The 72,089-nt window shown below is 32.5% G+C and overlaps 5 protein-coding genes and 1 non-coding gene across 6 annotated transcripts; 4 read left to right on the forward strand and 2 right to left on the reverse strand.

The window, feature by feature from the left end:
• Window positions 1-16,936: 16,936 nt before the first annotated feature.
• LOC139904427 (uncharacterized) lies at window positions 16,937-17,838 on the reverse strand. The gene is made up of 2 exons (XM_071886363.1): window positions 17,781-17,838; window positions 16,937-17,688 (listed from the first exon to the last, which is right to left on the reverse strand). The coding sequence occupies exon 2, from the start codon at window positions 17,503-17,505 to the stop codon at window positions 16,984-16,986; it is 522 nt and encodes a 173-aa protein (XP_071742464.1). The 5' UTR covers window positions 17,506-17,688; window positions 17,781-17,838; the 3' UTR covers window positions 16,937-16,983.
• Window positions 17,839-19,860: 2,022 nt separating this feature from the next.
• Window positions 19,861-22,924, forward strand: LOC139844342 (replication protein A 70 kDa DNA-binding subunit A-like). The gene is made up of 10 exons (XM_071834561.1): window positions 19,861-20,062; window positions 20,206-20,485; window positions 20,574-20,673; window positions 20,785-20,912; window positions 21,016-21,103; window positions 21,220-21,352; window positions 21,426-21,622; window positions 21,707-21,998; window positions 22,129-22,200; window positions 22,539-22,924. The coding sequence occupies exons 1-10, from the start codon at window positions 19,913-19,915 to the stop codon at window positions 22,680-22,682; spliced, it is 1,584 nt and encodes a 527-aa protein (XP_071690662.1). The 5' UTR covers window positions 19,861-19,912; the 3' UTR covers window positions 22,683-22,924.
• Window positions 22,925-24,849: 1,925 nt separating this feature from the next.
• LOC139842119 (uncharacterized) lies at window positions 24,850-31,072 on the forward strand. Its single transcript, XM_071832293.1, has 9 exons — window positions 24,850-25,027; window positions 25,260-25,313; window positions 25,408-25,503; window positions 25,612-25,812; window positions 25,924-26,010; window positions 26,115-26,559; window positions 26,685-27,625; window positions 28,089-29,273; window positions 29,391-31,072. Exons 1-9 carry the CDS (start codon window positions 24,850-24,852, stop codon window positions 31,070-31,072), a joined length of 4,869 nt encoding a protein of 1,622 aa, XP_071688394.1.
• A 16,591-nt stretch (window positions 31,073-47,663) lies between these two features.
• LOC139844344 (3-dehydrosphinganine reductase TSC10A-like) lies at window positions 47,664-50,445 on the forward strand. Its single transcript, XM_071834562.1, has 3 exons — window positions 47,664-48,232; window positions 48,784-48,931; window positions 49,914-50,445. Exons 1-3 carry the CDS (start codon window positions 47,699-47,701, stop codon window positions 50,204-50,206), a joined length of 975 nt encoding a protein of 324 aa, XP_071690663.1. The 5' UTR covers window positions 47,664-47,698; the 3' UTR covers window positions 50,207-50,445.
• Window positions 50,446-51,146: 701 nt separating this feature from the next.
• Window positions 51,147-53,678, forward strand: LOC139842120 (3-dehydrosphinganine reductase TSC10A-like). The gene is made up of 3 exons (XM_071832294.1): window positions 51,147-51,680; window positions 52,418-52,565; window positions 53,386-53,678. Exons 1-3 carry the CDS (start codon window positions 51,147-51,149, stop codon window positions 53,676-53,678), a joined length of 975 nt encoding a protein of 324 aa, XP_071688395.1.
• Window positions 53,679-65,334: 11,656 nt separating this feature from the next.
• LOC139846032 (small nucleolar RNA R71) lies at window positions 65,335-65,441 on the reverse strand. Its single transcript, XR_011758779.1, has one exon. It is a non-coding gene; the product is annotated as a small nucleolar RNA R71 (small nucleolar RNA).
• Between the last annotated feature and the right edge of the window lie 6,648 nt (window positions 65,442-72,089).

Raw genomic sequence — 72,089 nt, forward strand, 5'->3', positions numbered from 1 at the left:
TGTATTTCTCTAGCATGAGTGTTGGAATATAAACCAGTCTACGTTTAGGCACATAATTATCATGTTGCATATTCTTTTCAGTTTCAACAAGTTCTTTCAAGAAATCGGGATTTGATTTACCCATTTTAGCATTGACTTTTTCTTACATTAACCTAATTTGAAGATATTTTTTAGATTTGCGATTAATAATAACATCGTAAAAATCAGCATCAGATGCATGCATAAAGTGATAAGGTAATCCAGCTTGAAAATAATCAGAATTATATAATCCTGTAATCTTTTTAGAAATATCGTCTAATATCTTAGGATCTTCATAGCCCAACCCCCACTTATCACCATGAATCGTTTTCAGTCTATTTATGAAAATTATTTGTTTTGAAAGTTCCATATCAATGATAGCTTTAGATTGCTCTGTGCGGTAGAGTTTTTCCTCATATCGAGCAAGTTGAGCTTTCATTTGAAAAGACTCTTTTGTTAATACCGAAATTTCAGTGTTCTTTTCAATTATGGTGTTTTCCAATTGAATAATTTTCTTGTTAGCTTTGAAAGTGTGGGTTCGTGTTGGTTTTTCAAATCAGAAAGATCTTTTTCTAAGAATTAAACTTTTTTCGCAAGACGTTTTGATTTTGAACGATAATAAGTCCTTTCGACTTTAATCGGATGAATTGACTTTTTAAGTTCTTCCAACTCAGTTTCCGTAGAGCTGAGTTGGATTTTAAATCTATTCATCTCCGATTGTGTTTTGGATGATGAAGGTTTGGTCTCATTTTGTTTGATTTTAGCTTTCAAAACTTTGTTTTCAGATTTTAAACATTTAACTTCTTTTGACATTGAGACTAAATTCTTCATCAGGTCATTTTGCATTTTGACAAAATCAGTTGGGATTTCAGTTGATTGTACCTCATCATCATCAAATGTTGAGTCAGAATTCTCAATTGTTTCCTTTGCTTTAATGAGCTTAGTCACCTTGCAAGCGTTTGCATGTTCCACCTCTGAATCTGAATCATCAGTCCAGTAAACCAAGTATCATCAACTGGTTTCAGCTCTCCTCCAATTTCCACAATCTTTACCATCAACATTTTCTTCTTGTAGTAAGCTGCATCCTTTTTCTTAGGCATCTTGCACTCACGAGAGTAATGACCAGCTTTGCCACAATTGAAGCAGATTGAATCTTCCTTCTTGGAATCATCAGCACGTTGATGTTTTGATTGATCAGGTTTCTTGTAATAGGAGGAAGAATATGAGTTCTTGCGTTGATTGCTTGATTTGCCTTTGAACTTGTGTTTGTTAAAGGCTTTGGTGAACATGGCTGCCATCTTGACTAATTCAAGGTGAGAATCATCAACATCAGAAAGATTCAACTCTTCATAATTAGTTGATTCTTCAACAAGCACTTTCTTTAATAAGCTTTCGGAAGTAGTAAATGATTTGCTCTTCTTTTTGGCAATTAGAGCAAGTGGATCACCCGGAGAAGACTCTTTCCTTCCCTTTTGAAGTTTAGACACCTCTGGTTGATAATGCATAAGAACTCCAACAAGCTCATGAATAGTCATCTTGTCAATGTCTTTGGTAGATCGAACGATGGTTCCATAAGGAAGCCAATCAACATTGAGATTTTTGAGGAACTTCATGTTAATTTTAGCGTGTACCTTTGTAATCTTGCACCTTTTCAACTCATTGAGAACACCATTGAAACAACGGTAGGTATCCTTGAGTAGTTCTTCAGGTTCCTGCTTGAAATCTTCATAAAATCCAAGAGCCTTATTCAGTTTAGTAAAATCGGACATGTCATAACCTTCTTGCTGTCGTTTGATCTCATCCCATATGTCTTTTACTGTGGTGTTGCTATCAACATTTTCAAACAATTCATACGGGATAGCTTGCATAACAATGTTCTTTGCCTCTATGTCACCCTGAGCTCTCTCTCTCATCTTTAATAGTTAATAGTTTATTAAATTTAAGATTTGAAAATAATAGAGAAGCATTTAGAGGTTTAATGGATTAATTAAAACAACAAAGTATTTTAAAAAAAAAAAACGCTGTAACAGAAGTTTAAGACTCGATGTCAACCCAAATTTAAATTCGAAAATTTAATGTGTTTTAGGCCAAGGTTAAAACATGAAAAAGATGTTAAATCATTTCTAGAAACTTTCTCTACCCTCAATTTGATCAGAAACATCAAAATGAATACAAATTTTGCTATGAACACATTAGTTGACTTTTTCAATATAGAACTTTGACTCAGAAATTAGAAACCAATAAGAGGAATTGAATGTTAAAAATTTACAGAAAGATTGACTAGAGTAATCCTAACATAACTGCATTTCTACTTTTTGAAATTCGATTTGAAATTGGTCTTTTAATTAAAATGGACACGAACAGGGTATATCGACTTTTGTTTTTAAAATATCTTGTTTTTTATTACAGTTTGTAGCAGTGGACAGTTGTAATTGATAGTGAGGGTGTAAGGCTGAGTGAATTCCTTAGTGACATAGAAGAATTTCTTGTTTTATGGCCAATTGATTGTCGACGGTTCAATCAAATACAGAAAAAAAATTAAAATACAATAAAATGGAAAACGATTTCTAACAGCTTCTTGGATTATTCCCTTGATTGGACTGTGATTTGTATGAGTTTTGGAAAATCAACAATAGGATGATAGTAATGTGAAACTGAATTGGGTCCTCTTTTTGATACGTACGATTCATATGTAGATATATAATTAATAATTATAATTATATTAATAATAATTAAAATTCTAATAATATCAATAATAGAATTAATAATTATAATATTTATATTATCAAAAGAAATGATGTTAATAATATTATAAATGATAAAAATAATTAATTGTATTATTTTCTAACAATTATAATACTCATAATAATAATTTGTAATAATAATAATAATAATTTTTAATGATAATGATACTAATGATTATAATACATATAGATATGATAATAATAATTATAAGTATAATACTAATAATGAATGTAATACTTGTAACTACGATAATAATAATAATAATAATAATAATAATAATAATAATAATAATAATAATAATAATAATAATAATAATAATAATAATAATAATAATAATAATAATAATAATAATAATAATAATAATAATAATAATAATAATAATAATAATAATCATGTTAATAGCAATTAATAATAATAACCATAATAATAACATTAATGATAATATTAATAAGATAACATTAAAGATACTGATATAACAAATTATACTTGTCAAATCGCATATCTATATATTATATATTAAATAATATTAGTATCAATATTAATAATGAAGGTAATACTGATATTGATATTAATAATAATAATAATAATAATAGTACAAATTATAATAATACTAATATTACTAATGATAATAACTAGTTGTGGAGCCTTCGCTTCGCGCCGGGGGCTCCGTTTTGAATGCGAGTTAAAAAAAATCTTGATCTATTTTGTAAAAAAGAATTTTTTTTTCGACATCTAATATTGAAGGGTTGCTCCTTTTGTGAAAGTTGTTTCTTTTAGCGTTAAAGTTAGTTGCTCTATTTTGTAAAAAAGAATGTTTTTCGACATTTTTTGGTAGCATTGAAGGGTTGTTTCTTTTAAGAAAGTTACTTCTTTTATCGTTGAAGACAAAAAATAAAAAAAAAAAAAAATAGCACAGTAGTGGCATATGTGGGTCCTAGTGTTTGAGAGCAGTGTACAAGTCAGTAAAGCGTGTTGGGTGTTATTATTCAGTATTTTTGGTGTTAGTGAATGGATAAATAATAATTTAAAATACGGGTATAAAGTGGGGGTTCAATTTGTATTTTAATGGAAGTTAGGGAGTTAGGTATGTGAAAAGTGAAAAACTAAAGTACTATTTATAACAAATAAGACAAATTTTGTCTATTAGTTATATTGGTAAATAATATTAGTAATGATATTACTACAATAAGTTATATATCAAATTCGCATTTATAGATAATATATTTAAAGTAATAACATACCTAACACTATCATGTATATTAATTTTTGGAAATAATAATGATAATATTATAACAACTATTTAAGAAATATGAGTATTACATGTTATGTGATATAACCATATGATATACATTATATAATAACTTATTTGGAATATTAAATGTTTATACAATTTAACATATATTACATTATACATATAATTTTATATAGAATTCATATATTTATATATAAATTTATGTTAATTACAATTTAATTATTTTATATCTTATTTTTCATATTATATTTTATTATTTCGAAATATTATATATACATACATTTATATTTATACATTTTTATTTACAAACAATTGTTCGTGAATCGTCGGGAATAGTCAAAGGTCAAATGAGTTCATGTAAACAGTTCCAAAAATTTTTTAGATTCAACATTACAGACTTGCTTATCGTGTCAGAATTCATATAAAGATTGAGTTTAAATTTGGTCAAAAATTTCCGGGTCGTCACATCGTCTATCACCAGAAAGTTCATAGACTGGAATTGGCATACCAGTATCCAGATTATACTCTACAACTGGACCATCTCTCAGAGAAGCTCATATGTACTTTGCTTTCTCACCCGTGTAGTCTATGTACTGAGTGATATGGTGGAGCCACTGAGTATATTTGTCATCAAACAACACTGGAGGTCAGGAATCTGATCCAATGATAAGTGTATCTTGGGTAGACATCTTGAAATTGAGGTAGATTCGGTAAAGATTCGGTATTACACAAATCTAAGATGAAGGCTCACAAAAATCTAACAAAAATGTCAGATTCGGCATCTGGTTCTGTACTGTAGCAGATTCGGTAAGGATTCGGTACTGTAGCAGATTCGGTAAAGATTCGGTAAACTAGATTCTGTATCAGAAACTGATCAGTAACACATGTAACATACCCAGATTCGGTATAGATTCGGTAACCACATGACTTGAAGCCTTAGAACACCTAAAACCAATGAATTAAGTGATACCGAGACTCTGGTTCGGTATTTGACTCGGTAGTCAAATTCTGTAAAACTTTGAACTCAAACACACTCTAATTCCTTTGATTTAGATTCGGTAACCTTGCTGCACAAGTAAACAAGGTAGTAGTACACAGAATATCAAAGATACCGAATGTGAAGGATACCGAATGTCAACTGTAGCAGTTGATAAACCAAGTCTAATTATAGAATCTTAGAAATTCAATCGAATCCTTTCTCAAACCACACCAATTAGCTGCGTATGATCAAAATGAATGTGACAGAATCACTAACACACCATAATCTGCAACACTTAATACGAATTATCAACTTTGAAGCAGACTCGGTATGGCAGTTACGATACCGAGTGTTGATCGAATCTTCAAAACTTGAAGAATTGATGAAATTGAACAGTTAAAAACTTTATTAAACACTTCACGATCACAACTGAAACCATAAACCTTCACTAAAATACAGAATCAAGCTGGAATTGATCAATACCGAGAGTTTTAGTCACGAACTCAAAAAATCAACTTGATTCTCCATAATTGTTGTTAAAAAGCTGTAATGATGATCGAAAATCTTTCTAATTGATCTAATAAACCTTCGTTGAACTTATCACATGAATCTGAACGTCAGATTATCAAATTCGAATATACCGAATCTGATTCAATCTAACCGAGAATGTACAGATTTTGTAATCTTCAATCTCTGGATCGATATAGTGATATAGAATCACTTTCTGGAAGCTCTGATACCAAATGATAGGTCAAATCATGGTGAGATTAGAAGATGTGATGAGTTAGAGTGAGACTCGGTAAGTGAAGAACATATTCGGTATTAGAGAGAATCGGTAAAATTACATTCCACAGCTTCTAGAACTCAGTTACAATACAATGGCTATCTAATTAGGACTACTTAGGTCCCTTATATAGCCCTCTTCTAAGGAACCTTCATTTAGGCTTATTTCACATTAACACTATACATACTTCGGGGTCCTAACAGTGGCGGTTTCGCATCTACAATATGCGGATGATACTATTTTTATTGGCGAATGGAGTCGTTTAAATATTTGCAACTTGATGAAGTTACTTGAATGTTTTGAAAAAGTCTCGGGTTTAAAAGTAAACTATCATAAGAGCTCCTTATTTGGTTTGGGTGTTATGAATGAGGAAGTGGTTAGATTGGCAAATAGGATAAATTGTAATGTTGGTGAATTCCCCATTTCTTATCTTTAGATACCTATTGGAAGTAATATGAACCGGGTTGAGAGATGGAAGCCGATTGTGGATAAGTTTAATTTGAGGCTCTCGGAATGGAAAGCACGTTCGATTTCCTTTTGTGGTAGGTTAACCCATGTTAAATGGGTCCTCCATAGTTTACCGCTATACTATTTCTCACTCTTCCGTGCCCCGGTGAGTATCATAAATCATCTTGAGTGTATTAGACGCAATTTTTTTGGGGGCGGGTCGGGTGAGGGTAAAAAATGTGTTGGGTAAAATGGGAGGACGTTATCTCTCCTTATGGGGATGGGAGGTTAAATATCGAGTCCCTCAAAGGGAAAAATCTTTCTTTAATAAGCAAATGGTGGTGGCGATTTAAAACGAGCCCAATTCGTTTTGGGTCAAAATTGTCACCTCTATACATGGGTCGGGGGTTTGCTTAATTCTTTTGACTCACTCAGGCCGCAAGGCAAGAGTGGGGTGTGGATTAACATTGTACACGTAGGATGGGAAATTGATAAGTTCGTGGCAGGGTTTAGAGCCTCCTTCACCAAGTTAATTGGTGACGGCAACTCAACAAAATTTTGGGAAGATTCTTGGCTACTGAGCTCTCCCTTAAAGATGGTATATCCGAGACTCTATCATCTGGAGCAGGACAAGGGTGTTTGGGTCAATGGCTGAGTCGATTGGGGTGAACATGGCTGCTGTTGTAATTGGAATTGGAGGCGTTGTCCCACAGGTCGTGCTCGGGATGAATTGGCTGACTTATTCAACAGGTTAGCTGCATATATTAAGTCGCCTAAACCATCAGATTCATGGCAATGGGGTCTGTCGAGCAGTGGGCTGTTTACCACAAAGGAACTCACAAAATTTATCGAAGACAAATTCCTTTTTCGGAGTAACACGCAGGTGCAAGAAGAAACTCTACGCAACAACTTGGTCCCGTTAAAAGTCGAGGTGTTCATATGGAGACTATTATGACGACGGAAACCGGTACGTGTTGAATTAGACAAAAGGGGTGTTGATCTAGACCCTATATTATGTCCACTTTGTAACGATGATTCAGAGTCACTGGATCACACGTTTATTTTTTGTAAGAACTCGATGGATGTGTGGACGCGTATTTACAAGTGGTGGGGGTTTGGTGATGTAACGAACTCGAGTATTAACTACAATGAGTGAACTGTGGCAAGCAGTCGAATGGACGAGTGCCTACCTCATCTGAAAAAATCGTAATCTCAAAGTTTTCTCCAACAAATCATGGAATGGGGCCAATGCTTTAATGGATATTCAACTAAAAAACTTTTGAGTGGATCTCACAGCGTCACAAGTAAAAGAAGTTCGATTGGTTACAATGGCTAGCTCATCCTTCTAGCTGCTGACGTGTTCATGTGTAAATTGCTAGTTGCCTCCTCCGCAACAAGCATCACTTTCGCAGGTCTGTAATTAGCTTGTATACACAGTTTTGTATCTTTCGAGTCATGTTGTATTAGCTTCTGGTCTGGCTTAGCTTCGTTGTATCTGGTGCAGTCCAAAAAGGCTCCCTGTTTGCTTAGCTTCGATGTATCTTGGTGCACCCCAAAAAGGCTCACTGACTTTTCCGTTGTTTAATGTAACTGCCTTTCGAAAAAAAAATAAGAAACATATTTGATTTTTACCATACAAAAAGATTCATATAATTCTCAGGGTAATCAGGTAATGTGTGATTTAATGTTTAAGTGGACAAAATTATGTAATTCCATTGCGTTAACTTAATTCATCTATGTTGGCTTGTTTATTTCCTCGTATTTTCAACCTCAATCCCATATCGTTTAAATTCCAGTAAAGAGTGATTTATTCGTTGTTTATCGAATCGAAAACGTAAGGTTTCCGCTGCAGATGAATGTGTATTGATTAGACCGAATCTTCAATGAGGTATGTTCTTTAATTAAGGTTTTAATATTTGTAGTTGATGCGACTTAATTCTATGCGGTTTAATGATCGATTTGTTCTTCGTTTACAGCTTGGGATGTGAAGATGGACTAATATTAGCTACAAATAAACTCCATAGTGTTTATATCGATCTCATAGTAATGGATATAATCATATAATACAAACCCTTTGTTTTGAATATCGTTAATGGTATCTTGCTACAATGTTCTTGATGAACCATTTTTTTTATTATGATTATTTATTTTAATTTTTTTTTTGTTTTTTGTTTTTTCGACTATATGTAGTTAACAACTGATATAAATGATCGGTTCGAGTTTCCGCCCGAGCGTGTGTAATACGTGGAAATGACGAGGGCCGTTGAAATAAATGATCTACCGATAATAAGAAAATCGCCGTTAAAAAAAAAAGATATAAATCTGTAATCATGTCAACGTCATTCAACGAGAACTAAAAACCGTCTTTCTATTTTGTTGGTGGAAGTTTTATTGTATTTGAATCCTTTATGATTGCATAACAGGAAATTAATTTGGAAGACAATAGTCTTGATTTGTAATTTAAAGAGACATTTCCCTCGAGTAAATTTCTTGGTTAAAGTTTCTAAAATTTAAACACCTCTCATTGTTTGGTTGAAAGTTGAAGAATATTGTACGTAGTATTACTAGTGAAATTACCCGTGAAATCACGGGTTTATTAAAATGAAACAGTTTAATAATATCTGTTAAGTATTAAGTAAATATAAATACTAAAGTCATTTAGTTTAATGACCCGTGGAATAATGGATTTCGACTAAGAAACTTGTCATTGTTTGTACAAACATAATGATATACTTAACTTGGTCAGAATAAATGAATTACATTTATACTCCCACCACCTTCTTTCGATTTTCATCACAATTACCATTTTCCTTGTCATAAAAGCCTACATTACAACCTTTTTATTGAGACAATTATTTCGCATATATATGTAACGTAATTATTCAATTAAAGAGAACTCATATTCGAATAATAATATTATTATAACTATAACTATAAATAATAATAATAATAATAATAATAATAATAATAATAATAATAATAATAATAATAATAATAATAAATTTTGCTTTAAAATTAAGTATTTATATTTTAATAATAATTATTAGTAATAACAAAATGCTTCTTGAATATTTTTTTAAAATTAAAATACAATTATTATATGAAGGTTGTTTAATATGCCTCAAAGTTTGTACATGTGTTCATAAAGTGTTTTGTAAAATATTGTACAATTTATTTTAAAATTTGTACATATGATCATTGAGTGTTTTATCATAAAGTTGTACATAATGCTTCAAATATTGTACATATAGTCATAGAGGTATTTTACCATAAGGTTGTACATAATGCTTCAAATATTATACATATGATCAAAAGGGTGTTTTATCATAAGATTCGTATATAATGCCTCATATATTATACAATTAAAATATTAATAATTTTATTAAATATAATTAAATTTTTTTAATGACATCATCATGAGTGGTTTAGAATTTTTCTTTTTATTTTTCAATTTTTTTGTAAGCTTAGATAATTCTTATTTATGACATCATAATTTTAAAGATTTATATGATTACTATATACATACTTTGGCACTTTGTTGATAGACTTTGGAGGTTACTTGTGATTAAAGTGTGATGACCCGGGAATTTTCGACCAAATTTAAACTTGAATCTTATATGGTTTCGACACGATAAGCAAAGTCTGTAATGTTGAAGTCTCAAAACCTTTGAACTGTGTTCATGTATACATTTGACCTTTGACTAATCCCGACGATTCACGAACAATTATTTGTAAATAAATATGTATATATACATAAATGTATTATATATAATAATTTGATATTATAAATTATAATTTAAATATTTAAAAATTAAATATATAAAATAAGATACAAAATCATTATGTTGTACTTAAAATGAATTCATATATATATATATATATATATATATATATATATATATATATATATATATATATATGTATGTATGATTTCTATAGATAATTATTATAATATGTATATATGTAAGAATTTATTACTCAATGTAAGCTACTATATATATAATTATTAAATACTACATAATTAATAAATTGTATATATAAAGTGTAAATACAAGTTAAGAATATAGTCGATATAGTAACCATGTTATTACTTTCATTATTATACTAACACTAATATCAAAATCAATATCAGTTATATATATATATATATATATATATATATATATATATATATATATATATATATATATATATATATATATATATATATTATAATTGTAATCTAAATATTATCAGTTATTATAATTGTTATCATTATGTATTTGTATTATAATTATTGTTGGTATAACTATTATTTAGAATTATAAATATTATGATTATTATTATTATTTCCATTATGATAAAAAAAATATTGATATTAATATTAATATTACTACCACTAATATTACCATATAATATATATAAATATAAAGTTTAATATATTTAATTACTATTAAAATCACTAATATTATTATTATCATTACCAATATCATTATTATTATAACTAGTAGTGAAATTATAATTTTAGTTATATGATTGATATTAGTAATATTATTAAATATTATTATTTTCATTTCCATTAGGCAATACTAATACTATTATCATTATTGTAATTGCGATTATTAGAAAATAATACAACCTATTGCTTTTATCATTTATAATATTAGTAATACTATTATTATTATAATTATTATTATTGGTGTTTCTATTTTTATTAATCATTACTATTATTAATATAATTGTTATTATTATTAGTACCTTAAACTTATTATTATTAATAATATTAACACCCTTATTATTATTAATAAATTTATTAATTAATAAAAATTAAGTAAATATATATAAAAAGGATAAAAATTACGCGTACCACCTGTCTCCTATCTTTATCAGTATATTTTTTCTGTAACCTATCTGCTCGTGACTTTCCCACCATCACAAGCTTACAAAAATCGATCAAGTCTATTTTTCTGTCATAATCATTCGATTACAACCATTATTATCAGATATATATCTTATAATTGCGTCTGCTAAAGAGTTATATAAAAAAAAACAGCTCGTTCGTTCTGTTACTCAACTCGTTAATCAAAATTCGATTTTTAATCAATTTTCAAAAAAGTGTTAATGAGGTTTTGTTAGGAATACTCTAAGTAATCTTTCTGCAAAATCTTATATTTCAATTCCTCCTAACAAGCTTCAATTTTGGAGTCAAAGCTTTGATTTTTAAAAGTCAAACATTTTTCTTGGAACGAATTCGAGTAATCTAGTATAATTAAGGTTCAATTGATGATTTTCGTATATTCTATAAATGATTTGGAAGATAATTTGTGTTGTGAACTTTATCTAAAAAGTTCCACAAATCTAAATCATTTTTTTTTCTTTGGCCAGCGACGAAGAACACAGGTTGTTTATACATATATATTATTATTATTTTTTTACTTCCGTTTGATAAATAATACGGAACACAACCTGAATATTTTTCTGTTTCTATTTTTTTTTTTTAAACTGGGAACTCGATTTAAAGTTATTGATTTATTTTGGCCACTTGAATGTTGAGAAGAAGAAGTAGAACAAGAAAATAATCAGGTTATAAATAATTGGGTACGAGTTATAGCAGATAAATAGAAGTAGAGGGATGGTTAGATGTTGGATCAGGTGAGCGGGAGGTCGCGGGTTCGAGTCCCGTCATGGGCATATATTTTTGGAAAAGCTTTAATAGAGGGTATACACTTTTAAATTTTCAATTTCAATATTATTATTATTATTATTATTATTATTATTATTACTACCATTTTCATTATTATTATTGTTGTTGTTGTTAATATTATTATTGTTATTATTAGTCATTGTTAATACAACCAGAATAATAATTATCATAAGTATTATAATTAGTATTGTAACAAAGTTATAAGTATTATGACCATTATTATTATTATTATTATTATTATTATTATTATTGTTGTTATTATTATTATTATTATCATTATTATTATGCTATTCATTATTAGTAATATCATGATTATCATTATAAGTTATATTATTATCATTACTAAGTATATTTATTACTAATATTACTATCATTTTCGGTATTATTATTATTATGTAGTAATATTATTAATATTATCATAGTATTATTATAAGTATTACAAAAAAATATAATTTTTACCATTTTAGTATTAGTATCAAAATTATGATTACGACTATTATCATTATGAAAATAATACAAATTATTATTATTTTTCGTAAATATTAGTATTAATATCATTTTATAAATAATAGAATTGTAATATTAACATATGTATTATTATTTATATTATCATGTGTATTATTATTATGTAACTATTAAAAAGCAATATCATAACTATCATTAACAGTAAAATTAATATTTTTACAAGTATTATTATTAATATCATTGTTATTATCATTAATAGGGTTATTGTTAACATAAGTATATTACTAATGTTATTATCATTATTTTCACTAATATTAACTTAGTATAATTAGAACTACTGTTTTGATAAACAAATTAATTACATACATAAATATATATATATATATATTTAACACATATAACATAACAAAATTTAATATATATATATATATATATATATATATATATATATATATATATATATATATATATTACTAACATGAAAAAGATATAACTAATACATTTATACATATATATATATATGTATGTTCAATTACAACTATGAATATTAATAAATATACAAATGATATAGGTTCGTGAATCCAAGGCCAACCCTGCATTGTTCAGTTATTTAATATAGTCATATGTATTTTTACTACAAAATACATCAGGTGAGTTTTATTTGCCTTTTTACCCTTTATATTTTTGGGTTGAGAATATATGCGCAATTTTTTAAAACTGTTTTACGAAATAGGCACAAGTAATCGAAACTACATTCTATGGTTGAATTATTAAACCGAATATGCCCCTTTTTAGTCTGATAATCTAAGAATTAGGGAACATACACCCTAATTGACGCGAATCCTAAAGATAGATCTATCGGGCTCAACAAGCCCCATCCAAAGTACCGGATGCTTTAGTACTTCGAAATTTATATCATGTCCGAAGGAGGATCCCGGAATGATGGGGATATTCCTATATGCATATTGTGAATGTCGGTTACCAGGTGTTCAATCCATATGAATGATATTTTTGTCTCTATGCATGAGACGTATGTTTATGAGAAATAGAAATATGAAATCTTGTGGTCTATTAAAATTATGAAATGATTATTTATATTAAACTAATAAACTCACCAACCTTTTAGTTGACACTTTAAAGCATGTTTATTCTCAGGTATGAAAGAAGACTTCCGCTGTGTAATTACTCATTTTAAAGATATTACTTGGAGTCATTCATGACATATTTCAAAAGACGTTGCATTCGAGTCGTCGAGTTCATCAAGATTATTATTAAGTCAATTATAGTTAGATATATTATAAAATGGTATGCATGTCGTCAACTTTCGATGTAATGAAAGATTGTCTTTTCAAAAACGAATGCAATGTTTGTAAAATGTATCATATAGAGGTCAATGTACCTCGCGATGTAAACAACTGTTGTGAATCGTTTATAATCAATATGGACTTCGTCCGGATGGATTAGGACGGGTTTCTACATAAAGCAGGCCTCTTGAAATTATTTTTCATTTTCCCCTTCTCGCTGAAGATGGGGTATTTAATGATTGGGAAAATTGCTTGAATATATATTGAACTTTCACTAAATTTCTATTGTATGCATTCAACTTTCAAATATTATATTGTATGCGTTCAACTATTTAAGTTGTTATATTATATGTATTTAACTTGTTATAACATGTAACCTTTCAGATCACCTCAATTTGATATTTTTGTTATTAGTCCCTTCATATTTGTCAACCCTAATTTCACTGGTCCTTAACTAATTAATTCAGCACGTGACCTGTCCCTTTAACCACATAAACTGTTCACTTGAAGGTATTGGGACCCACTAATTTCTCCACCTTATCAACAATTGGGTTAAAGGATCCATCAATTTTATATCCAGGTGCAGTGCAACGATTCTGTAAAAAGAACATCGTCTCACCTGTGATTTTGACGCAAATCCCCAACGATCAAATTGAAGACTAAAATCGAGTGAAACATTTTGCTAGAGCATTGATTAAGAGTTCTTGAAAAGATTTCTGATCCAAACTTTTACAAATTTAATAATCATTGATGAACACGAAACTTTCTTTTTATGAGCTCGAAATCTAAAATCATGATTTAGGAAGTTTTAGATGTTGATTCCAACATAAAAGACGTTCCAAATAAACATTCGAATGTTCGTGAATTATCTTCTCACACATAAGATGTAAGCATCAATCATATTGAAATCTTGACCAAGATGAACACAACTTTGACCCTCAGATCTGGAATTCAATGATGTTTCTCATTCCGATTTGAGGTTTCAAATAGTTGTAGTAGATGTAAATGAACTTGAATCTATGTTTAATTTGAGATAACACTAACTAAATCGTTCCAGAGATCAAAGTGGATCCCGAATAAATAACCAAATTGGTTCTTCTATTATTTTGCTCGATCTGTTGTTGCCATTGAGATGTAATGGTTCACAATCGTTATAAAATTTTTTTTAAAAAAATAAAGATGTATACGTAATTACGTATATATATAAGAAACAAACAAACAGTTATATAAGAACAATTAATATGTATACATGTATATATAAAAGAGTTAATAACAAACAAACCCAGTTCAAGTTTCAAATAAAATAAAGTAATTGAAAGCAACTAATTTATGATTAAAAACAGACGAAAAATAAGATAGAAAGATACCAAATTGCAATTACTGAGCACATTGTTCAAATTTCACCAATCAAAATATAGATACCCAGTTGCCATTATAATTCCTAAATTTACCGAGCACATTGTTCAAAATTCACTAATGATGAAGATGAAGATGATCAATAGATGATGATGATGGTGATGAATGGATGAAGATGAAAATATTTTATCTAATAGAGGGACTAATGAAATTAATATTTTCAAACATGAGGGATTAATAATGTAAATGTCTATAAATGAAATTGAGGTAACCTGAAAGGTTACCTGTTATATCAGGTTAAATACATACAATAAGATGATTTAAATAGTTGAACGCATACAATAACATATTTGAAAGTAGGATCCATACAATAAAAATGCATTTACAGATAATTTTCCCTTAATGATTTCGATATCTTTAGCAAGTGGCTACTAAACAATCATTATAGTTTTAGCATTGTTTGTAGTGTTGAATAACTCTTTAGACCCTAAATACGTGTTGTGTTATCGAACCATCCTACATCTATCCATGTTAACTTGTTTGCTTGAGGATACATTATACAAGTCGAAGTTAATTTTTAGTTGATTAAAAGCTAATTTTGTTATTCTACGTGTGTAGAAAAATGTTTTTAGTTATTTAATCATTTATCTTTGTGTGGTCATTTTATTATATTTTTATAACATCGAGATTGGAGTCACTGACAGAGTGACGGGGACTACCAAAGGAGTTTCCACTACCCGGCCATATTATTTCCACGTGTGATGTTTCACCAACTGCGTGTAATCACCCTTGGTTAGCACTCACTGAACAATTGTAATACCCAGAGGACTCCATAACCAACTGCAAAACGAATTACATTATGAAATCTCCGAGTGTGACTCGAATTTGAGACTTCACATACACCCAAAAAGAAGGTAAACTCAAGACAAATCAATTAATTAAGGTGAATGATAAAAAGTTTTTATTAACATAACATACTAAAACAAAAGAAAAGAGTGTGTTTAGCATAATTCAAATTCAAATTAAAACTTAAAAGTCAAAAACTAATGCAAGTGAAGAATGAAATCGATGGACTATGGAATTGACATGGGGATGTCCACACATATTATCCCATGCTAAATTGTTAAGAGGGAATCATCTACATTTAATTGAGTAGTTAATGCCTTTCTAAAGGTGTGTTTGGATGAAACTAGCTGGAGCTGGAATTTGTAGCTGGAGCTGGAGCTTATTGACTAGAGCTGGAGCTGAAACTTATTTTTGAAGCTGGTAGCTGGAGCTTATTATTTTCTATAAGTGTTTGGTAAACTAGCTGAAACATATTTTTCAATTCATAAGCTCTACTTTTTTTCATAAGCTACTAGAAGTAGCTTATTTTTCTAGAGCTTATGATTTTCACAAGCTCTACTTTTTATGTCTACCAAACAAAGCTTATTACTTGGAGCTTATTAAAATCATAAGCTCAAGCTCCATAAGCTCTCATAAGCTCCTATAAGCTCTTGCGCCAAACACACCCTTAGTGTTTATAAGGTCTCGAGCTCGAGTCTCATCTGAAAATTTTCTTAATACAATTTGCTTTGCAGTTGGTTATGAGGTCCTCTAAATGCATCTCTGTCTGAGTCTGTCATATAGCAGTTGTTTAAAGGTGCTTTCAAATGGTGACTATACACGAAGCCTGTTCGATGAAACATTTTTGACACGTGAAATGAATATAATCGGGTGATGGGAACTCATTTGGTGATTCCTCGTCAATGAGTCTAATCTCGAATGTTAAAATAAATAGGATGTTAACAACACATGTCATTACTTTCGTTTATGTATTTTCACTATTCTATAATATGAATTCGAAGTCCAAAAAAGAAACAAACTTTACTATATACTCAAAATAATGATAATTAAACATCTAATAAACCAATTTATACTAAACCAACTTGATACAAAATTCCAAATCCCTTATGCATCTGTTTTCTTTGAACTATCATCTTGTTTATCGATCTCATCGAATCGAATATCATCGTCACTTTGCCAATTTGTTCCTAAGTCCCATAAATCCGAAAACTCGCAGTTCTGAAGATCACTCCACACGTCCTCTTGTTTCACGAGAATCTCATCATTCGTGCCTCCATAACTCGCTTCGAAAATTGACTTTTGTGCATCATCTTCAATTTCCAACACATTTTTCCCTTTTGAAACATGGTCATCTTCTGTCATCACAAACTCAAGATCAGGATTTTGTTCAAGGGGCTGATGTTCGATGAACATGTTAGTCGCTCTCGAAGAAGAAGAAACATGAAGCATTCCCTCTTTCTTTTCTCGTATTGAAGACGAAAACGTCTGATTTTGTAACACTTGACCTAAAAACGAGATCATTTGCTTTTGTTTACGTTCCGCCTCTTTTAGTTTTTCATTTATTGATTCCATATATTGATGTGTTTCATGATGCTCGTTTTGTAAGTCGATAACTTCTTGCATCATCTCCGTTTTCTCTTTTTGTAATCGTTCAATTTCAGCTTCGATTGATGATAAATTGTTCTTTTCTTCATTAGCTAGAAAAGTATTCGATTTACGCCTTTGAATGTCCTTCAAAAGATACTTTCTTCCTCTTAAAAACCTCTCATTTGCAAACTCCCATTTGTCAGCATCAATCTTGCGAAAGCCCTGAATCGAATCGCAATAGTAAAAACATATTAACGTAACTTTAAACCAAATATATACTAAATTGCATCTAACACAAAAAAAAAAGTTCATACCTTTTCATACCCCGTCTCAAAAAACCGATTACAACGATGTAAAAAAAATTACAAACAATTTTTTTTTATTTCTATCTATAATCGAAAAATTTACATTGAATACATACAAAATTGCAAGCAACAAAGGGTACAAATACAAATAAGATTACATACAATTATACAAATACAAATACAAATTAAAGATTAAAACTAACACATTGAGACTTCATGATCAACTGTTTTTTAATGTAGTTAATATTTACCCACATATGTGTTAAGTTGTCGAACAAAGCTTGAAAAATTGTTGTGTTTGAAGTTTCTGGGCAAGACTATTCTTGCGAACTCAATCGGATCCCAGACTACGAAACTTTGCCCATTTCGGTCCCATGAGATAATCGGGTCAAGTAACGGGTCATCCACTATATCGTATGTTTTCGATAAAAATGGTGGAATTTGTATTCCTTGTAATAATGGTAACGGTTGAGGAATCGTTTCCCCTCCTGTCGCCACAGTTTCATATCCTGTCGAAAAAAAACAAATTTAGTAAATTATTATTATTATCAAATATTTGCAAAACATAACAGAATATTATGGAGTAACTAATTTAGGGAAGCTGAAAATATTCAAATTTGGGGATATAAACTACTGAAATTTCAGAGAAAATGAAAAAAAAAATATAAAAAACAGAGCAGAAGCAGAGTAATTATGAACGAAAACAGAACAAAAACAGAGTAATTATGAAAGAAAATGGAAAACTAAAATGATGAAAAAAATTTTGAATACTCACCAAATGTGGATGAGATTGGAGCTGATAGGGGGCTTAAATTAGGAACCGGAGATGATCCATGAGGAATCGGGTCGGATCCAAAAGGAGAAGACGAAGAATGAGGATTCATTGAAGAAACAGAGTAGTAAAATTGGGAAATGGTCGGTTGATAAATTGGTGTATATATAGGTAATGTATGGGTATGAAATAAAAATATCTGGTGAGTATGGCGGTGACTGGGTGGCGTCAGCATGTTTGAACTGTCGCCGACCTTAGGGATTACTGTGGTAGATATTTTTTTTTTTGTATTTATGAAGATGATGTGGTCCGGCCAATCACGTTTTAGTATGCCAAAATGCTAAAGTTACATTACTTTTTGTTTTTTTTATTTAAAAAAAGAATAAGGGCATGAACTTTCCGTTGAATTTTCTTGTCACATAAGTAAGACTCGTTATTTATTCTTCTAGAGTATACTACCATTTGTGACGCATGATAACTCAAGCAGTCAAGCTGTGAGATTCTTGTTGGCCCAAAAGTCGCTCTGAATTTTTCATGTTACGAGACATGAATTTGGAGTATTGGTTGAGTGTAAATGAGTTCTAACCACGTGTTCTGAGTGACTGATATATTTATTAATTATATATTTATATTAATTTTAATATATATATATATATATATATATATATACATTATTATAAAGCACGTGCCATTATGATTATGTGTCATCACCTCATTAAATTGTCCTACGTGTCATTATATTATAATTATATGAATTAAACATTATCCTATGTGTCATTCTATATTAATTAAAAAATCAGATTTTGTTACCTTATATATTAATAATAATAATAAAGACATAAGATAAAGATATGGTCAATTTGTTACCTTATACGAACTATAAAAGATTATATATCAATATATATAATTAAAATTTTATCATCTTAATTATTAATTAATTAATTAATATTAATAAAAAAAAGTACGGATAAATATAAACTCATCATAATTTATTAATAAAAAAAAATTACTCCCGTACAAAAACACAATCTCTGGACTTCTTCCCCAAAAACATTAGGGTTTCCTCTCCACATATGAATAACAAATACGCCCAAATTGTTACCAGATTAAATCTACTCCATATTGTAAAATTCGTATTCCAAAAGTATTCCCTTTTCCTTAAGGATCGTATGCCACAAGTAATCACTTTTCAACACAATCGGAGGATTTTTTTCCCCAAAAAATTTAGGGTTTAAATTCGTATTCCACAAGTAATCCCTTATCCCTAAGGATTACTCCCGTTTTCTGTTTTACAATCTTATAAATACATGTAAAAAACATACTTTTAGTAAATACGTATTCTTCTTTTTTACTCTGTTCTTCGTATCTAATGGGTTCCAATATGCTATTCGTCAGAGACATAACACCAAGGAAGGTTAACTTTTCGTTGAGGGTTAAGGTTATGAAGATACAGATTATGAATGGGAAAGGGTATGATTCCGGGAAAAAAACCTTGGAATTAATAGTTGTCGATGAACAGGTAACAAATTTTATGTTGTTAATAATAGTTATATCATCAATTTTAGGTTGTTATTAACATATTAATAATTATTTCAATTTCAATGTGTTGAAAGTTAATTTTTATTCAGTTGTTATCATGACATAAAAATTATTCTTTTTTAGGGTGATAGGATTGGTGTCAATATCAGACATGTGTTAAAGCCAAAGTTTGAAAGTGCTTTGAGAGAACATCATCACTACATTCTTCGGAATGTAGTTGTAGTTGACAACCCAGTCAGATTTAGATCGATTCACTGGAATCATGAGACCAAGCTAATGTTCACGCACAAATCAACTATTATTCCCTTTGAATCATCTCAGTGGACTGGACCAGAAGGGTTCAATTTTTTGCAGTTCAGTGATCTTAAGTCACCTGTGTTGTTAAAAGCTGGAGTTACTGCAGGTTGGTAATTATATGTTCTATATATTGTAAACATAATTTAGTTTTTATAGTTAACTATAATATTGACCAATTAACACTTGTGATGCAGATGTGATTGGAAGGGTGAACAGTTATGGTAACATTAAGCAGCGTGGTCAAACTGATGACATACCATCTAAATTCATCAATTTTGAGTTAAAGGATCTAAGGTAATACATTTTTTTTACACTAAAAATTATTAGGTTACTACCTTCTTATAAGTTATTAATAAATTAGTAATTTATACAAAAAAATTATCTGATTTTTGTTATTATTATTAGCGATGTTGTGGTGTCTTGCACGTTATGGGGTCAATTCTGTATCGACTTTTATAATTACATGAAAAAGGCTGGTGAGGATCAGTGTGTCATTGTGTTAATTCAATTCGGAACAACCAAGGATTATATAGGTACACATCTTTTCCTACAATTTTTACATTACATTACTTATCTACTACCACAATTAATATAACAAGATTATAATAATTGATGTATTCTTTTAATACCTAGCAGGAGAACTCACAGTTAGTTCAGATTGGAATTTTACAAGTGTTTTGATAGACTCTGATGATGTACCTGCTATTTCTGATTTCCGAGCACGGTAAATATAAAAATAGACAACACAACCTACTTTATAATATTTACGAATTACAGTTTATATAATATATATAACATGTCATCATAATATGGAACTTACTTATCTGTCATAAATTACAGTTTACTTGAGTTACACGCCAATGATAATTCAGTGGGATCTTTGGCACCTATGTTGACACCACCCACTAATGACCTAACTAAGTGGTTTAAAGATGTGAAGTGTGTTGGACTTGATGATCTGAGACCTGATAATGTAAGTACTACTATTTTTTTAATTAATTCAAATTTGTAAGTTTCAATTCTGATACTGTAATACTCTTAATCAGCCTGGGATTTTTGTCGTACATGCAACAATCATTGCTATTCTTCCGGATGAACCATGGTCTTATATTGCGTGTAAGAAGTGCAATAAAAAAGCAAATACCGTTGATAAAAATGTTGACTTGACACTCAACATTGACGAACTCTTAGCTTTAGAGCGTTATTGCAAGAAATGTGGCGAAAAACCAAAGGTCCAGCTAAGGTAACATTCTACACATTAACAAAATATTTGATACTAAACCTTGATTTAAAGTATGATGTGTTTTATAAGTTTATCAACCTCCAGGTTCAAGGTTTCTGTACGCGTAGAAGATGACTATGGAACTGCATCTTTGACACTCTTTGAGACTCAAATTCAGAATTATTTTGACAAATCCGCTTACGAACTTCAAAAATCTTTGCCAGAAGATCAGGATCAACCCGATGAGTTGGATGAGCTTTTAGGGAAGAGTTTGCTTTTTAAGTTGGAGGTCAGTGACTTTAACCGTGACAGGACATATGCAAATTACACGGTTAAAGATGCTACAACTGACTCTCAATTTATACAAGTGTTCAACGAAAAATATCAAACTCATAAGGTATTTAATTATAAAATTTTTTCTTACTGTTTAATATATTCTATATAGCTAACACGAAGGGGACTACTTTTTAGTTTTTACAAAATATACTATATAATAATATCATCTAATAATAAACTATATGATATAGGCCGGTGATGATTCGTACAGTTTTGATGTTGTAAAAGAATCTTCAACGTCTAAAGTTACTTCGTCTACTAAGGTACATTCATAGCATGTCAATTTATTATCCATTTAAGAACAATGAAAATTATATATATATATATATATATATATATATATATATATATATATATATATATATATATATATATATATATATATATATATATATATATATATATATATATATATATATATATATATATATATATATATATATATATATATATATATATATATATTAAAATGTATAGCCATTGTTGTAAATTTTTTGTTGTGATATTCTGTTTTTATTTTTAGTTATCACATGTACAATTGACGCTATAATAACTTCAATATATTGGCTAACCATTGTTGAAAACTATTCTAAAATAACAGGGTGATTCTACTTCCACCACGGATGGTAGTCAAGCAGTTGATCTTACTGCAGACAGTGATAATAGCCCTTTGAAGAAGAGAATCAAAACAGAGCCAGGAACATCTCCAATGTCTTTTAGCTCTTCGACCAACAAACCAAATTGATCAACCATATCAAATAAGCTTCACTACTTTAAGAGTCCCATCATGGAATGCTATGGGGAATTTTAATTTTGGCTTTAATTCTTCGATATTTTTGTTGAATTTTCAATTGGATTTCTGCATCTCTTTTGTACTTAACTTGGTTATTTTGTTACTTTAAGGTTTGTTTGTCACTTTAATTGGTGATTTGAATATTGGTTTTTCAGTTACATTATAATAGGATGATATGTTTGTTTCTATTTTCATTTAATTTGTTTAAAATCCAAAACTTTTATGATTGTTTGGTTTATATTTAACTGAAAGGTGTTTGTAGATAGATGTGTATTGTGTTTAAAAAATAACTCTCTTTGGACTGTGATATTCTAAAACCAACTCAGTTAAAATGAAGTGACAATTTTTTTAAAAAACATCATAACATATTAGTATCACTCCTATTTACAAACAATTCATTCAATGACTCAAAATAAGGTCATGGAAATTATGTTATACCTACACTTTTCAGTCAACATCTAATGTTCAATTTCAAAGTACACTAACAGAAACTCTACATCTTAGGAACAATTCTTTAACTGACATCAAACAAAAAATATAAATTAAGTCCAGTAACACAAAAATAGTATCTTTAATTGACATCAAACAAAAAATATAAATTAAGCCCAGTAAAAAAAAAAATTTAGAATAATAAATACTCAAAAACAATAACCAAATCGTCTCCAGCAAAAGACATGATAACTAAATACCAGATAAAAGAAGATAAACATATAACAACAGATTTTTAAAATACTCTTCAATTATCCCCACAGGCATACGTACTCCTCCAGGATGCTTTGTTTCTGGTCTATAACAAATCGGCTGATCCAAAATTTAAATCGTTGACTTAAGCTTCCAAAGTAACAAGCCCAAAAAGCAGCCTACAAAACAAACATAATATCATCATCCTTTACACTATTTTAAGCGGATATTCCTACTTTTACGGTTTCGTTATGATAGAATAAAATAGCTGATATTGAATAAGAAATTTCAAATAAAAAATCCAATTACTCCCTCCGTCCCAAAATAAGTATTTAACTTATTATTTATATTTGTCACAAAATAATTGCCCACTTCTAAAAATAATCAATAAATATGATTAAACTCTCAAATTTACCCTTATTTATTAATCTCAATCACTCATATTTTAAATAAATTCAGTCAAACTTACCTTAATTATATGGACAAAATTGACATTTATCATCAATATCTTAAATCTAACAAAAATAACTACCAGACACTCTTTTGGGACGTAGGGAGTATTACATACAATTAAAACATACAAGTAAAAATTAATACTTCATCCGTCCCAAATCTATTGTCCCAAATTGATAGATCACACACTTTTCATCCTATCTTCCAAAAGTACCCTCTACTATATTCTATCAATTTTATTGTGTAATACATGATTTAAGAGTATGTTAGTCAATTTGTGTAGATTTATAAAAAAAAGAATTGGAAATATCAATTTACACTTCATTTATTAAATTAAAATAAATATATTTAAACTCATAACTGATACATATCAATATGAATACTATTTAAATGTATATGATGACCCATATCAGTACTAGAAAAATTAAAAAAGAATTACTTCTTAGATACATTTAAATTACTTCTTAGATACATTTAGGCTTGACGTCATAATTAACTATGGAAATAACTTGAAACACAACTACATAATAAGTCCAAAAGCTACTTACTTATTAATAATATGATTAATATTTTATTGTATATGATGACCCATATCAGTACTAGAAAGATTACTAAAGAATTACTTTTTAAATACGTTTAGGTTTGGCGTGATAATTAATTATGCAAATAACTTGAACCACAACGACATAATGAAGTCCAAAAGCTACTTACTTATTAATATTGAATAACTTGGCCACTAAGTAAATTCATTAAAATAATTAATTATGGAAATAAATTGAGCCACAAGAAATTATAGTTTATAAATTACCTATATATAGGATTGAGGTGATGATGCCTAACATCAAGTTTCCGTAAAAGATTAACACAATTAAAGAAGGTTTCGTTCTTTTGGTTAATATTCGAGAAAACATAGAAAATTATTCAACAAAAGTGTTGCTTAATATATTTTTATTTTTAACAACTTTCATATTGAAAGTATACGGTAATGGATGTCTCCACACCAAACCATGCAAGAAAAAGAAGTCCTGAAGATACTAATCAACTTACACATGCCAATACTAAAAGAGCGAGAAAAATACGAAAGGAAATTATGCTTGCAAAAAGACGTAAAAAGGAGATTCACACATCACAAATATCTTATTCTGTCAATGCGTACCCACAAGGTAATTTTTGATCCTTTTAACTATTAAGGTTATAATTTTTGACACTTTTCTAATCTGTGCATTATATTAATTAATTAACACCATGAACATACAGAGCATAATGGGTCTGTCGTCATAATTCTTTGATTTTAATACAACTTTATTTTCCATTACTACATATTATGAATTATTGAAATCGTACTATAAGTTATTTATTAATTGTTTTTTTTTGTTATTGTGATGCGTTAAAAAGAAAATACCGTTATCGCTAGACGAGTTACGCAGGATATTTTTTACAAAAAAAGAGGTACACAACTATATTTTTGATTACATCCACTTCAGATATGCACTTATATAACTACACTTTGATTTGCAATGATTCCACAATTACAATCTTGCAGAGAAACAAAACAACTATATTCCCAACACAAAGAAAGATCAACAAAACTTTACTGCTTCCAAACGCAAAACTCAATGTTCGAAGTCTATACGATCAGGTTTTAAAAATTTTAAATAACGAGTTGTCTCAATTAATTCACATTAATCTACTGCGTATTAACGTTTATATTTAACCCTTAAATTAAAAGTTTGCCTTTATGATACAGCTTCTGTCTCTACAACTTCAAATGATTTAGCCGTTGTGTCATCATTCAATAAGTTCCACGTCAGTGAAGATTTAAGGTCTAAAAGTCATACTTCATATACACACAATATTCCTGAAACATCCACAACAAGTACCCAATTGACTCAGACATTGCAGCAGACTGTTAATACTTCTGACAATCCAAGAGGAGTGCATTCAAAAAGTAAGACTACTTTTTAAATATCATACGAGTATTAGTCATAAAACCCTTACACAACACATGTTAATCGTTGAAATTGACTGGTTTTATTTATATTCTTTGTTTCATATTTAGATGCACGGTCTGCAAGAATGGAAATATTAAGACAACGTCGTAAGGGTAAAACACTTGCTCAAGAAAAAATAGTCGGGATTTCAAAAGGTAATAATATTTTACCTGAATGGAACAATGAAGATAAATTACATTTATTCATACATATATCTCTACTGATCTAACCTAATACATTAAATTTATCCCTTTGCCAGAATATTATGATGAAGGAGATTTATCCCACACTTGCTCAGCTTGTGGGGCAATTTTGTGGTATAGAGAGACACGTCGTGGTAAGAATACAAAAGGTTTGCCAGGCGCATTCTCACTTTGTTGTCTCAAAGGAAAGATAGCTCTTCCCGAATTCACAAAAAACCCACCTAAACTTTTATTAGATTTATACACCAATAATCATCCAAAGAGCAAACATTTTATTGAAAATGTTAGACAATACAATATGATTTTCTCTTTTACTTCAATGGGTGGAAAGATTGACATAAATGTCAACAAAACTAAAGGTCCTTATACGTATCGTATTCATGGACAAAACATCCATAAAATGGGTGGTTTGATACCAACTTTTGGAACAACACCAAAATATTCACAGTTGTACATCTATGACACTACAAATGAAGCAGCAAACAGGAAAAAAGCTATCGGGTACAATTATGTTTTTTTTAGATTTATTATAAATTACTATGTACTAAATACCTTAATACTTCATTATTATTACAATTCTAATATTGACAATTTCTGCAAAAAAAAATATTTCTTACTCATAACAGTGGAAAAAACTGCAATCAGCCGACATCGTCCAAAAATACACTAGATGAATCGCTTATTACTGAATTAATGCAACTTCTAGACGAGTGCAATCCTCTTGTCAAAATGTATCGGATAGCGCGTGACCGATTTGAAAAAAATCCAAATAAAAAGTTTAAGATTAAGTTAATTGGTCGACGAAGCACTGATGGGCGCAACTACAATCTACCAACAATTGACGAGGTAGCTGCACTAATTGTAGGTGACATAGACTTGAATTTTGATAAAAGGGATATAATAATAGACAGTCATGTTGATGGATTACAGCGAATCAGTGAACTTCACCCTCAGTATCTGGCACTTCAATATCCTCTTCTGTTTGCTTATGCCGAAGATGGTTACAGGACAGATATTTATCATCGTGACGTTGATGCCATTACCACAAAGAAGAGGAAGAGAGTTACAATGCGAGAGTTTTTCGCATATAAAATACAAGAAAGAGCGATCCCAACACTTGTACATCTAGCACGTAAGTTACATCAACAATTATTGGTGGATGCTTACACAATGGTTGAGTCGGAAAGAATTTCATACATTAGGAATAATCAAAAGATACTAAGATCTGATACTTTTAGCCACTTAACAGAAGCATCGCTCACGGGTAGTGCTGTAAATACTATGTTGGGTAAGCGGATAAAACTTCCTTCATCATTTACCGGAAGCGCCAGGTATATGATTGAAAATTACCGTGATGCTATGGCGTTGTGTCGAGTTTATGGGTATCCAGACCTCTTTCTTACTTTTACGTGCAACTCCAAGTGGCCAGAAATCACTAGAGCGTTAGAAGGTTCCAACTTCAATCCAGAAGATAAACCAGCTTACCAAGCTAGAATGTTCAAAATAAAGCTGGATCGTCTCATGAGTGATATCAAGAAAAGAAAAATCTTTGGCAGGGTCCGAGCAGGTATTTACATTGTTATTCATTATGCACTGCTAATATATTAATAACATTTTGTTATACATGTAAGTGTATCAACAAGACAAGTAGTATGCACATTAAAATTACAAAAGTCATTATATCAGAAACGGTATTATTTAGTACTAAAAAGAATGTTCTCTTAAGTTCACATAAAAGCTTACAAGACCACCTAACATCAAATCAATGGTATTTAGAACAATATTTTTGAGTATAGAGAATCAAGTTTGTGTTTTTTTAATACAAAGACTAAATAAAAAACTTTCAAAAGACAGATGAAGGCATTTACAGTAGTAATAACTTATACCACATATTAGTATGTTAATATTATATGCACTTTAATATTATACGATATATGATAATTCTTATATGCACTGTTAATTATTTACATTTACGAATTTAGTTATATGATAATAACTATCTTTTAATATTTTTTATTCTTCTTTTGTAGAACTTTATACAGTGGAGTTTCAAAAACGAGGACTACCTCATGCACATATATGCATCTTCCTTGATGAAAGAGACAAAATGTCAGAACCTGAAGATATTGATAAATATATTTGCGCCGAAATACCCGATAAAAATGAAGACCCAGAACTTTATCAACTTGTATCAGATTTAATGATACACGGACCATGTGGAGAAAAAAATCCAAAATGCCCGTGCACGGACATTGAGAAGAAGTGCACCAAAAGATTTCCTAAACCTTTTTCAGACGTAACAAGTGTTGATAAAGATGGTTATCCCGTATATAGAAGAAGGGACGATGGTCGTACAGTAAAGAAACAAGGTCATGACCTTGATAACAGAAACGTTGTGCCCTATAATCCCCAACTACTTAAAAAGTTTCAAGCTCATCTAAATGTTGAGTGGTGTAACCAAGTGGGGGCAATCAGGTATTTATTCAAATACATCAACAAAGGAAACGATAGGGTCACTGCAGGCGTATGTGATGAAGATACAGATGAAATTAAAGAATACTATGACTGTAGATATGTCTCATCTTGCGAAGCCGTATGGAGGATACTATCTTTTGATATAAATCATAGAAATCCTACTGTTATACGACTACCATTTCACCTAGAAGATCAACATTCAATTGTGTTTGATGAAGAAGATTTTATTGAAAATGTTTTAGATAACCCTTCAGTTAACACGTCTATGTTTCTAGAGTGGATGAAATGTAACCAAATAAACGAAGAAGCACGACAATTAACTTATGTTGAGTTTCCTACAAAGTTTGTTTGGAACAAACAAACTAGGGTTTGGACTCTAAGGAAAAAATTTACAGGATCAATAGGTCGTATTCATCACGTATCCCCTTCAGCAGGTGATCTATTTTATCTTCGGATTTTGTTGAATAAGGTAAAAGGTCCTACTTCATATCAAGATATTAGGACAGTCGATGGTAAGGTATGTTCTACTTTCAAAGATGCGTGCTATGAAATGGGATTATTAGATGATGATCAAGAATACATCGACGGTATCAAGGAGGCCAGTGCTTGGGATTCTGGTAACTTTGTACGATCTTTATTTGCCCAATTACTTGCATCTAATAGTCTGAGTAGACCAGAAGTCATATTCGAAAACTCATTTCAGTATTTGTCTGTCGACATTATTCATCACCGACTTTCAGGTAACATTATTTTTTATTACTTCATAATTTTTAAAACATACGTAATATTGTGTTATACTATTTATCTTATTTGTCTACTTATACATAATAATTTACATACAATCTGAAATAACGCAGGTATAGAACCAACAAGAGAAATGGTACGAAACCTTACTTTACATGAGATCGAGAAGATACTACAACGAAATGGTAGTACTTTAAAGAATTATAATTCTATGCCGTACCCATCTTCAATTGGTTTAAATTTGTCTGATAATCCTCTTATTATAGATGAATTATCATACAACATGTCGGCCCTAGAATCTGAACATTCTGAGCTTATTGGTAAATTAACCGGAGAACAAAAAAATGCATATGACACTATTATTAATGCTGTTGATCAGGACAAAGGTGGTGTATTCTTTTTGTACGGTTATGGAGGCACAGGTAAAACATTTCTTTGGAAAATATTGTCAGCTGCATTGCGTAGTAAAGGAGAGATTGTATTGAATGTTGCATCAAGTGGGATTGCAGCTTTGTTGTTGAGTGGAGGAAGGACGGCTCATTCCCGTTTTGCAATCCCTATTAATCCAACTGACGACACATTTTGTACAATTCTCCCTAATAGTAATTTGGCAGGATTAATAAGAAGAGCTAAACTGATAATTTGGGATGAAGCGCCAATGGTTAATAGACTATGTGTTGAAAATCTTGATCGTTCTTTACGCGATATATGCCGGATAGATAATCCAAATAGCATGGATACACCGTTTGGAGGAAAAGTTGTAGTGTTTGGTGGAGATTTTCGACAAGTCTTACCAGTTGTTACACAAGGAAAAAGAGAGGATATAGTTGCTGCATCACTTAATTCTTCATACATATGGGATCATGTTAACGTTCTGAGACTTACAGTTAATATGAGACTTTCTGCACTTTCTTCAGGTGCTTCTAATGCTGATAATGAAAATACTATAGAGGATACTCGAAGCTTTGCAGAATGGATACTAAACATCGGTAATGGTACTATAAATTCGACAGATGACGGTATATCAGAAGTTGAAATGCCCGACGATGTTTTAATCAAAGATGTTGAAGATCCTATTGGTTCTATGATTAGTTCTATATATCCACAATTTTTGGAAAATTTGGGTAATCCAACTTATTATCAAGAACGTGCAATTCTAGCTCCAACACACGAAATTGTTAACATCATTAATGATCGGATGATGGAGTATCTTGAGGGTGATGAAAGGTCATTTTTAAGCTCCGACAGCATTTGTCAATCCGAAAAAGACGCGGACTTCAATAGTGAATTGTACACTACAGATTATCTAAACAGCATCAACCTTGGTGGCCTCCCAAAGCATAATCTTAAACTAAAAGTAGGTGTACCAGTAATGTTGCTTAGGAATGTCGATCAAGCTGGAGGATTGTGCAATGGTACACGTTTACAAATAACAGGACTTGGGGAAAAAATTATCAAAGCTAAAATCTTAACCGGTACCCACGTTGGCACGATAACTGCTATTCCACGTATGCTAATTGTTCCATCAGATAAAAGAATTCCTTTCAGATTTCAAAGAAGACAATACCCATTGTCTGTATGCTTTGCAATGACAATCAATAAAAGCCAAGGACAGTCCTTACAACATGTTGGTTTATTTCTACCAAAACCAGTTTTTAGTCACGGGCAACTTTATGTGGCACTGTCTAGAGTTACCAACAGAAAGGGACTGAAGGTGCTTATTTTAAACAAGGATAAACAATTATCAAAAACAACACAAAACGTCGTATACAAGGAAGTGTTGCAACACCTATAGTAGCTGGATCGTACTGATATTACTATATATTCACTTTTGTACTTTATACTTTATGATCTTACTAGAACTAACTGAATGTTTTATTTGGTATCTTCAAACTTTAAACTTTTCATCTTGTGAAATTCCAACTCTTATTAAATAGCCCGATAATTTATACATTATATAAGTAAAATGACATGAATTAAAAATGTATAGCAAACTAAATTTATTGTCATATATATTGTTAGAAGAAATGGAACATAACACACCTAAGTCAAAATCATACTAACAAACATTAAACACATCTCCAGACATTTGTTATAATTGATTAATTTTTAACTTTTAACCTTTCCGTGCAACGCACGGGCTCATAAAACTAGTATATATATATATATATAGGGGCAGGATCAATGGTGAAGTAACCAATCGGGGAGAAACGGGGGAAGCAAAAAAAATTTTTTTCGTTTTTTTTGGAATTTTTTTTTTCCGGCATCAAAATCACACGAAAATATGAACATTTAGAAGAGACACTTCGTGATGAATGTTATTATTTAGACGGAAAAACGATCGACAAAAATAACATTCAAGATAATATTGTTCGTGAATAATATGAACGTTTTTTTTTCCAAGTTTTGTGAAGTAAAATTTAGCCCGATTTAGAGTTTAGGGTTTAGGGTTTAATGTTTTGGGTTTATTCCATAAACCCAAAACACCAAACCCTAAACCCTAAACTCTAAACCGTTCGTGTTAAAAACTCAATCTAAATCCTAAATCTAAACCCTAAACCCTAAATTTCTAAACCCTAATATCTAAACCCTATAAACCCTAATATCCAAACCCTAATATCTAAACCCCAATAGCTAAAACCTCAACATACGCTCGAAAAACACGATAATTGTTATATATTACTTCTTCGAGCGTTTTTCCGCCAAAATAAAAACATTTATCACAAAGTGTCTCTACTAAATGTTCATATTTTCATCCCATCTACAATGTTCGTGAACAAAGTTTTTTCAAAAAACGAAAAAAAAAGTTTTTCTTTCCCCCCGCTTCCCCCCGATTGGTTACTTCCCTCTTGATCCTACCAATATATATATATATATATATATATATATATATATATATATATATATATATATATATATATATATATATATATATATATATTACTCAACTTACAAATTATGTTTTGGTGTGTTTGGACGAGCTGGAGCTGGAGCTTATAGCTGGAGCTGGAGCTTATGAGCAGGAGCTTGAGCTGGAGTTTATTTTTGAAGCTGATAGCTCGAGCTTATTATTTTTTATAAATGTTTGGTAAACTAGCTGGAGCTTATTTTTCAGTTCATAAACTCTACTTTTTTTCATAAGCTACTACAAGTAGCTTATTTTTTCAGAGCTTATGATTTTCATAAGCTCTACTTTTTTTGTCTAACAAACGAACCTTATGACTTGGAGCTTATTAAAATCATAAGCTCAAGCTTCAATAAGCTTTCATAAGCTCCAATAAGCTACGCGCCAAACACACCCTTAGTATATAAGCATCTCTCACCCACACTCCAATTCACATCGTCAAAGCTTCACACTTTCAACTCACACTGATGCCTCTTAAAAAAAACTCTTAACTCACACCCACATCATACCATAACAAATGATCTAAGGGAGATACAGATACCATAACAAATGATCTAAGGGTGGTGCCTTTATAAAGGCAGTAAGGGTTTTTCAACCCCTATACATAAGCAAATACTCTAGTAATTTGTAGTTCTGAGTTTTTCATATTTGATCTTTTAAATCAATTACATTCTAGTCTATAATGAAAACATATTGTTAATATGATGAAACCTCACATAACTTGCATTATTATCATTTTATTTCAAAAGAATTCTCATGTTCAAAAGAAGTTTCTCATAGTTGATCTTTTAAATCAATTACATTGTACCCCAATTTAATTTTTGAGTACACATAAAAAAGCAAGAATAAATATATATATTTTTTTTAAAGGCAAGAAGAAACATTAATTGAGCAAACATTAATTGAGTGTTAAAATACAATGCAAATTTCGTATTAGTAGATGTATATATGTAAAATATCTAGATATTAATATGTATAAGAAAATATCTAGAATTTAGAATATGGTAGAAAAATCTAGAAATATTTGATAGGAAAAATCTAGATATTTGTATGTGTAGAAAATATCTAGATATTTATCCATGAAAATATCTAGTTTCTAGAATGTTCCATGGGGTAGTATAAATATGGGTGATGAGTAGTTCATTTGTGTAAGGTGCGAGTAAGTGAAATCTGAAGTAGAGAAGAAGTAAGAAGTGAAGAAGAGTTAGAAGTAGAAGTTGTGAAGAAGTAAGAGTGTGAGTCGAGTCCATAATATTGTAATTGTTTCTTTGTATTAATAAAAGTGTTCTTTGTTAAGTTTCCCGGTTAAGCCTTAGTTCGTGTTTGAGTTCTTAGTGCACTTGTGTTATTTTTATTATATGGTCGTCTCTGCCGCCTAAGTGATATATGGTCGGTTATACCGCCTGAATGATATATGGTCGACACTGTCGCCTAAATATTATTGTGCACTAAGGATTTATAAAATTAAAGGCTAACCAACGTCAAAGTGTTAGTCTAGTGAGTGAGTATAACCTAGGTCCTCTATAGTGGGTGTGTTGAGCTCGTCGAAGCTTCCAACAATTGGTATCAGAGCGGATCGTTCGGGACCATCTCTAGTGGAGGAAATCATCGGTAAACGTTGGACGTTTACATCGACTTATTTTCACCAAGGCTCTAAGGGAGATTCTGTCAGAGCACAGTTAGGAACTGTGAAAGCTCATCGGTCTGGGATCAAACTTATTGGATGTTGGACGTCATGATGGTAGATCTTGCAAGTACGAGCAGTGGAATCAAGAGTCTCAATAACCACAACTATGGTTATTGGCGGACTTGCATAGAATCCTACCTACAAGGACAGGATTTTTGGGAAATAGTTGCTGGCAGTGACACAACGCCTCCACCGAAAAAAAATGCCGAAGCTTTGAGAAAATGGAACATCAAGGCCGGGAAGGCTTTATTTATACTGAAGACTACAATCGAGGATGATCTATTGGAGCACATCCGTGACGAGAAAACAACAAAGGCAGCTTGGGAAACTTCTGAAAAATTATTTTCAAAAGAAGAATGAAGCACGCCTCCAGCTCTTGGAAAATGAGCTTGCGGGTATCACACAAGGAAGTCTATCTATTTCTCAATATTTCACCAAGGTGAAATCAATTTGTCGTGAGATATCTCAACTTGCTCCTGAAGAGAAAGTGAGTGATGCAAGGATGAAGAGAATTATCATCCATGGCTTAAGATCCGAGTATAATGGATTTATAGCCGCTGTGAGAGGATGGCCTACTCAACCATCATTAATAGAGCTGAAGAATTTATTGGCTAATCAAGAGGCATTAGCCAAGCAGATGAATGAAGTAACCATAAAAGACGGAGAAGATGCACTCTTCACCAATAAGAAGAAAGCAACATCTCGAAGACAAGATGCGATGAAAGAAAGTCAGACATATGGATGGAAGAGTCACCCAAAGTCAAAAGGCAACGCTTCAGGGGGAGCTCAACAAGGAAGAAGAGATCATCGCCAACAACATCGAGAAAATGATAAGAGAAAGAATTGTGAATGCTTCAATTGTGGCAAGAAGGGTCATTTTGCTCGAGATTGTAAATTCCCCAAAAGGCGAACTTTTGAAGGAAATATGGCCACCACAAGAGATGAGAAGAAAGAGATCACATTTGAAGCAACCATTAATGAGGAAACATGGGATGCAGAAGCTGGATTTTCTGTTGAAGCTGGCATAGATGATCAAGCTCTTGCAGCAACCTTAAAGTCAACAATAAACTACAAAGATGATTGGATCATTGATTCTGGGTGCTCAAATCATATGACCAATGATGAGACGAAGCTGCAAGAAATGGATGATTACAAAGGAAAGAGAGTCGTGTTGACAGCCGACAATTCAAGGTTGTCTATTTCTCACATTGGAAAGACAATAATTCCAAATGAAGGCGGCTCTCATAAGCTCCAATTCGAGAAGGTGTATCTTGTCCCTGGCCTAAAGAAGAATTTACTTTCAGTACCACAATTGATAGCAGAAGGGAATTATGTGCTCTTTGGACCAGAAGATGTGTCCATATTCAAGAGAGTAAAGGTGGTTGGCAATCCAGTTATGCAAGGAAGAAGAATAGAATCGGTCTATGTATTATCTGCTGAAACAGCTTATGTGGATAAGACTCGAAAGAATGAGACTGCTGATCTGTGGCATGAACATCTTGGGCATGTAGGCTACAATAAGTTAAAGGAGATGATGGTGAAACGCATAGTAAATGGGCTTCCTCAAATTGATATCCGAATAGATACAATATGTGTTGGATGTCAATTTGGCAAAGCTCACCAATTGCCATTCAAGGAGTCAGAGCATCAGTCCAAGACACCACTAGAGCTCATACACTCAGACGTCTTTGGCCCAGTGAAACAAACATCACTTGGAGGAATGAAGTATTTGGTGACATTCATTGATGACTTCTCAAGATATGTGTGGGTTTACTTCATGAAGGAAAAGTCGGAAACTTTTCAGAAGTTTAAAGAGTTCAAGAAGAAGATAGAAAGTGAGCTCAATAATAAGATTAGGTGCTTACGCACAGATAATGGAGGAGAATATTTATCAACCGAGTTCAATATCTATCCTGAGAAGCACAAGATCAGAAGGCAATTGACTTGCCCCAATACTCCACAACAGAATGGAGTGGCGGAACACAAGAATCGTCACCTTGCCGAAACTTGTCGGAGTATGCTTCATGGTAAGAATGTTCCAGGCAGATTTTGGGCCGAATGTATGAGGACGGCATCGTACGTGATTAACAGACTCCCACAAACAAATTTGGGATATATTTCACCATATGAAAGATTATAGAAGATCAAGCCAACCGTCAACCATCTCAAAGTTTTTGGATGTGTATGCTGCTACGTCTTCGTGCCAGATCATCTACGAAGCAAATTTGAGAATAAGGCAATTCGGTGCATTTTTGTCGGTTATGATGAATCAAGAAAAGGATGGAGATGTTGTGATCCAAATACCAGAAAGTGCCATACTTCAAGAAATGTGGTATTTGATGAAGCGTCTTCATGGTGGTCACCTCAAAAGATAGAGCTTCCAGAATCTCATGGATTAGATGAAGGTCCAGAAGAAAAAGAAGATCCTAAAGAGCAGGTATTGGATCCAATAAAAGAAGGAGAAGGGTCGTACTCTAAGGAAAAGAGTCCATGGAAAACTGGTGTACATCAATCTATATCCGAGGAGGTTCATCCAATCCAAAAGGAAGTCGAGGAGCATGCACAAAAATTAAGGAGGTCAGCAAGGCCGAGACAACCTAATCCAAGGTATGCCAATGCTGATCATGTGGATGAATCAATACCTATTGAGCCTTCTACTTATGAAGAAGCAGCGCAAAGTCGAGAATGGCAGAAAGCGATGGAAGAAGAAATTAATGCACTAAAAGAAAACCAGACATGGAGTTTAGTTCCAAAGCCAAAAGATGTAAAACCAATATCTTGTAAATGGGTTTACAAGGTGAAGACTCGATCAGATGGCTCCATTGAAAGGTATAAAGCTCGACTTATTGCTAGAGGTTTTTCTCAACAATATGGGCTGGATTATGAAGGAACGTTTAGTCCAGTGGCGAAGATCACAACAATTCGAGTTCTACTAGCTTTAGCCGCTAGCAAATCTTGGAAGCTGTGGCAGATGGATATCAAGAATGCTTTCTTACATGGAGAAATTGACAAAAGCATTTATATGGAGCAACTAAAAGGCTTTGAGAACAAGATCCATCCTGACCATGTCTGTAAATTAAAGAAGGCACTATATGGCTTGAAGCAGGCTCCAAGAGCTTGGTACGGGAAAATTGGTGAGTTCTTGGTACAACGTGGTTTTACAGTTGCTCCTTCAAATTCTAGTTTATTTGTGAAACAAGATCAAGGAAAACTAGCCATAGTGCTAGTATATGTGGATGACTTAATCATCACTGGAGATCACTATGAGGAGATCTAAAGAACAAGAGAGATTCTGTCTATCAGATTTCATATGAAGGAGCTTGGAGAACTCAAACATTTTCTTGGACTCGAAATAGAGCAGAAAAGAGAAGGATTATTTCTAGGACAACAGAAATATGCTCGAGATCTTTTACAAAACTACGAAATGCTTAATTACAAACCTATCTCAACTCCGATGGATCCGAATACAAAACTACGAGCAGATGAAGGAAAAAGTCTTCAAGATGTTACTATTTATCGAAAGATGGTCGGAAGTCTTATTTATCTCACACTAAGCCGGCCAGACATATCTTATGCAGTTGGAGTGGTTAGTCGATACATGAGCAATCCGAAGAAGCCTTACCTTGATGTTGTACGACGCATCTTGTGATGACCCAGAAATTTCGACCAAACTTAAACTTAATCTTTGTATGATTAACATTTCCGACACGATAAGCAAAGTCTGTAAAACTGAATCTCAAAATTTTTGAATTACTTTTATATATTTAAATACTCTTCAGTTGTTCTCAACGATTCGCGAACCATTATATGTAAATAGATACATATATATACTATAACTTGAAAACGTAACAAAGTTTTAATTGCATGTTACCGTACATTAAACTTATTCGTTTATATATCTATTTGAATATATATGATTTCAAGTTATTTAGTAAACGATAGTAACATCCGATTATTGATTCGATTGATATTTAGATAAGTTGACAAAAACGTTTAAGATGAATAAGTAAAACACTAATTTGCTACAGTATTTTCAAATTGCTACAGTACCCAAAATGCTACAGTGTTTTCGAAAATCACTATTTACTACAGTAAAATTTACTTTGCTACAGTGAATTGCTACAGTAAAAATTGGCTTTGCTACAGTAACTTTGCTACATTAAAACACTATTTTAAAAATGTATTTTAACAAATAGTGAGACGATGATTTATAGAAGTAAATGACCAAAATACTCTAAAGTTTTAGATATACTTTGAGTGGTATAGTTTATGGATAACTTAAGGCTATATTTTGACAAAGGTACGTGACACGAAACGTAAAATGCAAGTTTTCTAAAGGTACGAAAGGACATTCGAAAAACCGGAACCGGGACATAAGTCAAGTGATGACGTACGACTTATCGGAACAAAAATTACAAATCAACTATGCACGGGAATAAAATATAATATATAATTAATTAATTTAAATTATATATTATATATATATTATTTAATTATGTCGACAAGCATTAGGACAAAATTATGTGAGCTGGAAAAATGGGCCATGCGATCGCATGGCCAATGGCCTTCAGAACCATGCGATCGCATGGGATCTGGGGACAGGCCACACCTATAAAAACTCGATCATTCTGCTTCTGTTTTAACATATATTACTCCGTATTTATTTTATTTATTATTATTATTATTATTATTATTATTATTATTATTATTATTATTATTATTATTATTATTATTATTATTATTATTATTATTATTATTATTATTAAGATTATTATTAATCTTATTATTTTTATTATTAATGTTATTATTTTTGCGATACAAAAATAATAATGTACATAAAATATTACGACGGAGTGCTGTCCAAGTAATTTTCAAAACGAGTTTCCGAGCGAGCTAGAGCTAAGGAAAATATGGGTTATTACCAAGGAGGTTATGGGTAATGTTCGGGGGTATTTTTGTGAATTAAACCTCGTGTTTATCATCTCCGATGCGTCTACGTGCTTTCCTGCAATATTGTATATCAATATAAAACAGTGAGTTCATTGATCTCTTTTTATACATATTTTTGGGCTGAGAATACATGCGCTGTTTTATAAAATGAATACAAAAACTAAAACTGATATGCGTGAGTTTCATATGATCCCTTTTACTCCCTACATTTTTGGGCTGAGAATACATGCAAATGCTTTATTAACCGATATACAATATTTATATGCGTGAGTTTCATTTGCTCCCTTTTTAATTGCTTTTGCAATCTATATTTTTGGGCTGAGAATACATGCACTTTATTTTAAACGCAATGGATACAAGTACATACTAAATTCTACACCGAGTTTGAACCGAAAATCCCTTAGCTTTGGTAACTAGTAACTGCCGGTTATAAGAACTGGTGGGCGCGAGTAGTAGTATATGGATCCATAGGGCATGATATCCCCGTCCGAGCTAGAGCACTAGCCTTTTAACGGACGTATGCTATTTGAGAAGCGTACACGTTGGTTTGCGTGTATTATTAAGATGATTATACAAAGGGTACAAATTATATAAACGTTAAAGTTTAGTTACCAGGGTGCTCAATTTTGTAGAACCGATTGATAAACGTTTCGGATGAAACAACTGAAATCTTGTGATCCACCTTTTATGTAAAACCTATTGATAAACGTTTTGAATAAAACAACTGAACTTTTGTAATCCACATTGATATACGGATTATGTGTAATATTAAAACTATGAACTCACCAACCTTTGTGTTGACACTTGAAGCATGTTTATTCTCAGGATTCTAGAAGTCTTCCGCTGTTTGCTTATACGTGATACAAGATATGTGCTTGGAGTCATACATGCTATATACAAGAAACTTGCATTCACCAAACCATTACCATGTATCTTATTTTGACTGTATTGTCAACAGATGTATTATTGTAAACCATTTAAATGGTGATTGTCTATACGTAGGAATCATCAGATGTTAAAAACCTGGAATTTATATATTCATTTATGAAATACCTTTTCAAACGAATACAATGTTACAAAATGTATCACATAGAGGTCAAATACCTCGCAATGAAATCAATGAATGACGTGTTCGTCCATATGGATTTGGAGCGATCGTCACACATCTTAAGGTATGTTAAAGGCACTATCAACTTTGGTATTTTATACAAGAAAATAAAAGAATGTCACGTGACTAGATATTGTGACGCCGATTATGCTGGAGACTATGATACACTACGGTCAACAGCTGGATACATGTTTAGTCTTGGATCAGGAGTAATATCATGGTGCAGCAAGAGACAACCAACAGTATCCTTGTCAAGCACTGAAGCAGAATATCGATCGGCAGCATCAGCAACACAAGAAATTATGTGGTTGAAGCAACTAATGGAAGATCTTCATCAATCAACAGATTATCAAGTAAATCTTCTTTGCGATAACCTATCAGCTATATGACTAGCAGAGAATCCAGTCTTTCATGAAATGTCCCGTTCTTATTGATTAAAAACGTTCCATATTAATTGATTTCGTTGCGAGGTTTTGACCTCTATATGAGACGTTTTTCAAAGACTGCATTCATTTTTAAAACAAACCATAACCTTTATTTCATAAATAAAGGTTTAAAAAGCTTTACGTATATTATCAAATAATGATAATCTAAAATAACCTGTTTACACACGACCATTACATAATGGTTTACAATACAAATATGTTACATCGAAATCAGTTTCTTGAATGCAGTTTTTACACAATATCATACAAACATGGACTCTAAATCTTGTCCTTATTTTAGTATGCAACAGCGGAAGCTCTTAGTATTCACCTGAGAATAAACATGCTTTAAACGTCAACAAAAATGTTGGTGAGTTATAGGTTTAACCTATATATATCAAATCGTAACAATAGACCACAAGATTTCATATTTCAATACACATCCCATACATAGAGATAAAAATCATTCATATGGTGAACACCTGGTAACCGACATTAACAAGATGCATATATACGAATATCCCCATCATTCCGGGACACCCTTCGGATATGATATAAATTTCGAAGTACTAAAGCATCCGGTACTTTGGATGGGGTTTGTTAGGCCCAATAGATCTATCTTTAGGATTCGCGTCAATTAGGGTGTCTGTTCCCTAATTCTTAGATTACCAGACTTAATAAAAAGGGGCATATTTGATTTCGATAATCCAACCATAGAATGTAGTTTCACGTACTTGTGTCTATTTTGTAAATCATTTATAAAACCTGCATGTATTCTCATCCCAAAAATATTAGATTTTAAAAGTGGGACTATAACTCACTTTCACAGATTTTTACTTCGTCGGGAAGTAAGACTTGGCCACTGGTTGATTCACGAACCTATAACAATATATACATATATATAAAAGTATGTTCAAAATATATTTACAACACTTTTAATATATTTTGATGTTTTAAGTTTATTAAGTCAGCTGTCCTCGTTAGTAACCTACAACTAGTTGTCCACAGTTAGATGTACAGAAATAAATCGATAAATATTATCTTGAATCAATCCAAGACCCAGTGTATACGTATCTCAGTATTGATCACAACTCAAACTATATATATTTTGGAATCAACCTCAACCTTGTATAGCTAACTCCAACATTCACATATAGAGTGTCTATGGTTGTTCCGAAATATATATAGATGTGTCGACATGATAGGTCGAAACATTGTATACGTGTCTATGGTATCTCAAGATTACATAATATACAATACAAGTTGATTAAGTTATGGTTGGAATAGATTTGTTACCAATTTTTACGTAGCTAAAATGAGAAAAATTATCCAATCTTGTTTTACCCATAACTTCTTCATTTTAAATCCGTTTTGAGTGAATCAAATTGCTATGGTTTCATATTGAACTCTATTTTATGAATCTAAACAGAAAATGTATAGGTTTATAGTCGGAAAAATAAGTTACAAGTCGTTTTTGTAAAGGTAGTCATTTCAGTCGAAAGAACGACGTCTAGATGACCATTTTAGAAAACATACTTCCACTTTGAGTTTAACCATAATTTTTGGATATAGTTTCATGTTCATATTAAAAATCATTTTCTCATAATAACAACTTTTAAATCAAAGTTTATCATAGTTTTTAATTAACTAACCCAAAACAGCCCGCGGTGTTACTACGACGACGTAAATCCGATTTTACGGTATTTTTCGTGTTTCCAGGTTTTAAATCATTAAGTTAGCATATCATATAGATATAGAATATGTGTTTAGTTGATTTTAAAAGTCAAGTTAGAATGATTAACCTTTATTTGCGAACAAGTTTAGAATTAACTAAACTATGTTCTAGTGATTACAAGTTTAAACCTTCGAATAAGATAGCTTTATATGTATGAATCGAATGATGTTACGAACATCATTACTACCTCAAGTTCCTTGGATAAACCTACTGGAAATGAGAAAAATAGATCTAGCTTCAAAGGATCCTTGGATGGCTTGAAAGTTCTTGAAGCAGAATCATGACACGAAAACAATTTCAAGTAAGATTTCCACTCGAAATAAGATTGTCATAGTTATAGAAATTGAATTAAAATTTGAATATGATTATTACCTTGTATTAGAAAGATAAAATACTGTAAGTAACAAAGGTTTCTTGATCTTGGATGATTACTTGGAATGGATTTAAAAAACTTGGAAGTAAACTTGCAATCTTGGAAGTATTCTTGATTTTATGAAACTAGAACTTTTGGAATTTATGAAGAACACTTAGAACTTGAAGATAGAACTTGAGAGAGATCAATTAGATGAAGAAAATTGAAGAATGAAAGTATTTGTAGGTGTTTTTGGTCGTTGGTGTATGGATTAGATATAAAGGATATGTAATTTTGTTTTCATGTAAATAAGTCATAAATGATTACTCATATTTTTGTAATTTTATGAGATATTTCATGCTAGTTGCCAAATGATGGTTCCCACATGTGTTAGGTGACTCACATGGGCTGCTAAGAGCTGATCATTGGAGTGTATATACCAATAGTACATACATCTAAAAGCTGTGTATTGTATGAGTACGAATACAGGTGCATACGAGTAGAATTGTTGATGAAACTGAACGAGGATGTAATTGTAAGCATTTTTGTTAAGTAGAAGTATTTTGATAAGTGTCTTGAAGTCTTTCAAAAGTGTATGAATACATATTAAAACACTACATGTATATACATTTTAACTGAGTCGTTAAGTTATCGTTAGTCGTTACATGTAAATGTTGTTTTGAAACCTTTAGGTTAACGATTTTGTTGAATGTTGTTAACCCATTATTTATTATAACAAATGAGATGTTAAATTGTTATATTATCATGATATTATGATATATAATATATCTTAGTATGATATATATACAGTTAAATGTCGTTACAACGATAATCGTTACATATATGTCTCGTTTCGAAATCATTAAGTTAGTAGTCTTATTTTTACATATGTATTTCATTGTTAATACACTTAATAATATATTTACTTATCATTTAACATAATTAACCAAGTGTATCAATATCTTAATATGATTCATATGTACCTAGTAAGACGTTGTTATAACGATAATCGTTATATATATCGTTTTCGAGTTTCTTAAATTAATAGTCTCATTTTTATGTATATAACTCATTGTTAAAATACCTAATGGGATACATACTTATAATAAAATCATGTTAACTATATATATAACCATATATATGTCATCGTATAGTTTTTACAAGTTTTTAACGTTCGTGAATCACCGGTCAACTTGGATGGTCAGTTGTCTATATGAAACCTATTTCAATTAATCAAGTCTTAACAAGTTTGATTTCTTAACATGTTGGAAACACTTAATCATGTAAATAACAATTTCATTTAATATATATATATATAAACATGGAAAACTTCGGGTCACTACATTTCATGCAAGAACAAAACATATAGAAGTGCACTATCATTATATTCGCGAGAAGGTCCTTGAAGGGAAAATCAAGATGATGCCAACAAAGACAGATGAACAGGTTGCAGATATATTCACCAAGAGCCTAAGTAAACCGAAGTTTACAAAATTCAGAGAAGCACTTGGAATGGTCTGCAAGACATCGTTGGAAGAAAATTTGCATTGAGGGGGAGTGTTAAAATACAATGCAAATTTGATATTAGTAGATGTATATATGTAAAATATCTAGATATTAATATGTATAAGAAAATATCTAGAATTTAGAATATGGTAGGAAAAATCTAGAAATATTTGATAGGAAAAATCTAGATATTTGTATGTGTAGAAAATATCTAGATATTTATCCATGGAAATATCTAGTTTCTAGAATGTTCCATGAGGTAGTATAAATATGGGTGATGAGTAGTTCATTTGTGTAAGGTGTGAGTAAGTGAAGTGTGAAGTAGAGAAGAAGTAAGAAGTGAAGAAGAGTTAGAAGTAGAAGTTGTGAAGAAGAGTGTGAGTTGAGTCCATAATATTGTAATTGTTTCTTTGTATTAATAAAAGTGTTCTTTATTAAGTTTTCCGGTTAAGCCTTAGTTCGTGTTTGAGTTATTAGTGCACTTGTGTTATTTTTATTATATGGTCGGCTCTGCCGCCTAAGTGATATATGGTCGGTTATACCGCCTGAATGATATATGGTCGACACTGTCGCCTAAATATAATTGTGCACTAAGAATTTATAAAATTAAAGGCTAACCAACATCAAAGTGTTGGTCTAGTGAGTGAGTATAACCTAGGTCCTCTATAGTGGGTGTGTTGCGCTCGTCGAAGCTTCCAAAATTGAGCAATTTCATACCTAATGCCAATTGTGGTTAAAGACCATAACGGGCTACATCTTGATGGACGAGTGGACTAGTGTGAAGCATTAACTTCGTTGCTAGTCATGGCTACTAGCTGATAACTATTCTTAAATCTTTTTTGGAAAATATATATATATATATATATATATATATATATATATATATATATATATATATATATATATATATATATATATATATATAGATTTAATCAAGAGGGAAGCACTTTTTGAGGGGGAAGTGGGGGGAGGTAATTTTTTTTTTTTGTTTTTTGAAAAAACTTTGTTCACGAACATTATAGATTAGATAAAAATATGAACATTTAAAAAAGATACTTTGTGATGACTGTCATTATTTTGGCGGGAAAACGCTCGAAGAAAAAAATAAAAACATTCAATGCATTGAATGTTTTGCTGCTGAGTTTTTTTAAGGGGTTAGAAATTAGGGTTTAGAAATTAGGGGGTTATAAATTAGGGTTTAGCTATTAGGGTTTAGAAATTGGGGTTTTGGGTTTAAAAATTAGGGTTTAGATTGAATATTTTAACACGAACGGTTTAGAGTTTAGGGTTTAGGGTTGCTTATATATATATATATATATATATATATATATATATATATATATATATATATATATATATATATATATATATAGTGGTAGGATCAAGAGGGAAGTAACCATTCGGGGGGAAGCGGGGGGAAGCAAAAACTTTCTTTTTTTTTCGTTTTTTGAAAAAACTTTGTTCACGAACATTATAGATGAGATGAAAATATGAACATTTAGTAGAGACACTTTGTGATAAATGTTTTTATTTTGGCGGGAAAACGTTCGAAGAAGTAATATATAACAATTATCGTGTTTTTCGAGCGTATTTTGAGGTTTTAGCTATTGGGGTTTAGATATTAGGGTTTAGATATTAGGGTTTAGAAATTTAGGGTTTAGGGTTTAGATTTAGGGTATAGATTTAGGATTTAGATTGAGTTTTTAACACGAACGGTTTAAAGTTTAGGGTTTAGGATTTAGGGTTTAGGGTTTGGTGTTTTGGGTTTATGGAATAAACCCAAAACACCTCCATAAACCCAAAACCCAAAACCCAAAACCCTAAACCCTAAACTCTAAATCGGGCTAAATTTTACTTCACAAAACATGGAAAAAAAAAACGTTCATATTCTTCACGAACAATATTATCTTGAATGTTATTTTTGTCGATCGTTTTCCCGCCTAAATAATAACATTCATCACGAAGTGTCTCTTCTAAATGTTCATATTTTCGTGTGATCTTGATGCCGGAAAAAAAAAAATTCAAAAAAAAAAAAAAAATTTTGCTTCCCCCCGATTGGTTACTTCCCCATTGATCCTATATATATATATATATATATACATATATATATATATATATATATATATATATATATATATATATATATATATATATATATATATATATATTAAATGAAGACACTTTAAAATTCAATCAAGGTATTTAAAAGGGAGACTATCATAAAAAATAAATAAATTTTAATCATCTAGAATTTCAAAGAAAACACCCATGAATGGTTGGAAACACCGTTCATCATGTCAACATTCGAACGTTTAAGATAACAGTAACTCATAAACACCAAAGGGTGGGTGAGGGTGAGAAATAAGTCATGCCCCCTGCTGCCCTGTGTTAAGCAAAGTGAGTTGACTTCGTTTCAGACCATGTTATTCAGTTTCATGGAACTAAACTCTTAGATTGTAGCATGCAACCGCCTCCATCCATCGGCATACCTTGGCCCGTCAGGGTGCTCCTAACACCTTATCGCGTCAATTGAAGTCCACCTTATTGATGAGGCCATTCGATCAATCGTCTCAACCGGATGCGGAAGGGTGGCGGTTTACGATCCTACCTCAACTTTACCTTACCCCCTCACACCTTCCCTTTTCGCTTCGTATACTTCACTCGTTCCCTTTTTTTCAAAGGAATCCTTTTCTTCTCGACCTAACGACCGAACTAGCGGATGGGAGGCCTTACCTGGTGAACTGCCTTCCTTACCTTAGGCTTTACGAGGACTCATTTTTTGAATTCTCCTTTTAGCTCATCACGAGAAGCCGGGGAACTCTCTTGGGTGGACTTCAAGTGCGATGTAACATGCAGAAATTTTATTAGACTGCTAGTTTTACCAGCGGTAGGAGGGTTAAAAGACGGTGCATGAGCGAAGTAGGATCCTCTTTTTTTTTGTATCTCATCGACGATATTCTTTTGTTTTGGTACATAGGAAAGAAGTTAACTTTTGAGAGGAATAACTGATTTTATAAATAATACATTGTTCTCTAACGATATAATACTAGGCAAATCATACACTGTTTTTTATATACTGCATATGTCTCAAAATAAATATTCACTCTACTATTTATATTTATATATGTCTCAAATAAGTTTTCTTTCATTAAACTCTCTAATTTACAGTACAATCATTTATTACTTATAATCAGTCATATATTAAATACTATTCAATCAAACCTACCTTAATTATAAAAGTAAAAATTGACATTTATCTTATATATCTTAAATTTAACAAAAAATCATACATGACAATCTTTTTGAGACGGAAGAAATATTAATTTTTCAAGATATAATCCTAGACAATTTGTACCTTAAAATTATTAATCTAGTTTTGAATTTTTTTTAATTACGTTGATAATTAACCACAAGGATAGTATTTTAGTGGTAGAAGCGTGACCTATTAAAAAGTGGTTCAACTTGGTGGAAATTTCAGGACCGAATTTCTCATAGTGCAAAATAAAAATAAAATAGAAATTACGTTTGATATTTTTTGACACTAAAACTTGCTGTATATATCTTTTAGGTTAACTTTTGTTAAGTTTACGGATTTACCCCTCATCAGAAATGAACGAGGATTTTACATCTTTTACGGAGATACCCATGGCCATGTGGTCTCATTTATTTTATCCCCCCCCCCCCTAATTTTTTTTTCCACTTCTTTATTTCAATTCCTCCCATTTGGATACAGAAAATATAGACACAGCATCAATGGTGGACGCCGATCTCTCATATCTCGCACTCATAGTACTCCTTCCAATCCTCCTCCTAATCTTCCTCAAACTAATTGTCCGTCCACGGCCGACCAATATCCCAATCAAATCACGCCACGTGTTCATCACCGGCGGATCTAGCGGCATCGGTTTAGCCCTAGCTCGTCAAGCAGTAACCGAAGGTGCACGCGTCACTATTTTAGCTCGTAACTTAGAGAAATTACAAGAAGCTAAAGCTTCGATACGTTTATCGACTGGTATAGATGTTGATATTGTTAGTGCTGATGTGTGCGATTATGATGCTGTTAAGAATGCGGTTGAGAATGCAGGTGTGATTGATGTTTTGGTGTGTAATCAAGGTGTGTTTGTTGCTCATGAGATTGAGAATCAGGAGATTCATGAGATTAAAGAGATGATTGATGTGAATTTGATTGGAACATTCAATTTGGTGAAAGCTGCGTTGCCTGGAATGAAGAAACGCAGTGATCGGAAACCGGTTTCGATTGCTTTTATGTCGTCTCAGGCCGGTCAGGTAATGCGTGTAGTGTATTCTATTCTAGTTTAATTACTTTATTTGTTGATTAATTAGTGAATCTAGGATTATTGGATTGAGGTTGTGGTATGATGCACTCGATTTGTTTGATCTGTTGTAGTTAAAACACGTGATCAGTATGCTGGTTGTGGCTGTTGAATGATAACTCTCTGTTATGATTTTTAGTGCTTTGAAGGATTATTAAGTTTCCTGATTAAGTACTAAAGTTAGTGTTTATGAATTGATCTTGTAATATTAGGGCATGGTGATTCGCATGACCTGTTCAATTAGTTGTAATTAGAACAAGAGATGAGTATGCTGTATGACACCATGAATGTGTTAGATGACTGTTGATTTGAACTTAAAAGACATCATACACATTAAAAAAAGAAAATTTCAGTATTTTGCCGATATTAACTTTAGTGTACCTTTAATCCAAAGTTTTCCAGCTTATAACTCTATAAGTGTTCTTAGCGAGTGATAATGTTTCTGTTGTGGTTTTAGATCTTTGAAGGATTATAATGTTAATTGATGGATTTATATGGTTATAGGTGGGAATATATGGTTATACAGCTTATTCGGCTAGTAAGTTTGGTCTAAGGGGTTTAGCGGAAGCACTGCAACAAGAAGTTATTGATGATGACATACATGTTTCACTTATTTTTCCCCCGGACACGGATACACCTGGTTTTGCAGAAGGTTCGATATCCATATCCATTGCTCTAATTTGTTACCTCATGTCTGTTAGTTGTTAGTTATCACTGGGGCTGTACCATGCAATTTCCTCAATGTATGTTTTAACATTTAGCTCTTACAATTTGTTAATTTAAGGTCTTTTTTCTGCAAGTAACAAAGCTAGCTCAATTCTCATTTCTCGCTGCGCTAAGTAATTAACATCGTCACATCGAAGAAAAAGTTGTACAAATGTTTTTTCATCCCCCCACCATTACAGGCTTACATTAAATGACTTTAAATATGTAGAGTTTGTTGAATAGGTAATGTACATGTACAAATAAAGAATCCATGATGGGTTGGCACAAAGAGCTGTCATGGAATTAGGTTGTTGGTACTTTGTTAGTTTCTTATGTCAGGTACAAATAAAAAGTCCTAGTGCAATAATTTATTGTGTCCTAATGTTTCTTTTTCTTATTTTTATCTTTTCATCTTCATCTGTGGATAAGCGCGGGTAAAGATGTTGGAAGTGTATTTGAACATTACCGTATTGAGGCTATGCGAGGAATTGTATACTCCGTACTTGTTTGTATATTGAAATAGCTCAAATGATTTTGATATTCAGCTTGATCTTTAGTGTTTTTCGACTAAAACAGTAAAATGGTTTCTATCATGGAAATATTTTAATATCTGGCAGACTCAATTAGATTCTACTGGAATATAAACTTTCTGTTATAGGCTGTGATTTGTAGTAAGTTTAAAATGTCTTTTTGGTTTCTAATGAGCTTTAGGGCTCTAGAACCAATGTAATTTTTATATTTTGGTGCTGCTTCTACTTGAGGCTCTACACTGTTTATTACCTCGTAATATTTCGTCGGCACCTAATTTAAATTTGATCGGATATAACATTTTCGTGTAAGAGTTTATTTGGTTGATATATATAGTAGTACATCCCTTTTTATTCTGCCCTCTTTCCTGCTGCATTTTGATAAGCATTTGTTTGGTTCAGAGAACAAGAGGAAGCCACGATTGACAAGCATCATAGCAGCATCATCTGGTACAATGCAAGCTGATGAGGTTGCAAAGATTGCATTGAATGGCATCAAATCTGGATCTTTTTTTGTGCCCTGCAACTTTGAAGGATACTTGTTGTCCATAGGAACTGCTGGTCTCTCTCCTCAGAGATCATATCTCATGGCGTTTGTTGAGGTTATTTTTGCAGGTTTAGTACGTATTGCTGGTTTGTGTTTTCAGTGGACCTGGTATGGAAGCATTGAGAAATGGCACGCACAACAAAATTAGTAAGTGTTTGATGAAGTAGATCGTGTATTAAGCTGATCCATATGTTTTGAAATTTTGATCCATCTTGTTTTAATGTACTTGCAATTGGATTGGATTTTTTAATTTTGCGTCCATGCTGCTGGTACGACATGATATACTTTGTTCTGTAACAATGTTTTTTTTAATTTTGTATATTTGTTCGTCTGGAGTTGAAACCAAGTCTTTACAAAATACTAGGGAGTAACTTTTAAGAATCTTGTTCTTCTTCACTTTCAAGTGTATGCTACTCTGTGCTTGAAACAAGGTTTTATTTGCATCTATTTCTTGTCTAAGTACTCATGCTGCTAGTAATGCCTGGTATGAATTTTTTTATAATCTTCTAATGGAAGTCCTGGTTTTAATTGATCCGAGTATAAATAAATTGATTGTTGTATATGATGATGTTTGGTTGATGTACCCTTTTAACATCTCTTAGCTGTCCGCCTAATATCTTCTCTAACAAGATAGCATAGTGGTTGGTAGGGTTGTGTGTAACTCCTCGGGAATGCTCGGTTCTGGTCCGGTTCGGTTTCGTCCAGTCCTTGGGTTTTTTTCGGTTTTTTCTTACCATGAACACCCATAGTGGTTGGGGTCCCAATTTCTTTACAATAGGTCTCGGGTTCAAACCTCACTAGCTCAAGCTTCAATCACCAACTTCAAAGACATGTTTGTATACAAGCACAAGCTTCAATCAAGTGTAAAATTTGAAAAAATGTTTAACTCAATAATTAATGTGCTGCATGGTCTCTTCTCTATATTCCTGCAAAAATACACACATCAAAATGACAAGTGTCATATAGTGATTGGTCTTCACTGATGAAAAACTTTACACTTCCTAATTTTGGGTAAAAAGTTTGGCAACATAATGACATGAGATTTCTTTAAAGGCCCAATTCCTTAGTTGTCACTTCTAACCATATGTATGGCGGACTCCAAGTTATCATTTCTTGCTCTTCTTGTTCTCCTCTCAATCATCCTCCTCCTCTTCCTTAAACTCATCGTCCGTCCCCACCCAATCAAAATCCCAATCAAATCACGTCGTGTTCTCATTACCGGTGGGTCCACCGGCATCGGCTTAGCTCTAGCTCGCCAAGCTGTAGCCGAAGGTGCACATGTCACTATCTTAGCTCGTAACTTGGAAAAATTACAAGAAGCTAAAACTTCAATTCGTCTATCAACCGGTATAGACGTTGATATCGTAAGTGTGGACGTTTGCGACTTTGAAGGTGTTAAGAATGCAATTGAAAGTGTGGGTGTGATTGATGTTTTGGTTTGTAATCAAGGTGTGTTTGTTGCTCATGAGCTTGAGAATCAGGATATTGAAATGGTTAAGAGAATGATTAATGTTAATTTGATTGGGTCGTTTAATGTGGTTAAAGCTGCATTACCTGGAATGAAGAATCGAAGTGATCGAAAGCCAGCTTCGATTGCTTTTATGTCCTCTCAGGCGGGCCAGGTACTGTACTACGTTACTTAAGCTATCTTACTTTCTTGTTAAGCGATGATCACTTGAAATCGAAATTTAAATGGAAGTTTTATAAAAGATATGACATGATCATCAACAAACTTACTTTTTATTTTATTTCCGAATAGTAGTATTTTGCTTAGCAGTCTCAAACTGTCATAAACATAAGGTTTTTAGTTAAAGTTTTGTTCATGTATTTGCGGTAATGGTACAAGTGTGAATATATGAGTTTTAACCAAGGAAGAAAACAAATACGATTATCTAAAAAACCAAACTTCGATTTAAAAAAGACGTTCCTTTACATACTATCCAGTAAAAAATAATATAATTATCAAAAGTTTCTAAATAACTCTGTAATTAACTAAAGTAAATGGCTAAAAACTTATAGGATAATGGGTTAACTGTGAATTCAAGTCTATTATGATACACAATTTGTACTTTCTAGAAAAACATGTCAAAAGTTTTTTACTTTCCACAATTTGTTTATGCAAGAAGTGACTTGCTAATCACTTTATTTTGAAGCATTCATTCTTACTCATCTCAACTAGAAAATCTTATATACTAAAGTATGTTGTCATGAAAGTTTGTTTTAAAGAAAAAACTTGCAATGCATGATATTGGAAATAAGTAATTATATCTTTATGTTTATGGTTTTATAAATTTTATTTCTTTTGTTTATTTAGTAATCTATTTCCACCACATGTTTTTTTTTTTTTCCATGTGGTTAGGTGGGCATATATGGTTATACATCATATTCAGCTAGTAAGTTTGGCCTAAGGGGTTTAGCAGAAGCTCTACAACATGAGGTTATTACTGATGACATTCATGTTTCAGTTATATTCCCCCCTGAAACATATACGCATAGTTTAACCAAAGGTTCAAGCTTCTTACCATTCTCTCTTATATCTTAACAAATGTACATAACTATCATGCTATTAGCCACCGACCACCAGAATTAGTCCATCACAAATGGGAATTGATGTCAATCATGTTTTTTGATAGATCACCTCAATTATGCATTAATGAGTTGCACAATACAACTCATTATTGCATAGCCGTAGTGAATCTATCAAAAAATCATGGTAGAAATATCATCACCTATCACAAATAAACTGGAGAAATTGCCGACAGCTTTGAGCCTAGCTGACGACTTCCCGTGTTTATTGATGTATGTACCTAACTTTTAAAAGTATTGTTGTGTGTATTAGACTATTTGTAGTGGTTGGAGGCGTGGGATGGGGGCGTGAGTTGCTTTTTGTATCTTTTTGATGACTAGGACGTGTGGGTTGTTTTTGTAGAGTAATGGTGGTGTGGGGTTTGGTGTGGGTTAGGAGTATTGTGATGATGTGTTAAAATATAATTGGGTTAAGTATTAAAAAGGAATAAAAATAATATTTTTAAAATAATAAAAAAAAGTAAGAAAACAAAAGCAACATGTGTTGCTTGATCCATTGCTTGGCAACACACAACTCAAATCTTGGCCCATCCCACGCATTGATACACCACAAAGTGGCGTTGGTTGCTTGCCACCTAGACAGCCCATGGCGTGTGTAGACACCGCTACAAGCGGTCTTAAAGTTATTAAGTGATATTAAGGATGCAAGGTTGTTGACGGGGCCAATAATGATAATGAGGACACATACAATAAAAATAATACCCTTCTTTTATCTAATAAGTGATTTATCTTTCATCCCAGAGAGGGAAAGAAGACCACAATTAACAAACATCATATCTACGACCTCTTGTGCAATGAAAGCCGATGAGGTTGCAATTAAAGCATTGAATGGTATCAAATCTGGTTGTTTTTTGGTACACTGCAACTTTAAAGGGTTCTTGTTGTCCATAGTAACTGTGGGTTGTTCGCCTCAGAGATCGTACCTTATGGCGTTCGTTGAGGTTATCTCTATGGGTTTAGTGCGTATCATAGCGTTGTGTTTTCTGTGGACCTGGTACGACTGTATTGAAAAACATTCTGCACACAAGAAATAGTACAACAACAATAACATCACTCATACCCCTTCTCAAAGGTAGAGATACTACTTTCAGAAACGCCTCCAATAACATTAAAAGCATGCTGAAATAGTGAAAGCATCCTAAATTTGATGAATATGAATATAATAAAAAGGATCTACTTCTAAATATCTGTATTAAATTCTTCATACATGGTTTATTTATGTTTTCAGTAACTTTGTTTTAACACACGTACAGACACTTATGAATTTACATAACGTGGATGATCTTGTAAATGTCTACGCTTATGTCAACTCACTGGTTGTAAGATATAGTCTTGTATACAAGTGGACTAATTAATTGGTGTCCTATACTTTGAAACTTACTATAATCGATGCCAGTCTATTATACAAACGCGCGCAACACACGTACATTGCAAGATATGAGTTTATACAAGAAGCATGTTTATAATTCACCAATGAGAAATAAGATGCATTGAAGATTCTGATTGGCTGAAGTTGATTCGAAGAATATGCTAGCTCAACTATAAATATATAACTTCAACTTTGATGTCAAAGGTTAAGAAGAGTATAGTATTAACAGTTTTGGCATTCTTGTGTAACCAACTTAGAGCACATGGTGTATGGCTTCCTTTTCTCTGTCACCCTTCGTCGACGCCGGAATCGACCGTTAGTTCGACACCGAGCCGGTGTCGATCACCCCGTTGGTGTGTCATCGTCGGTAGGTGATGGTGGCAATTGTAATCGTTGGCTTGTTTGAATTTTTGAAATCGAGCCTTCAACGGCTACTCCCCCCCCCCCCCCCCCCAACCCAACCCCCCCCCCCCCCCCACACACACACATATATATATATATATATATTCCCTCTATAAGTACTACCACTCTTTCAACTATTTTCTCACCAATTACGTTCAATATTCTACGGAGTATCATTTTATTCACTATTTCATTCAATATTTTATCAATTTTTTTAGGACCAATGTCGCCGTCTTCGAGACTTTCCCACGATGATTTCACAAACTATTCGACCTATTAGATGATGTTGATTCTTGTACCAATGATAATGTAAATTCACGCCGTTACATACGTTGTGATCATTTTGGTGCACATGATCGTTTGATGGATGATTATTTTGATGAGGGTATCAAATATCTTGATGAAAATTTCAAACGACGGTTTTGGATGTGGCGACGTGTTTTTCTAAGAATTAAGGAGGATATTCTAAGCTAGTCCGCAAATTCATTGCCAGAATATTTTATATGATGTCATCGAAAAAGAGATTCACGTGGCAAATGGAGTATTAGTACGCATTTTAAGATTACAACCGCACTACGGGAGCTAGCATACAGTATACACCGGATGCTTTGGGTGAGTATTTGCAAATGTTTGAATGAGTTGGTCAGAATCTCTGTTCAACTTTACAAAATGCATCATTGATTTATAAGCCAATGACTACCCGAGAGAGCCTACATTCTATGACATTCAACGATTGTACGAAGCTCATGAAACGGTTCATGGTTTTTCGGGAATGATGGGTAGCATAGATTGTATGCACTCGGCATGGGCTAAATGTCCAGTTGCGTGGAGAGGCCACTTTATGCGAGGCGGTCACAGTCACCCAACTATTATGCTTGAAGTTGTTGCCTCGTATGATAATTGAATTTGACATGCTTATTTTAGTGTGGCGGGTTCAAATAGTCCTTCGTTCAACTCAATGCTTAATTAAGACATGATAGGCATCCCTTATCATGTAAATGATGCGGAGTGCAAAAGAGTATACCATTTAGAAGACGAGATTTATCCAATATGGGCATCATTTGTTAAGTCATTTTCATGTGTCGTTGATGAAAAGCGTTATTACTTTTCAAAGAAACAAGATGCTACTCGCAAAGATGTTAAAAGAACTTTTGGGATTCTACAGGGTCGCTGGCATATTCTACAACAACCCGTAAGAGCTTACAAGGTGAATCAAATGAGATGTCTAATGTATACGTGCATCATATTACACAACATCATTATTGAAGACAACGGTTACAACTTTGCTGAGAATGATTAGGTTTATGAGTCTGTTCAAAATATACAACGTACTTGGATCGAAAGGTGGGACGCTCGTTGATATTACTCAAATTAGTCATATCTTTAGTCGTAATATCGCGTCCTATTGTTATTTATTTCATATGTAAACATTGTAATTCCGTTTGTATTTCATAGTATTGTAATATAGTCTAGAATCATTGTAAACTTTAAGAAATATGAAGATATTGTATGGTAACAGCTCAGAGATCGAAAACGAGACCAGAAACCCAAAGATAGAAGAGTGCGCTCAGCGCACCCCAAAATGTGCGCTCAGCGCACATTGCATAAATTTGATCAGAGGATTTCTTGGCCAAAACCAAAGTGCGCCAAGCGCATATTTAGGTGGTGCGCGCCACGCACAGTAGTGCGCTCAGCGCACCCATTCGCGCACTTTTAACAGAAAAGCAGATTTGAACGTGCGTAGTCGAGCTGTAAAGTAAAAAGCGAAGTAGGTGAGAGTGCGCTCAGCGCACCCTTACTGTGCGCGCCGCGCACAGTGCTTTTTCACCAACTTTTCAGCTTATTTAATTCCATTTCCAGTTTCATTTGAGGGGTACCAGTTTCCTTTCTGCTCAGAGACTAAAACATACGATTCAAAGTAGTTCCTAGGCTTATCAAAGTGCATATAAGCACTCAAATCATTGAAGAATCCAAGATCATTCAAGAGCTTCATCCAAGATTACTCCTAAAAGGTTAATCTTGTATTTACAACGAATTCTATCTTTGTTACTGTTATGTTTAAGTTTTCAAGCATGATTGTTGGCTAGTACATTTTATGTTCATCTAGATAAATAACCGAGATGTTGAATGTTTACTATTGATTGATTGTAATTATGCACGATAGTTTGATGTTTGAATACAAGAACCATTCTTGTTAAGTTTAATCCTTTCGATTCAACTAGTTGATATGTTCATTTGATTAAGAAACATCATCTTGTTAAGTTAATGTATTGATTTACACCTAGTGACATGTGTTTATCCGTCTTTTACCAAAAGGGATAAGTTGAGTTCAAATGTTAATTTACATAAGAATGTAAGAACGACTCTTGTAGATACTTTAGAATAGCTTAATTAGTATGTGTAATTGTCTAGGAGAATGACCAATTCCTTAGAATATATTATACACACTTTCAACTACCTAGTTACATCAATTAACATGTGTTAGTGATTTACCTTATCTAGTGACGTTTATAGGGATCTTATTATAACACTTAGTTAATTATTTGGGTTGGGTGAATTGAGCATTTATCCGGACCAAGGGAATGAACTAAGTTAAACCTTTAGTTGATATAGGAGTGGATCATGTACAACACACCATTGACTTGATCATTCTTCAAGTCTTCAAACTAGTTGAATTAGTTGATTACAAATAGGAGGTCTTAGATGATAAGAACATCACTTGCATCATGTAATCCCGTTTGAGTGTTTGCGCAAGACTACTCTTGGTGAACCAATTAATTAGTTCTCGTGCATAACCAATCAATCCGATCTTAATCCTAAATAACATTCAACACTAAGGGTAAAAAGTCTAGATGAGCATATTTCTTTAATTTGAATTCAAAACTATCTTTCTGTTTTCATAAACTAAAAATACCAAAAATATTGTCTTTTTAATCTCATTCATCACTTGATTCGCCTATCGTAAAAGGGAAAACCAAAATATATCTTGTACTTGTAATTTTCTTAGATAATCACAATTTAGTCTATAATCCTAATTTGATTTAGATACTGTCCTTGGAACAATACACGGATTTTACCATTTACTATACTACTACACCATCGGGTACACTGCCCGTTAGTGTGTAGCAATCTTTAATCGGTATTTTTTCATACTTTTTCATACGATAATTCATATACCACGTTTTGCACATCAAATTTTTGGCGCCGCTGCCGGGGACAGTTTTGTGTCAAAATAAAATTATTAACTAATTTGTGATTAAGTAGTTTCTTAATTATTTTTAAATTATTAATAGTCTTTGAATTTTAAACTTATAGAATCGGTACGTTTAATAGTTTTTGTTAGTTGTATGATTGACAGATTTTAGGTTGCATATGCCACATACCCGAAGTTCAGATTCTCCATTACTTACACCGCTTACAGAACCTGATAGAAAGCTTGGTAGGATCCCAAAAGAAGTACTTGAACTTTTTGAATCTTCATCAAAGCAGGAAACTTTTGATTCAGAATCAAGTACAACCAAGCCGAGATATTCTGAATTTGGTGAGCCCGTTCCTCCTCCAAAATTTGAAATGGAAGGAGAAGCAAGACCGGTGGTACCAAGACAATCAATGGCGGCCAAGCTGAAGGCAACCCGAACCGGATAAGGTAGTGCTATTACTCCGCCCACTGGTGAGGTAAATTTTGAAATAAAAGGACCTATTCTCCAAATGATTAATAACAGGTGTCAATTTGGTGGTGGTCCGAATGAAGATGCAAACGAACATATTCGTCTTTTTCAAGAGATATGTCTTCTTTTCAAACTTAAACCAGACACTGACCAGGCCATATTTTTAAGACTTTTCCCATGGACACTCCACGGGGAAGCACGAAGTTGGTTAGATTCATTGGTCGAGGCTACGATAGAAACTTGGGATGGTATGTTGGAAAAATTTCTTAAGAAATATTTTCCAACTTCTAAGTCCGCGAGACTCCAACACAAAATTACCCAATTCTGTCAAAAGCCAATGGAAACCTTGTACGAAGCATGGAATCGATTTTCTAAAATGTTAAGAGGTTGTCCAAACCATGGTTTGGATACCTTCCAAAAAGTACAAATCTTTTACAAGGGTTGTGATGTTGCAACCCGAATTTCCATTGATCAAGCGTCCGGAGGTTCACTCATGGACAAAACCGAGCAAGAGGCTTATGAGATAATCGAGAAGCTAGCCAATTATTCTCATGAGTGGCATCAAGAATGACCAATTACTCATAATGCTCAAGTCCAAAGCGCCGGTGCTTATGATGACCTTAGTTCCCTGAGTGTAAAAATAGACGGTGTTGCTCGAAACATGGACAAAATCACCAAGGAAATTCATAGTATGAAAGTAGGTTGTGAATACTGTGGTGGTCTCCATTTAGGAAAAGATTGTGATGTCGGTCTAACAATGGCTCAAAAAGAAGAAGTGGTTTTCATAAGCCAAAGAAATAATAATCAATTTCAAGGAAGAGCCCAGTTTAACCGAAACTTCAACAACCCATACAACCCTCAAGGTCAAAATTTCAATTACCAACAAGGGTCAAGTAGTGGGTTCCAACAACAAACTCTGGGTTTTTATCAAAAACCCCAACAGGAAGAAAAAAAGTCAAATTTAGAGAGTATGTTGGAAAAGTTGATTGCATCACAAACCCAGCTTGTTACAAACATAAACCAAACAAACGAGAAAAACGAACACCAGTTTAGAAATCAACAAGCCTCAATTCAGAATTTGGAGAAGCAAATGAATGGTTTAGCTAGTTTACTTAGTGAAAGAAAACCAGGAAGTTTACCGGGCGATACCAATAAGAACTCCCGAAATGAGCACGCCAATGTTATCACCACACGGAGTGGTCTAGCATACGAAGCTCCAAGAATGCCCGAAGATTCTGATTTCAGTGTTCCGTTGAACAAAAATGATGAACCGGTTAAGGAGCCGGAACAAGTGGTTGAGAAGGAAGAACGGGAAAAACCCGTAGTGAAGCCATATCAACCACCGCTCCCATACCCAAGGAAACAACAACAAGAAAGGCTCGAAGTCGAAAGGTCAAACTTTTTAGATATGTTTAAACAAATTAACATAAATATGCCTTTCATTGATGTGATTTTAGGTATGCCCAAGTATGCTAAGTTCTTAAAAGACTTACTTACTAATCGGAAGAAAATGGAGGAACTTTCATCCGTCACCATGAATGCTAATTGTTTCGCAATTTTGATTAACAAAATACCAAAGAAGTTAGCAGATCCTGGGAGTTTTACCATACCATGTCTCTTAGGAGATTTGGAATGCATTAAAGCATTAGCGGATTTAGGGGCTAGCATTAATTTGATGCCTTATTCATTATATGTTAAGCTAGACCCCGGGTGCTAAAACAAACTCGAATGGCAATTCAACTAGCAGACCGCTCTGTTAAATTCCCTCATGGAATTTTAGAGAATATGTTAGTAAAAGTGGGTACCCTAATATTTCCGGCGGATTTTGTAATTTTGGACATGGAAGAGGACACACGTGTGCCTCTTATATTGGGTCGACCTTTTCTCAATACCGCTAGAGCTATGATAGATGTTCATGGGCAGAAATTGACCCTTAGCATTGAGGATATTAAGGTTACCTTTTCCGTTGACCATGCCTTGCAATACCCCGAGTCTACTGATGATAAATGTTATTATTTGCAAACCGTAGACACGTATTCAGAGTTGTTGCAGGAATTTCCAGAACTGCAAGGTTCGGGAGAATGCATTTTGGCAGAAGGTGATGAAGAGAACATGGTGGAAGAAGTGGAAATGTTGACCACTTTGATGGCTAATGGTTATGAGCCAAATGATGAAGAATACAGAAAGTTGGATTTAAAAAATGAGTACCGATGTAACACATCGATTGAAGAACCTCCCGTTTTGGAACTGAAGCCACTTCCAAGTCACTTGGAATATGCTTACCTTCAAGAGGATTCTACTCTCCCGGTTATCATTTCATCCGAACTCTCTGTAAGTGAGAAATCTAAACTTGTTTCCATGTTAAAAGCCCATAAACCGGCTCTAGCATGGAAAATTCATGACATCAAGGGTATAAGTCCCTCTTATTGTACACATAAGATACTAATGGAAGATAACTATAAGCCATGTGTACAAAGACAAAGGCGACTGAACCCTAATATGCAAGAAGTCGTTAAAAAGGAGATTGTCAAACTCCTTGATGCGGGTCTTATTTACCCAATTTCGGATAGTCCTTGGGTGAGCCCGGTCCAATGTGTACCCAAAAAGGGTGGCATGACCGTTATCACCAACGAAAAAGATCAATTAATTTCCACTAGGACTGTCACGGGTTGGAGGGTATGTATTGATTACAGAAAATTAAATGATGCTACCCGAAAAGACCATTTTCCCCTTCTTTACATTGATCAAATGTTGGAAAGGTTGGCAGGAAAGAACTTTTATTGTTTTCTTGACGGTTTCTCGGGATATTTCCAAATCCCTATAGCACCCGAGGACCAAGAGAAAACCACCTTTACATGCCCTTATGGTACTTTCTCCTATCGACGTATGCCCTTTGGCTTATGCAATGCTCCTGCTACCTTTCAAAGGTGTATGGTAGCTATTTTTCATGATATGATTGAAGACTTTATGGAAGTATTCATGGATGACTTTTCAGTCTTCGGTGATTCTTTTGACTCGTGTCTTAATAATCTTGAGCGTATGTTGATAAGGTGTGAAGAATCTAATCTTGTGCTTAACTGGGAAAAATGCCATTTCATGGTTGATAAGGCTAAAAAGGAACATATATTTCAACGCATTATTCCCCAAGAAAGACAAGATTTTAGTTGCAATTGTTCCATTTTCGAGTAATATTCGTTTATTTTAAATAAGTGCGAAGACAAAAGGCGAAAACGACGAATTGAAGACAAAAAGGTCCAAAAGGCTCAAATGTACAAGATACAATTCAAAAGGTTCAATTTATTGAGGAAGAACGTCTAAAAACGACAAGAGTACAAGTTACAAAACACAAAGTACACGATATAAAATAGTACGCAAGGGCGTTCGAAAATCCGGAACCGGGACATGAGTCAACTCTCAACGCTCGACGCAACGGTGTAAAAATTATGAGTCAACTATGCACAAGAATAAAATATAATATTTAAATAATTCATAATAAGAATAATATTAAATAATAAAAAGTTGTTAATTGAGCATAGTTCAGGGGTCGTAAATGAAAATTCAATTTCAACTTTTGCCTATAAAAGGCGATGTAGTTCGTAGATTTAAGCACAACTTTTTCTATCCTCTTTTTATCTATATATCGATCAAATATCTATATCTAATATCCAATATCTATATTTATAATTCTCTATCATAATGTTAATGTAATCAGATATAACAATAATCTTAATTTTAATTTTAAATTATGATAATAATAAGATTTATGATAGAGATCGTTTGAGTGTATAAAGTCGAAATTCTATCCGTGTAACGCTACGTTATTTTTAATCATTGTAAGTTATGTTCAACCTTTTTACATTAATGTCTCGTAGCTAAGTTATTATTATGCTTATTTAAAACGAAGTAATCATGATGTTGGGCTAGTTACTAAAATTGGGTAATTGGGCTTTGTACCATAATTGGGGTTTAGACAAAAGAACGACACTTGTGGAAATTAGACTATGGGCTATTAATGGGCTTTATATTTGTTTAACTAAATGATAGTTTGTTAATGTTAATATAAAGATTTACAATTGGGCGTCCCTATAAATTACCATATACACTCAATCGGACACGATGGACAGAGTATTTATATGTACGAATAATCGTTCATTTAACCGGACACGGGAATGGATTAATAGCCACTAGAATAATTAAAACAGGGGTGAAATTATGTACAAGGACACTTGGTATAATTGATAACAAAATATTAAAACCTTGGGTTACACTCAGTCGACATCCTGGTGTAATTATTAAACAAAGTATTAAAATCTTGTTACAGTTTAAGTCCCCAATTAGTTGGAATATTTAACTTCGGGTATAAGAATAATTTGATGAGGACACTCGCACTTTATGTTTATGACTGATGGACTGTTATGGACAAAAACCAAATGGACATATTAAATAATTCAGGACAAAGGACAATTAACCCATGGGCATAAAATTAAAATCAACACGTCAAACATCATGATTACGGAAGTTTAAATAAGCATAATTCCTTTATTTTATCTCTTTTTCGTATTTTTAATTATCGCACTTTTATTTTATGTCATTTAATTTATCGCACTTTATTTATTGTTATTTACTTTACTCTTTAAATTAAGTTATTTTTATATTTTACATTAGGTTTTAATTGTGACTTAAGTCTTAAAAATTGACAAACCGGTCATTAAACGGTAAAAAAAACCCCCTTTTATAATAATAATACTACTAGTACATATATATATTTTTTTGTATTTTTTACAAATATTGTGTGTAAAAATATAGCGTTAAACTTCACTAGCTCCCTGTGGAACGAACCGGACTTACTAAAAACTACACTACTCTACGATTAGGTACACTGCCTATAAGTGTTGTAGCAAGGTTTAAGTATATCCACTCGATAAATAAATAAATAACTTGTGTAAAATTGTAGCATATTTAATAGTATTTCGTAACAAAAATAATACTATTTCGTACCCCATCCCTACAACATCAAGTATTTTTTTGGCGCCGCTGCCGGGGAACTCGGCGAAACACTATATTTTTAATTTATATTTGTAAAAAAAAAGAGAAAAAAAAATTTGACACGCTTTGTCCCTCTTTTGTTGTACTAGTTTTTTTTTTAAAAAAAAACCACTATCTTTGTTCCCACTATCGTTTTTCTTAAAAAAAAAAAAAAAAAAATAATAATAAAAAAAAAATAATAAAATTATGGCTTGTGTGCGTTCAGCGTATGGATAAAAATGTTAGGCAAATGTTTAATTTAATTATTAAAAGTTTGGTAAAAAAAGTAGACCACACCAAAAAGTGCCAATTTAAAAGAGGACTCAAGTCATAAAGTGACTACCAACTTTCTCATATATTTTCATTTTTCCCAAAAGACCACTAGTTCATATTAAAAAAAAAAAAATACGTCCGTGACAATACAATTCGGTGGAGATTAAAAGGATAATGTTACTTTACAGCTCACAATCAATCATCTTAATACCTAATCCCACTAATTATGATTCCAATGATTATCATACGTCTCCCTTTTAGCTTTAAAGAAAATTTTTTTTTTTTTTCGTAAAATTCAGCAACCAATAAAATTATGGTACGTGTGAATGACTCTCAAATTAAAAGATTCACTTGCATCACGTGTCATGGTTTATTAAAAACAATATATGGGCTGGTAAACAACTAGGCTATGGACCGCAAATAATAAAGTCATAGGTGCACATCAGATTTTGGTGGTGTCATTTACACCAAGTTCAGTTTATTTACACTAAATGGGCTACTGGTTGTGAACAAAATGAGAAATTTAGTGGTGTCACAGGCCCACAGTACCTAATAGGTACCTCCGCCTCTGAAGAGTAGTTTTCCTTACTAGTATTTGCCATAGTTATTTTTATTTCTAGATTTTTAGGCCTTGCAGAAAAATCCCTTAAGTACTTTTTCTTTAGATTAAAATTTAGGTGCTTTAGAATTTTACGACGCCATTTTTCGCGCTATTTTTTTTTTTTTCGACGTCTTTTACCTATGTATCAATTACAATTTCAATTAGTGATCTCAATTTGCAATTTTAATTTTAAGATAGTGATAGTAATAAGGTTGGATTAGTCGAGTGTTTTTAAGTTTTATAAGTTTTTTTTTTCCTATTTTTCGACGCCTTTTATTTTTCTACCTTTTTATTTTTCGACGCTTTTCGACGCGCAATCTATTTCTTCCTTATTTCTCGTCATTCTAGTTATAGGACATAGAATTTTATCTAATTCTATTCTAATTTCTTAAACGGAAAGAAAAATTATCTAAGTGGTTAAATTAATAGACGTTGACATTTTTCTGGTTCGTAGTAATAGTTGGATTTGTACGTGGAACGGGTTGTTGGAGCCAAACAGTCCTCAATTATATTGAGACCAAACGAATCCTGCCCCTCTGCTGCATCTTTTGGCTATTCGAAACGTGGGCAAAAATCAGAAAAGTCTATTAATTGGATAACTTATATAAGTTTTTCTTATTATTTTTAAAAACTAATAGGATATTCAGTGAATGCACCGAGCAAGACGTTCACCACCTTTTGTACGTTCACCACCTGTAACTCGATCAAGACATCTAGCAAATATTGTCGCCGTTGATTTTTCTTTAGAATCGTCATCCAGTCGACCAAGTACTCCAATTCAAATTTCCGATAATCCATTTTTTGAACCCAACCTCACAATTGAGAATCCAGAGAATATTCAGGAACGGTTCGTAGATCCTGAACCATTAAACTTTCCTCTGGAACCACCAATCATTCAAACAGAGATTGTTGAGGAACGAACCATTAAATCAGAATCCCCTAGTGATTCTGATTCAACAAATTCAATTATGGAGAATCTGGAACCTTTAAGTATGGAAGACCGAATGAGAGCTAAACGCACTGGCCAAGGTCACGCAATTACTCATCCAGACATTAATGCGCCAGATTATGAAATCAAAGGACAAATTCTACACATGGTGACTAATCAATGCCAATTTAGTGGTGCGCCGAAGGAAGATCCAAATGAACATCTACGTACCTTTAATAGGATCTGCACACTATTTAAAATCCGAGAAGTGGAGGATGAACAGATATATCTCATGTTATTTCCCTGGACTTTAAAGGGAGAAGCCAAAGATTGGTTAGAATCGTTACCTGAAGGGGCGATTGATACATGGGATGTTTTAGTTGACAAATTTCTTAAACAATTCTTTCCTGCATCTAAAGCCGTAAGACTTCAAGCAGAAATTGTTACGTTTACACAGAAAACAAATGAAACTCTATATGAGGCATGGATAAGATATGGAAAGTTGTTAAGAGGATGTCCGCAACATGGTTTAGACACCTGTCAAATAGTACAAATATTCTACCAAGGATGCGATATCACTACAAGGAAAGACATAGATATAGCAGCTGGTGGTTCTATTATGAAAAAAACCGAAACTGATGCTTACAAAATTATTGATAACACTGCTTCCCACTCACATGAGTGGCACCAAGAAAAAGATATCATTAGATCATCTAAAGCAGCTAGAGCCGATTCTAGCCATGACTTAGATTCCATTTCCGCAAAGATAGATGCTGTGGAGAGATGAATGGAAAAGATGACTAAGGATATTCACTCAATACGAATTAGTTGTGAGCAGTGTGGAGGACCACATTTGACAAAAGATTGTCTCAGTATTGAATTAACAATGGAACAAAGAGAGAATATTTCATACATAAACCAAAGGCCTGGAAATAATTATCAGAATAATTATCAACCGCCAAGACCGATTTACAATCAAAACCAAAATTATAACCTAAATATTCCATACAACAACCAACAAGGTCCTAGCAATCAACAAGTATCCAACAATACTTACAATCAGCAAAGACCTAATTTTCAAAACAAACCACCACAACAAACCGATGATAAAAAGCCAAATTTAGAAGATATGATGACGAAGCTAGTTGAAACTCAAACGCAGTTTTTCACATCTCAGAAACAAACCAATGAACAAAATGCTCAAGCATTTAGAAATCAACAAGCTTCTATTCAAAATCTGGAACAAGAAGTAAGTAACCTAGCAAGGTTAATAGGTGAAAGAAAACCGGGAAGTCTACCTAGTGATACAAATGCTAACCCCCGGAATGAAACAGCTAAAGCCATTACCACAAGAAGTGGTACAACACTTAAACCACCTGAAATACCTGTAACTTCTGATAAAGCTATTCCTACTCCACAAGAACCACAACCTGATCAAGATAAGGAAAAAGAACCGGTAGTTGAAAAGGTTAATAAAGATAACATAGTTAAGGATAAACCTTATGTTAAACCATACCAACCACCACTTCCTTACCCGAGTAAAATGAAGAAAGAGAAACTTGAAGTCGAGCAATCCAAATTCTTAGATATGTTTAAACAGATAAATGTAAATCTTCCTTTCATTGATGTGATTTTAGGAATGCCTAGATATGCTAAATTCTTGAAAGATCTAATTTCAAATAGAAAGAAAATGGAAGAACTCTCGGCTGTTACTATGAATGCTAATTGTTCAGCAGTGCTGTTGAATAAGATACCAGAAAAATTATCTGATCCAGGAAGTTTCACAATTCCATATTTTCTGGGTAGTCTTAGTTCAATAGAAGCATTGGCAGACTTAGGTGCTAGTATAAATCTAATGCCGTATTCACTATACGCTAAACTAGACCTTGGAGAATTGAAACCAACCAGAATAAGCATACAACTAGCCGATAGATCAATAAAAAATCCTAGAGGGATAATGGAGAACATGCTAGTTAAAGTTGGTACATTAGTATTTCCAGTAGATTTTGTTGTTCTGGACATGGAAGAAGATTCTCAAGTTCCTCTCATATTAGGAAGACCATTCTTAAACACGGCTAAAGCAATGATAGATGTGTTCGGTAAGAAATTGACCCTAAGTATAGAGGATGAGAGTGTTACCTTTTCAGTTGATAGAGCAATGCAACAACCACAATCTGCAGATGATACATGTTATTATATTCAAACTATAGATGCACATGCAGAATTATTAGAAGAATTTCCAGAATTACAAGGAACAGGAGAATGTTCTTTAGGAGAAGGAACAGAACAAATTGATGAAGCTGAAATGTTAGATACACTAATAGCTAATGGATATGAACCAACAACAGAAGAAATTCAAATGCTAAAAGAATAAGACAAATATCGATACAAATCATCGATAGAAGAACCTCCGAAATTAGAGTTAAAGCCACTTCCAAACCATTTGGAATACGCTTATTTACATGGTGAATCTGAATTACCTGTAATAATATCGTCTTCTCTTACTGAAAATGAGAAATCACAACTCATTTCTGTGTTGAAAGCTCATAAACCAGCCATTGCATGGAAGATTCATGATATTAAAGGAATAAGTCCTTCGTATTGCACACATAAAATCCTTATGGAAGAAGGTCATAAAACATATGTGCAACGCCAACGAAGACTAAATCCTAATATGCAAGATGTAGTTAAGAAAGAGATTATTAAACTGCTAGATGCAGGTTTGATATATCCAATCTCTGATAGTCCATGGGTAAGCCCAGTTCAATGCGTACCTAAGAAGGGTGGCATGACTGTCATTACAAATGAGAAAAATGAGCTTATTCCTACTAGGACTGTAACAGGATGGCGTGTGTGTATTGATTATAGAAAATTAAATGACGCCACCAGAAAAGATCACTTTCCCTTACCTTTCATAGATCAAATGTTGGAAAGATTAGCCGGAAATAGTTACTATTGTTTTCTAGATGGATTTTCCGGATATTTTCAAATTCCAATAGCACCCGAGGACCAAGAGAAAACCACATTCACATGCCCTTATGGTACTTTTGCTTACAAACGCATGCCATTTGGACTTTGCAACGCCCCTGCAACCTTTCAAAGGTGTATGATGGCGATTTTTCACGACATGATAGAAGAATGCATGGAAGTTTTCATGGATGACTTTTCAGTCTTCGGTGATACATTTGAATCATGTCTAGTTAATCTGGAACGAATGCTTCTTAGATGCGAACAATCAAATCTAGTACTTAATTAGGAGAAATGCCATTTCATGGTTAAAGAAGGCATCGTTCTTGGACATAAAATTTCAAAAGAAGGAATTGAAGTGGATAGAGCTAAAGTAGATGTAATTGCTAAACTTCCACATCCCACCAATGTTAGAGGAGTTAGGAGTTTTCTAGGGCATGCCGATTTTTACCGACGTTTCATAAAAGATTTTTCTAAAATTGCCACTCCTATGAATAAATTCCTAGAAAAGGATGCTCCATTCATCTTTTCAGATGAGTGCATCAAATCTTTTAATATTCTTAAAGAAAAACTCACTAATGCGCCGATCATGATAACACCAAATTGGAATCTACCATTTGAACTAATGTGCGATGCAAGTGATTTTGCAATGGGAGCCGTTTTAGGACAAAGGATTGAAAAACGATTTCAACCTATATATTATGCTAGTAAGACGTTACAAGGAGCACAAACGAACTATACAACTACTGAAAAAGAACTCCTTGCTATTGTATTTGCTTTTGACAAATTTCGATCATATCTCGTTCTAGCAAAAACGGTGGTCTATACCGACCATTCTGCTCTTAGATACCTATTTTCAAAACAAGATGCTAAACCAAGATTAATCCGTTGGATCTTACTCTTACAAGAGTTTGATATTGAAATCCGAGATAAAAGAGGAGCAGAAAATCTCGCCGCTGATCATCTTTCTCGTCTTGAAAATCCCGAATTAGAAGTTCTAAATGAATCAGCCATACAAGACAACTTTCCTGATGAATATCTATTGAAGATAGATTATAAAGTAATCCCATGGTTTGCAGACTATGCAAATTATTTAGTATGCGGATTCCTTGAAAAAGGATTATCGTACCAAAGACGAAAGAAATTCTTCAGTGATATAAAACACTATTTCTGGGAAGATCCACGTCTGTTTAAAAGTTGTCCCGATGGAATAATACGCCGATGTGTATTTGGAGATGAAGCTAGTAAAATATTAAACCATTGTCACACAGGACCAACAGGAGGGCATTATGGGCCTCAACTAACAGCAAGAAAAGTTTATGAAGCTGGATTCTATTGGCCTACAATTTACAAAGACGCACACCTTCTTTGCAAATCCTGTGATGCATGTCAAAGGGCCGGAAAAATAAGTCAACGTGATGAAATGCCACAAAATGTCATCCAAGTATGTGAAGTATTTGACATTTGGGGTATTGACTTTATGGGTCCATTTCCAAAATCTCATAATAATCTATATATACTCGTAGCCATTGATTATGTATCTAAATGGGCGAAAGCACAAGCTCTCCCAACTAACGATGCACGAGTTGTAGTCAACTTTTTAAAACGTCTTTTTGCAAGGTTTGGAACACCGAAAGCTTTAATAAGTGATCGGGGAACTCATTTTTGTAATAATCAACTTGAGAAAGTTCTCAAACGTTATGGAGTAACTCATAAAATCTCAACCGCATATCATCCACAAACAAGTGGACAAGTTGAAAATACCAACCGAGCTTTAAAACGTATTCTAGAGAAAACCGTAGGATCAAATCCGAAGGAATGGTCCATTAAATTGGAGGATGCACTCTGGGCTTTTAGAACAGCCTACAAAACTCCAATTGGAACCACACCTTTTAGACTTGTTTATGGAAAAGCATGTCATCTTCCAGTAGAAATTGAACACAAAGCATTTTGGGCTTTGAAATCATGTAATCTTGATTTACATGAAGCTGGACGTCTACGATTAAGTCAACTAAACGAATTAGAAGAATTAAGACATGAAGCATACGAAAATTCATTAATCTATAAAGAAAGAACGAAGAAATGGCATGATAAAAGAATCAGAAGTTCAAAAGAATTTAAAGAAGGAGACAGAGTTCTTCTTTTCAATTCACGATTCAAGCTATTTCCTGGAAAATTGAAATCAAGATGGTCTGGACCATTCATAGTCAAAAGAGTTTTCCCATACGGAACGATAGAATTAATAAATTCAAATGGGATTGAATTTAAAGTTAATGGTCACAGAGTTAAACACTACATACATGGTCCGATGGAAGTTGACAACGAAGTTAATCACAATTTCGACACCACAGCTAACTAAGTGTGGGGAGAATCAAGTCTTTAAAGGATAATATGTATTTTTGTTAGAGTTAGATTGTCTGTTTTCGTGTAGTTTTCGAAAATGGAACCCGAATGGTCTTTCCCTAGCAGACCCTAAAGAACTAGTCTTCTCCCCCCATTCTGAATTTTTATTTTTTTTAGGAAATGAAGACTGCCTGTGAACTAAACCATGGTCTAATGCTACACGCTTTGATCACTAAACGTAATAATGACATACTCTCGAGTGAATTAGTATCAGTAATCAGAGAAAGAATGGACGGAGTTAGAAAAGAATCCAGATGCGAAGATAATAAATTACAATTTGGTAAAGGAAAATCAAAATCCGCAGCGAAAAGAAGAGCACGACACCTAGAACGATGTCACAAATGCGGAAAATGGTCACATGGAGGTAAATGTTCAAATAATCAAACCTATTCAAATACCGAATTTGTTACTTTATGCAGAGACGGACCGTTCATATGTTTAGAAGAAAAGACACTGAATGCTCGAGGTTACGCCTATGTAGCCATGGAAAACCAATTAAACCGACTATCTTATGAATGGGATAGATCATATAACTAAGAAATCTATTTCACAGGTATGTCTGTACAGTTTTTATTTTTATTTTTATTTTTAACCTTTTGATAATAAACGCTAATTTGTTCGCTAAAAAGTATTAAATTGGTATTGAATAAAATTAGGTTTGGCGACCGAAATTATTGATATCATTCAAAAATTTATTACATCACTGCGAAATTTAACGTTTATTCTTAAGGTATAAATATCTTTAATCAATCAACCCAAAATATTTCAAAAATTCGTCATGAGTTAAATTAGGTCTTGGAACCGAAATTACTTTACCGAAAAGAGGGGCGCATATTTTTGATAATATTTGATTGATTAAAGTGGGATAAAAAGCCAAAAAGATTTTTAATTTTATTTTTACCATGTTTTTTAAAATTAATATTTAAATCTTAAATTAATATTGTAAACTTTGTAAAAACAATATTTTTAAAATTGTAAATATTTGAAAAATTAATATAAGTTTGGTGTGAATTTATAATATGAATTTTTAAAATTAAGTTTGGTGTGAATTTTTAATTTTTAAAATATGAATTTTTAATTTTATGCATTTCAAATTTTAAGTTTGGTGTGAATTTTTAATATTAATTTTGAATTTTATATTTAAGTTGTGTGAATTTAAAAACAAAAATTTACTTTATCTCATTAAGTTAAAAATATGATTTTTAAAATTCGTCGTAAGTTGAAGACTAGGTCATTGAACCGAAATTGCTTTACCCGAGGGAGGGACGAGAACTTTTATTATCATTATTTTTAATCTTATTGAATTAAAGTATGCCAAAAACATTAAAAAACCCAAAAAATTTAGCTTTTAAAACAATCGCTACAAAAAGACAAATTTTAAAATTTTGTTGGGGGACGAACTAGGTCAACGTACCGAAACGCCCTCAGTCTAAAAAGAAACAAATTTTAAAATTATTACTTATTTGTTTTATTAAGTAAAGGTTTTATAAAAAAAAACATATATATTAGATTTTAATAATTTTTGAATGTGGGGTAATATACCAAACTTCAAAAATATGTATATATGTTTGCAGTTTATCTTATGTACACAACAGGGTAAAACAAGCGCATTTTCAAAGACTGACATTAAGTTCAGCAAAAGCAAGTAATTTTGATGACAAGATGCAAAATATATGTGAAATAACAACAAGACGGAATGAACAAATGACGTGCACCATTTATCATTCAACAAACAAACGCCAATATGTTTGAAAACGTTGGTAAAATTTAATCATTTTTCTACGCTAATCACCCTCAATAATTTAAATT

This window comes from Rutidosis leptorrhynchoides, chromosome 4 (assembly GCF_046630445.1).
Source record: "Rutidosis leptorrhynchoides isolate AG116_Rl617_1_P2 chromosome 4, CSIRO_AGI_Rlap_v1, whole genome shotgun sequence".
NCBI lineage: Eukaryota > Viridiplantae > Streptophyta > Magnoliopsida > Asterales > Asteraceae > Rutidosis > Rutidosis leptorrhynchoides.

Bases quoted from the DNA above. Each gene is read 5' to 3' on its own strand.
- LOC139842119 (XM_071832293.1), top strand. From the start codon at position 24,850: ATGGATGTCTCCACACCAAACCATGCAAGAAAAAGAAGTCCTGAAGAT. The intron at 25,314-25,407 runs GTACACAACTAT...ACAATCTTGCAG, and splicing joins TATTTTTTACAAAAAAAGAG to AGAAACAAAACAACTATATT. The intron at 26,011-26,114 runs GTAATAATATTT...TCCCTTTGCCAG, and splicing joins AATAGTCGGGATTTCAAAAG to AATATTATGATGAAGGAGAT.
- LOC139842120 (XM_071832294.1), top strand. From the start codon at position 51,147: ATGGCGGACTCCAAGTTATCATTTCTTGCTCTTCTTGTTCTCCTCTCA. The intron at 51,681-52,417 runs GTACTGTACTAC...CCATGTGGTTAG, and splicing joins TGTCCTCTCAGGCGGGCCAG to GTGGGCATATATGGTTATAC. The intron at 52,566-53,385 runs GTTCAAGCTTCT...CTTTCATCCCAG, and splicing joins TACGCATAGTTTAACCAAAG to AGAGGGAAAGAAGACCACAA.
- LOC139904427 (XM_071886363.1), bottom strand. From the start codon at position 17,505: ATGATGCAAGAAGTTATCGACTTACAAAACGAGCATCATGAAACACAT.
- LOC139844342 (XM_071834561.1), top strand. From the start codon at position 19,913: ATGGGTTCCAATATGCTATTCGTCAGAGACATAACACCAAGGAAGGTT. The intron at 21,353-21,425 runs GTAAGTACTACT...ACTCTTAATCAG, and splicing joins ATGATCTGAGACCTGATAAT to CCTGGGATTTTTGTCGTACA. The intron at 21,623-21,706 runs GTAACATTCTAC...ATCAACCTCCAG, and splicing joins AAACCAAAGGTCCAGCTAAG to GTTCAAGGTTTCTGTACGCG.
- LOC139844344 (XM_071834562.1), top strand. From the start codon at position 47,699: ATGGTGGACGCCGATCTCTCATATCTCGCACTCATAGTACTCCTTCCA. The intron at 48,233-48,783 runs GTAATGCGTGTA...ATATGGTTATAG, and splicing joins TGTCGTCTCAGGCCGGTCAG to GTGGGAATATATGGTTATAC. The intron at 48,932-49,913 runs GTTCGATATCCA...TGTTTGGTTCAG, and splicing joins TACACCTGGTTTTGCAGAAG to AGAACAAGAGGAAGCCACGA.